We start from the raw sequence: 60,948 nt of genomic DNA, 5'->3' as shown, positions 1-60,948 counted from the left end.
CATTGTTTATTTAAAGTTATTCCTGCATTTGGATATTTTTCTAAATATAAAGACACAACTGAGTAACAAGATGAGCCACCGGATAAAAATCTTATGGAAAAGGGGCGGAAATATCGGGCAATGAGAATATCAATTTGTACTATGATTTTAAATGGTAAGTTTTTGTGTAGATTAAGAAGGGACAATGTTTTTTCGAAAAATATGAAGAATGTAGTCTAATATGACACTACAATTGTTTTTGGGTTTAATGAGAAGAAAATTGCAGGAGTGAACCGTCAGGTTTGAATATGGGCCGTTATGTTTTTACCCACAATACCCTACTGAGGATAGGCAAAGCTGTGAACAGCTGAAGATAATGTCCGAAATGACAGATTAAAATCATGCCAGGCATTAAAGAACAGGTTACTCTTAAATTGACGGGGATAGTACCTAAATATAAAGGTTGACATTGGAATAAGAATTACAAAATAAAACATTTGAAGGGAGCCGTGAGATGAAGGAAATCAACACACATCCAACTTGGGGATGTATAAGGAGGTCTTGTAGTTCCATAAATGTAAATTATCCATCAATAGAAGATGTTGCACTTTTTCTTCTTAAGTATGAATATGTGATTAATTAGCTAGCTTGTAAAGTAAGATGCTTTATCGACTTAATTCCTGAAAAATATGTTTTGTTCAGATGCCCTCATTGGACTACAATTGGTTGAGCCTTTTCTTTCTTTGACTAGATCAGCTGAAACAACATACAGCAAAAATATTTCAGTGTTCCAAAACTTAAACAAGTAATTATTAGATATAGATCCTTTACTTTTGCTGCAAGCAGAGGACCCAGCATTCAAGCTTGTTTACTAGTAGAAATTCCATATCTGAAAGTATTAAGAAGAATTTTATAATACTATACTTGATGTAGTAGGTAAATTCAAACCTGAACTACTTTACATGATACTTCCTGAATTGGCCAAAGGATATACAGTGCAGAAATGTAACATTTTTGACATTAAGATGGGAATTTTACATCCTGATTTCATTACAGTACGTCTCCAAAACCTCAATCCTCATTTCACATTTATCCTTCCTTCTAAAAGATACTTCACAGAGGAGGTACACCACATGGATGTTGTTATGGAAAAGTTTTTCAATGGCTTTATACTGAAAACTCCGCAAAGAAGCTCTTAGTTTGTTTCATTAGTCAACGATCGCTGCACATTGAAATTATGGAGTAAGAAATGGTAAAAAAAGAATGGCTTGTCACGGTGGACTTATTGGAAGTATTTTGTACGTGGAGGATGATTGTAAATAGACAATTTCCACGAATAGGAAGTTACCAAAGAAATGAATAGAAAAAAAGAATGAGTAATTCATGAATGTACTATATTCGTATTATCTTGAAAGATCCTATTCCAAAAGGATGATAGCTCTTTGTTATATTGGTAAATCAGTTCTTGCTCACTAAAGAAACAGATTTCACCGATTGAACTTATTTGATATTAGCATCAAAATGAGGAGAGACAGTCCATACTCATCTAGAAACTCTTTTCGAAGAAAAAAAAAAGGCTATTTCCTTGTTGCATAACCTTGTAAATAATAGTAACATTGACTAATAGATGAATTAGTTATAATGGATTTGAATCGAAATTGCAATTCAAGGACTACTAGCGAGAACTGAGAAGGACTTCATACGTTTCTTATTCTTTGAAAAGAGTAGATTCTTGAAATTAACTTCTTTGGTTGTCCAACTCATCTTTGGAAGAACCACTTTTAGTCAAGAATACTTTTTATTTAATTATAACTTAATAAAATCATTTTGATAAAGTCTCAAGTAATAATGAATAATAAAATTAGAGGTTTCAAATTCATCTGAAGTCTTTCTCTAGCTAGTAGCTACTATTCTTTGGCCGGGTCATCATAATTATTATACAAGGAGGTTTATTATTTATACGAAGTATGGCACTAATTACTGGAAATGTGTTTACAAACAAATATAACTTATTACTTATATTATATAAGTAAACAACGCACATGCCTTATTTGTTGCATTTGTTTATGACTTTTTTTATTATCAATTTTATTTATAGAACTTTGTGAGCATATTTTAATTTGTTTTTACAGTTATTATATAAATATTGTTATTATTTTTTAATAATAATTCATAGTAATTAATTAACTTCAATCACTCAACCTACATTAATTATTGAATTAAAAAGTGTTCAAATTTCAATTGACCACCCAGTATATTAGAACAGGGAGTACTATAGAGATGAAGACCATACTGTTTTTGTTTACTACCTTAGTAGATCCACCTAGTTTTTCCTTTTTATTTATTCATTAAAAGTATCCTGAGGTTTTAATAGGGATTATTCATTTATAATTTAAGAAGAGTGGTAAGATTTTAATTATTATGTCAAGTTCTTTTTGCATCCAACAATTGGTGAACTCCAAGCTCCAGGGCGGGATCAACAGAGTGCGGGGTCCCCCCAGTGTAGGGAGAGAAGGATGCTGGATGTTTTGAGCAATTTTTCTGTGGAGGTTTGCGAGACGCTGGACCTATTAAGCACTTTTTGTAGTAAGTGCAGGACAGGGTGCTAACGTTTCAGCCCTTCAGTCATTATGATAAATCCGGCCCTGTGTTCTTTTATTTACTACTAGAACTACACTTACGAAGTATCATCGAATGTTTGCAATTATAACTATTTTTGATGATTGAGTCACACTTTACAAGCTATTTATTATATGGTTGTGGAGTCTTATGATGTTTTTAACGTACTATTAAGAGATATATAATGAATACAATTATTGCAATTCAAGCACCAAAGTCAAGCGAGGATCTCTTGCTCATAAATTTGAACCTGAGGATCAAAATGTGAACAATAGTTTATCCTATTGAGTAGTTATAAAGAAGAAACGGAGTAATTCTTTATTTTAGAGGATATCATAAATATCCTCGATAACTTCAATACAAAAGTTTATCATCTTGAATTTATACAAGAGTAGCTATTCCTTCATTCAAGAACTCCATATGGTAGGATATATTCTCCTCTAATTCTAGGAATTTCCGTTCTATGGTAAACAACATGTCCGACTTGATGTCGATAAATAATTTCGTCTGGCTTAATTGTTTTACCAAAAACTCATCAAAAGGCTCTCCACCATTTTATCAATGGAACCAGGAATAGAAAAGTCAGCATCTGGTTATTTGAGATGAAAAACAGCTTCACTCGATGTTAAGGACAGAAATGTCTCTATATCCTCATAGACAATAACCTAATAAATAGGAAACTTTTAGATTTTCCATCTTTTGAAAACCATGATGAACACATGGAAGCTCATTCTCACCATGTTGTCGAAATTTATCAAAAATAAATTGCCATAGGAATCAAATATCAAATCAACTCTCTCATCAAGTCTTATTTCCTCAACCTATAGACCAAACTAAAGGCAGTATATCAATATATCATTGGAGTTCTCTTATGATGATACTATAGAAGCTTTGAAATATTATGGAAATGGCAAAGCCTCCAGCATAGCCTATTTTAGGAGTAAGTAAATGTTGTAAGGATATGCTTAGCTCATTTAATCATCTTAATAATTTTAATCGATGAAAATGATAGCCATCAAATTATTGATTCTTTTTTTTAATGAACCTAATAGGGGTGGACTTTGTGAGACGGAATGATTTTATGTTTCTGACTGTATTTCATATTTATAATTTACTGAAGTTTATATTTATAATTTACTGAAGTTTATATTTATAATTTACTGAAGTTTATATTTATAATTTACTGAAGTTTATATTTATAATTTACTGAAGTTTATATTTATAATTTACTGAAGTTTATATTTATAATTTACTGAAGTTTATATTTATAATTTACTGAAGTTTATATTTATTTGTGATGTTATAAAAAAATGTTTTTGGTTTAAAAAAAAAATAAAGATCATAGAAATGCATTTATATCTTTTCTAAAAGAAATGCTGATGTGTCAAGATCAGTTGACATGTATTGTCTACAGCAAGTTTGCCGTTGGCCATGAATTTTTAACTTCTTAATTGTTTGATTTATTTATTACAATCGCGCTCACTTTTTTTCTACCCGAGGAGGCTAACACATTCTTCCTTTGTTTTATAAATAAGGTTGATAATTTTGGTAAGAATACAAAAGCGTGCGAGAAGAAGGGAAGAAATACTTATGGCATCATTGATTAAATAATATACATCCTCTTCAATCAAGAACGTTATCATTCCCGCCTTTATTATTCAATATTAATATAATATTAGATGCTGATAGTCGATAGAGAACTGAATAAAATGCCTAAAATAACGTCGCCTTCTGTCTGGATTTCTGAAAATGGAGGCCCAGGAATTTGGAAAATACTTACCAGATGAGAAACAGATGGATTGTCTGATTTGTCGATATATATGTGCCTCTAGTCCCCTGTCTAGAATTACACGCCACTCATTCTCCTCATCTCTTCATCTATAAAATCAAGTTAACGATGAATACATGAAGTCAGACTTTAACTTTGATCTCACAAAGAACTTTATCTATTGCTAATCATCCTACGTTCAAAAAATTTATGGAGAAATACAGGGGTAAATTCTTCCCTTCCCGAGGAACCTTCATTAATTAATGTAGGATGTTGGTAATGATGTCATTTATAGAAATACTTCCATTGTAAATTGTGAAGTTAAGATCATTTTTAGCATGTTTACAGTCATTTACGCCAAATTACGAAATGAAACTCTGAATCTTGTAGCATCTAACAGTAATTTTTCATTTAAAAAAAAATCTAATCATAAAATATGATTCTATTTTACCTCAAATTATCAAGAATTATGATACACAACTCATTAAATGGCAAAAACAAGTGCTTAAATGGTCACAACAACGGGGGCAGTAGCATTGGATGGTTCGCAACTACTTTGTCTGCCATGAACCAAAGCTTGCTGGGGGTATTCCAACTTTTCTAGGTATATGAGGTTTTTAATGAAAAACTTCTTATTACTATTCTGACGCACAATGTCAATAGTAGAAGAGGATAAAAAGACTGGTCCCCCAAAAAAAGCCTGACAGGCCTGCCAGTGCGTGGCAGATCATTCAACTCATTCAAGAGAGAAATCGCTCGAACGAATTCTGTGGAACACGAACCAAACGAATATTTGCTCCGTATACATCACAAATTTTCTTCTTCGCGTTCGACTCTTTGTTACCTTTCAGGTAGTAAAAATGTAAAATATGGCGAATTTCTTCTTATGAGACTTCGAAGTAAGATAATTCACGACTGAACAGGCCAAAAAACGTCCAAAAACGCTTGTAGTATACCGGCACACCTTTACCAGACTTTATCGTATGATCCGATGTGACCAATAATGAACAATGTATACTTAGTTAAAAAAAGGGGAGAAATACGAAATTACTTCTTCCCCAGCCTACTATGTATATAGATGAGAAGAAAACGATTCTATTACATCATGAGCATAAAAATAAACACTGACTTTGTTTCTTTGATCCGTGACTCAGCACACACCCATGAACCAAGGGGTTTGAAGCATTTTGGGTATAAAAGATAACGTTGAATAACATTCAACCATCTCATGTCCCATTTATTTCCAGAATTGTGGCTGGATTGGATGATTTTTATCAAACTTGAATGTGGATTACATTTATATTCTTCTGCGAATAATTATTGTGTATGTCTAATAACAAACTATTCCTATTAACCCTTTGGGTGCATTGCAAATTGCACTCTTTAACTAGCTAAAATTGATCCTCACAATTAAAGGTATGATATTTTGATAGATTTTATGATTAAAAGTTTCCATATTGGGGTTAATATATGTCTTTTCCATCAAAAAAATATTCTAAAATATAGGTAGTTTATGTTTGGGTATCATAACATAGCCCAGAAGTTTGAATAATAAGCCAATAATTGAGTAAAATGTGCCCATGAATTATTTGGTTGTATGTATTTATGTACATAATTGTTTTAAAACCAATGTAGACTGTCGCCACTAAAGGAAACCGTAATGATTTAAAAAAAAAAAAAAAAAAAGGAGTGTGGATTAATTTTGTACTCATTGACGAATATTCGTTAATGAGTACAAAAAAAAGGTTCTGTCCCTATCAGGTAAAGCGGTTCTATCGGTCTCGATTCTTTCATTTAAACAGTTTTGTTCTGGGACTTGGCTCACCTTTATCGGTTCCGGTTCTGGTCTTCGGCCTCAGGTCTTTTTTAAACAGGCCCAATTCGGCAAGAGGCACTTAAAACTAGGAATGTCATAAAAAATTTGGACCCAGGAAATGATATTCGATACAGAACGGGCCGCAGATACCTTACACGCAGAGAAAACTAGGGTTTCATAAGACATTGGTTTTCAAAGTGTGGCCGTTAGGAGAGGCTAGGGGGGCAGGAAAACAGTCTATACATACATAGTACACATGTTTCGTATGAAGGGGGCCTCAGCTAAAAATGTATTAGTGTAGGGGGTCTTGGTATACTAAATTTTGGGAAAACTTGGCCTAATAAATAGTATAGGGCCCGACAAGCTCAGTAGTGGAACTGGATACATAACATACCCAAGCCCTTTCCTCTTTTATTTACACGGTCTGGTGCCTAAAATCACTTTTCAAGATCCATTAGAAGCCCTAAGCTATTTGGAACTCAGATACAACTATATCCCCCCTGGCGGCGTAAAAAATCATTGGAAAACGCTGCAATTGCACACACACACAAAAGAAAAAAACACCCTCAGAAAATTGATTTATTAAGTAACGGCTCACCTTTGTTAATTAATAAAATGTATTATTAATAAGATAATATTTGTAACTCATCATCTTGGGAAATGATCAGTTTCCTGATCCAGCATAAATAATTTTTTTGGAACCCCTAACAGGTGCTTATACCAATAACATTAAGTCTAACTGGATTAACGCTTCGATTCCAATTATGTGGAGAGTTAAACCTTGAAGTCATTTCCATTCAGGGAAAAATATGAGAAGATATCAAAAGGATCTTTAGCCAATACTATACTCCACCTCTCCCAATGAGTTATTACCCAATCAAGGTGATATTTTCAAAATATTAATAATTAATAAATTAAGAACTCAAATTTATTCATCTATTGAGTTATATTTTAATATTAAATTATCTGAGTATTCGAGGCAAGATTAAGCTTCAGCTCTGTTTTTGGAACTCTTAGCAGGTGCTCATACAAATATATACAGTCTTACTGGATGACCGCAACAATTCCACTTGAAACAATGTTGATTATCAATGTGTGGAGTTTAATCTTGAACTCTCAGTAACCATTTGGATGAACACCTTTTATTTACGGAAAAATATGAGAAAACAGCAGAAGATTCTTTATCCAATATTATGTTCCACCTCACCCAATGGTGTATTACACAATCAAAGAGATTGATCCCCAATTTTCTTGACCAAATGACTTCTGTCGGCTGCCCTTTGGCTAAGATTCCTCTGGCATACATTATTGCAATCAGTTGGAGTATTTCTCGTTTGCTGGTTGTCTAATCATCATTCTTAAGTTTTGAACGAGCATCAACTATTGTACATTTTACAATGTGATCAATAATTATCGATCAAGAGTTCAAAAGCTGAATGTTTTATCTGTAATGATGTTACGTTTTTCAAATGATGATGGACCTGAGACTTCCTTCAAAATGTTTTCTGGGCTAAAACGGGCTGAAATTTCTTCATTTCCTATTTGTTTGTGCAAGATTGCGTTATCCTTGCCAACATACATTGACTCTTCTAATAAGTCGGTTGATTTATGTTTCTTAGAAGACGGGAATTGAGTCACTTGATTGGATCCTGACATTTCTTGAAATGTTAAATATACCAATTAGTTGTTAATAAATACATCTAGTATATAGCAAAACTAATAATGGTATTCAAGAAAATTGCTTACCGACATACTTGTCAAAAACATCAGAATAGTCATCAGAATCAGAAGAACTTGATTGAGGTGGTTGGACATATTCTTCATCTTTTTCCAATTCTAAATCCTCACCTTCTCAATGGGAGTACGATGTGCACTCAAGATATTGTCTTATTTAAATGACTGCATTAAATTGGAGCTTCTGTGACCTTGGGGCGGCATTGTCATCGCCTATTATGAAAAAGTGGGATCAAAAAAGGGGTATATTATGAAAGTGTGAAGTATACCTAGAAGGGGCAAGAAGATTAATCCACCTTTCCATTGGAATGCTGAAGATTATGCATCGTTGAAGATAACTACTGCGAAAGAGTTCCCTCTTCATGAAGAAAATAAATCAGAAAAAGTATTAAACAAAATACAAAACTTAGGTATTATTGAGCCAGAACTAAGTGTCACGGAATGGTGTTCACCTTAAATGATGGTTCCAAAACCGAACAGTAGAGGAATGAGACTCATAACTGATTTTAGACGTTTAAACCGATATGTAGGGCGTCCAATTCACCTTTTTCCATCTGTTAGAAATATTGCTCAATCAGTTCCTAGGTTTTTTAAAGTTCTAACTAGGAATTTTGTGTAAGGCCACCACATGCATTTGTATGTAGAATCAAGAATGTGGATGACATTTCTTTTTGGTGAATATGAAGTTTTACGAAAGGTGATAAAAGTACTCGAACCTTGTGAGAAGAACAATATTACCTTATCAAAAAAAGATAAAATTCAATATAGAACAAAAGTTAAATTTCCAGGTGTGCTCAATTCTGGCGAAGGCATCGAGTCAGATACCGAAAATGATGGAATTGGACAGTTCCCAAAGCCAAAAAATCTTACTGAATTAAGATAATTTATCGAGAACTATTGAAGAAGAATGTTTAATATCAATAGCAAAAAGATGAACAAAAAGCTTTCGATGAATCAAAAAGAATTAGGAGCTCAACATCAGTTTTTTTTTATGTTGAAAAAATTATCTTATAAACAGATGCACTGCACACTTGTATGAAAAATATGTAAGAAGTAATGTAAGAAGAAAATGAAGAAGTTCGTATTCTAAAATTTATAAAATAGCCCAAAAAGAAGACAATTGTTGAAAACAATTTCAATGCATAATCAAGATATGCTGTAATAGCAATAATACCCCAATACACGTGTGGTCTTGCTCTTTAGCTGAGTATTTTTTAAATTTTGTTTTCACATGTATGTCTACGGTCAACAGCAATAAATTTTGAACACTCCTAAAAATACAGATAGTATTTTCAAACATCAATGAAATAAGTTCACAAAGCTGGCAAATATGTGCAAATTTCTTTATTTTAAGCCTTAAGATTCAGAAGTTCATCAAATGACTTATGTATGTACTTATATATTACAACTTATTTTTAACAATGCTTTAAGATATAGTTTGGGAACATTTATCATATAAATTACATATTCTAATAGCAACGAGTTAAATATATCCGTAGTGAGTTAACCTGAAAATATTAATTAAAGATTGTAATGTTATTATATAATTAATGATGATTTCTAATTACATAATCTACAAGTAAGTTTACAGCCTTCTGTAATTCCATCATTCTCACCACAAAGATGGCCCAAATCGGGACAATTTGTATAGTCGTCATAACATTCTAAAGACAAGAAACGGATTCAAAAATTATGAGAATAAGTTAATATTTTCAAATAATAAAACGTACCTGTGCATTCGCCACAAGAAACTTTACAACCGTCTTTGACTAATGGATTGCTTTGGCAATACCTTGTTAATGATGGACACTGTATATACTTATCCTTACATTCTGTTTGATATAATTAATTTAGTTTTTTGTTGAATGACTCCAGGATAACTACTTACCAACACTTGGCTTTCTCGTCGTTTTAGCTTCTGGTCCCTCGTTACAGTCATAACGTGCTTGTACTTTAAGTGCATCTAACTCTGTCATCCCGTTTTTCTCCCCAATAACAATACTAGTGGGTACAAATTTAAGGGGCCTCATTGTATCTTGGCCTGTGGTTGTAAAACTAAAAATTGACCAAATATATATTTACATATTTAAAAATCTGCTATAATTTAAATAATTACTCTTTTAATCCATAGTGCATGATGGATGCGTAGTCATATTCTAATCCAAATGTACGTGTTTTGAAACCCGAGTAGCAATTATCAAATGAAGTTTGTGTCGACCTAGGATCTCATACTGGAGGTCGTTCCCTTGCATTAATATCAATGGCTCTAAAATAATTAGATATAGAATCCCGTTGAATTCTTGACCAATAAATGTGAACAAATTGATCTCGATCGGGTCTTGTTTGTTCGTGAGCAAATCCTAAAATATGGAGCATTTCGTGGGCAGCAGTACCCATGATCTGAGCAGAAGGATTAGTATGTAAATCAAGAAAACTGCCTTTCTCATAAAAAGCTAACTCACCATGCATGTTCTACCTCCGCTAGTCCTTTGTAAATTCAAATTATGCACTCCACGATTACGGTTGTAGCCCAAGACTGCAAAGCATCCTTCTTCTCTGGGGTTGATAGTGACATAATTCTTTTGTCCCGAGCGTGGAACCCATTTCACACAAGTTTTACTCTCGATTTCTTTCATGGCAGATTTAATCACATCCACATCAGAACTGCTGTACTCGGAACTGATTTCGTAAGGAACTTCATTGTTGGGCCAATTTTCCCCTGCTATCAAATTCCTTGAAGCAATTTCCTGTCTATGGAATTTATCGTAAACGATGCGACATTCAGCATGCTTGACTGAATATGAATAGGTTGTAGTAGAATGAATTTATCCTTATTTCATTTACTTACCGCTTGAATAGACATTGTGGAAAGTCAGGAGTAGAGTACCAATGATTGTTAGTAGCATCATTTTGCAATGCTCAGCTGTGGAATGGGGCTGTAGAATATGATTTGAATACATTTATTTATATTCCTTTTTTTTTGTGTCACAAGTGATTTGTAAAAGATGAATTAATCTGTTTTTTTAGGTTTTGTTTGTTCTAGTATTATTCATTATATACATATATAGTTGTGTGTGTGTGTTTTTTTTTTTTTGGGGGAGCATGGTACTCTGTACCTTAATCATTTTTTTGTAACGGGTACATACTTATTTTTAATTGCTTTGATGCTTTGCTGTAAAAGTTCATGGGATTTTGCGGCGGCTTAGATAACCAATGAAAGGAGTAAGTGTAGGTTGGGTTAGACATCTTCTCAGGTACCAGGTGGAGAAAATACTGATCTGGATTTGAAAAGGAAGTATTAGTTGCTGTACTGATAAAAATGTCCTGACTAATCTATAGAAAGAAAAAACCATGTGATTTATAAAAGACTTTGACTCCTTTAAATTTTCGCCTACTTCCAATGTAAATTCTCCAGTAAAATAATTTTTTTTGAAAACTTTTTTTTATTAACTCATAGATATTTAGAGAAAATTAAATTTTTGGAAAAAAATTTTCAAGAGTTAAATTTTAAGAATTTTTTTTCAAAAGTTACATTTTAAGAAAACAATTTCATAAATATAACGTCAAATATTTCTTTGTAATATTCAGGGAAGATGCATTATATATATATATATATATATACATGTAATCTGTTATTGTTAATGTGAGATACTTCTTACCGAGTTTACAATATAAATAGATGAGTAATACGCACGTACCTTGGTAGAAGTCTCTTGTATTTATTCTGTGATTATGAAGAATATTTCCGAGATAGGATCGTATAACACATACATGGATTGCTATGTTAAGAACAAAAGGAGGATACACCCTTCTCATACAAGATTTACATAAAATATTCCACAAATTTGATGACCCTTAGAAAAAATTAATCATAACCCTTGTAACTAATAGATAATGTTGGGTATGGCTGGTGTATTTAGTGTGGAGACGAACCTAGTCTTGACGGCTATGGAAATTTAAGATAGCATAACACAGTGTTTCAGGTGGAGTTCGAAGGAATTTTTCAAGTATTGGGAGCTCTTGTTGTGATGGAAAAGCATTCAGGTTGTCCGGTGGTTTTTATACTGATAGTATGGATACCGTAGACTCTTTGTCAAAAAAAAAAGAGGAACCTCTACTAGACAGCAAGAAAGGATATTGGCTGAGATAGGCAGATTGAAAGGTTCTATAGACATGCCATAGGTAAAGGGCCATAACAATAATACAGCAATAAATATGTGGATGCACTAGTTAAAAATGGGATGTAAAATAACTGAAAAATATACATTGAAAGTCCCACTCGTTACATAAAATCTGTAATAAGAGAAAAAAAATAATTATGTATCGTTGAACGAGGGGCGTGGTGATCCAAGTTGTTACCAAACAAAGTACTTTTTTCATCGTCTTTGTGAGGGATGGGAAATATATAAAAAGAGAAGAACATCAAAAAGATAGGTTTGAAGTTTTTTGACTGGTCATAACCTTTGAAGAAATATCTAAAGAGGAAGAGCTTGGTAGAGGATGACTCATGCATATTGTGTGGAGATGAACCAGAATCTCCTTTACATCTTATAACGATGTGATGCCCAAGAAAGCGCGAGGAGAAATATATGGGGTTTAAGTCAAGATCTGCAATGGAACAAGAACTAGATTTTATTTTTATATTGATAGAATTATTGCCACTGGTCGTTTTGGAGATGTTTTTATAGAAGTTTGTGATTTTGACAGTAACCCTGAACTGTCGTGAAATGACATCATGTATGATGATTTTTACTTTAATACTAGAACGACAGATAGTAACGACCCCCCTTAAACGATGGTGGATATCAAAAATGATACCCATTTATTTTTTAATATTTGCAACTGTTAGTGGTTAATAAAATTAAAAGTAATGTGCTAATTTTTATTTTCTCCAAAGATTTATTATTTATTTAAAAAAAATAAACATAACTTTTATAATAACACATATAAAGAAATTAGCATTTTTTACAAGTTACAATTGTTTTTTCAGGACCAATACAAGGCTTGCATACGAATCTCTTACATTTACTACAGGTTTTGCTTGCTACAATTGACTGTACGCCAGCTTCTATTTTTAGTTGAACAGTTTGATTGTGATCGAAATAATTGATTATTTTCTTCTATATCGTCCTTTGATTCATCATCTCCATCATCAATAAGTTCGGTAATCAAATTATTCAAAAACTGGCAAAGAGTTATTTTCTTACCAGTCACTTCTCTATACAAGATAACAGCATTTATGCCAGCAAAATCCAAAATATTATAAAAAAATTGAAAAAGCCATCGGCGAAAGGACATTTTGGTGGAATAAAGTCTTGCCATTTGATCTAGAATATCAACTCCATACTTAGTTTCATTATAATACTGGATTGATTCTGGTAACCTTTTTCGTACATCTAAAACTTTAACACTTTTGTGAACAGAGCTCAAAATTAAAACATTTTTGTTTTTTTTCCCTTGATAAAAAGTCAATGTTTTGCCACTGTTTACAAAGATTAAGCTTGAAAATAGTGCTTGTTTGGTAGCTTTTAGTTCAGAAGGTATTTCCTTGCGAGCACGATTCATAGTTCCTAAAATAGTCGTCCTATTTTTCTGAAGTTCATTTGCAAGAGACAATGACGTAAAGAAATTATTTGTTTTAACATTCCTCCCTTTATCCAAATATGGTTCCATTAGCTTCATTACGATATATTCTGATATAAATTTATTTGCTGGTCTTTGAGAATCTTTTCCCAAGTAAGGAAATCCATTTACCAAGTATTTGGACGTTGCATCAACTGCTAACCAAAATTTTATATCAAATTTATCAGGCTTTTTAGCCATATATTGGGTAAATGGATATCTAGCTTTTGTTAGGAATAGTTGCTCATCAATGGTAATATTTTCACCTGGCCTGTTTGATAACTTACAATTTTCGACAAATCGATCCCATACCATTGAAATCAAGGCGAACTTGTCATTTTGAAGTCTTTGTGATCTTGTGGAACGAATATCAAAGCGGATATATCTCAATAATTCCTTATATTTGTCGCAAGGGATAGTATTCCTAAAGAGATTGATCCCCAATTTTCTTGACCAAATGACTTCTGTCGGCTGCCCTTTGGCTAAGATTCCTCTGGCATACATTATTGCAATCAGTTGGAGTATTTTTCGTTCTATAGTGTCTATAGTGAAGTCATTCACTTAAACCAATCGGTTGAAGCTTCAACCAAAGCCTACAAATAGCCCTTAAACTGACACTGGCCTGGATGAATAACTCCTTCACATGTTGGGCACTACCTAGAGGATGGCAGACTACAAGGAGTCAGCAGTTTACTCTTTTATTGGACTCCAATGTTGTGGAATCTGAATCCAATCGATTTTTTGTGTGGGGCGTGATCAAACGACAAACAACCCGAACCTCCTGCAACAAAAACGACAAATTTATCATGTGGATCAAGAAGGAATTCTCATGAGGAATATTATTATTATTTTTATCTTGCTGTAATGGACTGGGATTGTCTCCACCTCAAAATTGATCAAATTCCTTTAAATCGGTTTAGAATAATATATTTTAGGACAGGAAAATTTTAATATGCTCTGTAAATATCCTTCAGAATAAATGCAATTTTGTTCTTCCAAAAATATATTTTCTTGGAATAATTCACAAATTTTGCTATTCTTAATAAATGTCTAGTTAATTTAATTAATTTAGTCACTTTAGTTGTTCTTGATATTCTATATATCACATTCAATCGCATTAAATTTCATAGAAGTTTTTATTCGAAATGCAATTATAATATTTCAACTATAATAAATACAAATTATTATTTTTTTTTTTTAATTATCTCTTTATTAATCATAAAATATAATGCTGTTAAAAAATTCATGTAATTTTGAGTCTATATCAACCATAAATCACGCAATAAAATTTGCATAATATTGTGGTTAACGTTTTATGCAGGATATTCAATATGCAAAACTACTTGTAGCAAAATTACTCATTATTGGCTCAGACAAGTTTATGACTATTCCATCAAACAAAATATATTGTATAAGTATTTTGAATGATTCATAAAAAGACGAGTGCTCCTCGCAACTTTCTAAACTTGAGATTCTCTGTTTTTCTTTTTTTATCCTATTATAAAATGTAAATATTCCTAGACTGACTTCATTTTTTTGTTAAATTTCAAATTTAGGTTTCCCCATAGACCTATACAGTTTTCTGGTGTTGACTTTTGTGAAATAATTATTCTTAATCCCAGTCCAAATCAATAGTAATTTTTGTTTGAATTTTTAAAGTCTAGCGAGAGTAGTTGATATTGCTTGGAATTACCCAGTTTAGTATGTACAGACTCAAAGGTCCTTCTCAGACCAATATCGTAGACATACGATCCACATTCCTCTTTAAGCATTGCAGGACTATGGTATTAACTTTGAGAGATTCATTATCTTTTTTTTTAAGATCTAAGAAGGATATAAATATTGGGATTTACAGTCCTTGCAGCAGAAATATTTTAGTTTCTGTTGTAAACAACACCACCTAAATCATTTGTGGAGACCATTCATGAAGTCACTTTTAATTTAAATACTTGATGGGTAGGCAATTATGATTCTGATAAAGGATCTGACAAATGATCCATTGTTCAATAATTATTTTACAAAAAAAGGGTTTTTTTAGGTAACAAGTTTTTTTTAGCAAGCAAAATGTGCTAGAGGGAGTAGCGAATAACAAGTATTCAATGTGGATATGTTTAGTTAGTAGCATCTATTGGAAAAACACACAACAACTTTTAATTAGTCGATTTTTTCTTTTTGGCATTCGTGTGAATCCAGGAATTGGTCGGAAATATTATGGGAAATGTCTTTTGGATTTGCAAGGAATATTCCTCCTCAACTTTCTGGAAATGTGTAAAACTATTACAAGTGTATATTATTTAATTTATATTTGACCGCTTGAAAACCTAGCTGATAGAAAAACACTCACGATTGAGCCAAAAAAAGTACTTTCCCATCACTAATTATCACTATTTATATTGATAAAATGGATTTAAAAAAATCCAAATAGCTTTGGTGGCAAGATGGAAATAATATACTAGTATTTTTGAATATCCGAGTACTTTTCCTTATATAATTCATGGTGCCAATGGATTAATCCATTCTTCTTCATCTCTTTCTCCTCCAATATTCACTCTCTATCCTGTCTTTACTCTTATATTTGAATATTTTTTACCTAAAAATGGCGGGAAAAATGCAGATAATAGTAGAAAATGCAAATAAGAACCCAAAATGCAATTAAATCTGATTTCCATAATTAAGGACTTCAATTTAAAGTACATTATAATTTCTTTATAATATTTAAAAATATATAAATATTTATTTGATAATAATATAATAATATCTAAATAACAAAACCGCCGATAATAATAGATAGTGGCAACAATAAAATAAAAAAGGCTGGCTACCATATGTTTTTTTTTCAAATTTTTCCTTTACATTTGTCATATGAAGTTGTTACTGGATGAATATGTTCGACATGCTGAGTAGTGTTTTTTTTCACACATGATGGCTACTATTTACCTTGTAACTTTGAGAAACTCCGTGTATTAATTAATGTTAATTATTTTTCCATTTTCTTTAAATAGGGATGTACGCCATTGTTTTAATATTAGGTATATTTTTACCATAAAATATCATCAGTATAGCAAAGAAATTACTAATTAATTAAGAATAAGTATATATCATATACTGAACATGAAATGCTCATGTGAAGAAAAAAACAAAAAAAAACTTACAATAAGATCTGAATTTGTCGTTTATGTGGAGAAAAGAAAATAATAATATAATCCTGTGTACTTCTCGGATAGTACACCAGATTTTTAGTTTTTTAAAACAGATCCAAAACAATCCAGCTGATGAGGCTGCATTGTAGATTTGGTACCACTCCTGATATTTATAGAACTAATTGACAACTTAATTGTGGAACTTAAGGTATGAAATAGTACATTTTATATAGGTGTTTTATAGAGCCATTCAGTCATTTGCAATAGGTTTGTTTCAACTGCAAATAACAAGGGCAACCAATGTACTGTACAAAATCATTTAAATGATGCATTTATAAATACAAATTATAACTTATTTATTTCATTTGGTATCCATGACTACATTCAGGACGTCAACAGTTTAATATTATATGTATGTGTTTTTAAGGGGGGGGGGAGATGGTTTTTGGATTTTGTTTTTTTGAAAAAAATTTCAAAATTAAATTTCATATATATTTTAATTTTTGTTGCCCACGAAGACATTCAGTTTTATTCAACAATTTTACTGTACAGATTTCTTCAATATAATGATATAGCCAGTAAAATATACAATAAAAACTAACCAACTCACTCTAATCAACCTTGGTAATAATGTATTACTACGCAATCACCATATTACCATCGATAGCTTCATGACAATAAATCCAAATTGTCGGCAAACAAAGTACTTTTTTCCTTCTCTTTGTGAGAGATGGGAAATATATAAAAAGAGAAGAACATCAAAAAGATAGGTTTGAAGTTTTTTGACTGGTCATATTCCCTTGAAGAAATATCTAAAGAGGAAGAGCTTGGTAGAGGATGACTCATGCATATTGTGTGGAGATGAACCAGAATCTCCTTTACATCTTATAACGATGTGATGCCCAAGAAAGCGCGAGGACAAATATATGGGGTTTAAGTCGAGATCTGCAATGGAACAAGAACTAGATTTTATTTTTATATTGATAGAATTATTGCCACTGGTCGTTTTGGAGATGTTTTTATAGAAGTTTGTGATTTTGACAGTAAACCTGAACTGTCGTGACATGACATCATGTATGTTGATTTTTACTTTAATAGAGGTTCTTATTTTCATTATGGTGTATTTATGTTTAATTTATTTTTATTTTATGTTTTGGTTGGGAAGTGGTGTTTGTTTTAAGTCTTTTATACAAGTTTTACCTTTGGGATTTGATTTGATTTCTAAAAAAGGGATGATTGCATTTTGATATGAAATATACCTCTGGGCAATATGCTATACGTACGATTTGCTTCATTAAAGGGGATTTTCCTTGACCTTGGGGCAGCTTTGTCGTCGCAGCATATGCTCCAAGGGTAATAATAAAAAAAACATAAGCCTTTACATTAATGTAATTTGTTCAAATTGCAACAAAAAGGGGGATATTATGAAAGTGTGTCGTATACTTATAAGGGACAAGAAGATTAGTCAACCTTTTATTCAGAATGTGTTGAATGCATACGACGAAAATACCCCAAAAGCCAATGTAATTGTGAATCTTAGTCACAACAAACAAGTCCACTTCAAAGCTTTCCCTGATACTGGATCATCAATCAACATTATTTCTAAGAATATTGTGGATAAATATAGTATTCCATAGGATGAATCTTATCATCCCAAATTCCGCAATGCAAGTCAAAATTTAATGCAATTTCTCGGATATTGTGAAGTAACTAATAAATTTAAATGCATGATCAGTAAAGTTACAACCTTAATAAGTCCAGTGAGAACAGATGAATTCCTCCTCAGTTGGAAAACTTGTCGCAGACTTGGAATAATTTCGAAAGATTTCCCAATGTTATCTTGTAACTCCATAGAAACTAAATAAAAATCTAAGCTCAACAATTTAGTCATAAAATATTGTTTTTAATTGTGATAAATTTTAGCCTATGACGTGTCCTCCAATGAAAATTGTGCTCAGTTAAAATGCTCAAGATTATACATCGTCGAATATAACAACTGCGAAAGAGTTCCCTCTTCATGAAGAAAATAAATCAGATAAAGTATTAAACAAAATATAAAACTTGGGTATTATTGAGCCAGAACCAGCTGTCACGGAATGGTGTTAATGGCTAAGGAATGAAACTCGTACCTGGTTTTAGACGTTATATACTATGCGTGGTTGCGCGTTTTGTCGAAATCAGTTTGTCTTGCCCAGCAGTAAGTACAATACATCATTGAAAATTCTATCATGCCCAATTACATTATGGTATTTCAATCAACCTTAGTTTATGTGAAAATTTGAATAAAATATAAACGCTGGAATGAAAAAATGCCTTATACATTAGACAAGTGTTTTGAATAAACTAAACTTGTTTTTGTTTGTTATGGGGCAATCTATGTACTAAAGTATCGTATTAAATCACGTCATATGAACTTAAGCTTTTATTAATTATTATTATTTAATATTTAAAGAGAGAGTACATGTAAATTGAGTAGTTAGTGTGGAATAGATGACGGAGTTACCTCTCTAAAACTTAAATATACACTATTGATGTTGTCACCTGTTGATGTTTCTACTTCTTTCCTTCTAATCAGTGTTCTGAATGGTGATTGATTGAATTATAATTAACTCTTGTTAATAGTAATAAAGCAAAGTCGTGTCCACTCAATTCGGTGCATTTTTCTTTTTTTTTGGCGTACATATTTTGAGCAAACCACTTTTAAGCGCTGATCATTTCAGCTTGCTCTATTTTGGTAAGGTATCATTTTGGTGTATCATACATATTATAATAGTCTTACCTTTAATCAAAAGGAAAGGATCGTATCATCACTAAATAGTCGAACTACAGCAATACATATCAACATGCATTGTCAATATCAAAACACAATACAGTAAAAATTCCTTCCCCCGGAACAATTCTATAAATGTAGCTCACGCAACATTGTATGACTATATAAACATATAAAATTAATCTTCTACATCCCTTGAAGAAGTTGATGATCTGGTCAGAGTCGCTGAAGTAGTTTTTCAAAAACTTAAACTATACATAATGCTTGCTCAAAAATAAATAAATAAATCATGAGAAATTAGAAGGTAGTTTCAGTCCATGACAGTGGAGTTGATGTAGCTGAGGAAAAATGATTTAAGAGGATCTCTTGGAGTTTGTTAGGGTACTGTTATATGTAATATGAAGTGATTGGACAAGTAAAAACAATCCAAAAAAAAACCATATATACATAAAAATGAGCCTCATGGACTAGCTTATTAAAAGCAAAACAGGCAATCCCAGGGATCCTAAAATGATACCCTCCATTTTTATAAAATAGTATCCAATTTCTTCAAAATAAAAAAAAATAAAAATGAATAGCCTCAAAATAGAGGCAGTACTTTTATTTAAGGCAGCCTCCAATTTATTTTCAACAGCGTTATTCCTTTAAAGAATATCTGACTCGATAGCTGTCTTATGTTATTTACTGGAAAGGTTGACCCGTTGCATAGACAATATAGGTAATGTGCCGTTCATTCAGAGGTTCTATAATGGGTGCAAAGTAAAAAAAAAGGTGAACCCGAACCTAACACTACTTTCAGGGCGGGCTCAATTTTTACAGCATTATTATAAGGTTGCTCCCATACAACTAAAATCCGGTCGGTCTTTAATTGTCGGGCCAAGTCGGGTTTCATTTTTTTTATTTTCGGGCTGAATTTTTTGGAGAGGCCTCTGATTAGTATTAAATTACTTTGCTTTGTCTTAGTTTGTCTATAATGTTAACCTCTCCAGACATGTGGGTTCTGTATTTATTGTTAGAGACATTAATGGAAGACTTTGGGGCGGAGGGGGGTTGCGTACCGTGTGAGAGGATAAAATTAGTCCCAAATCACTTGTCTATATTTTCGAATACAACCCGACCTGAATGTACTGCTCCGATCAATTACAACCAGTTAATAACAGCACTTCTTTCTATAAAAATAATAAGTGCATATCAACGGTATAAACTATCCATATATATTCGTGCAGTTGTAATATTTTATTTTGTAACATTTGTCTAGAGTTTTCTTTTAGTACATATTTCAATTTTATATTCTCCATTGGCTATGGATGGGAAGTTATTCACATAATCATATTTCCTACTCCAAAATCTGTGACCTAATTACATATGATATTAAAATAAAACAACACAACTTTCTTAAACGTCCAGAATTTGTGCATAAATTTGATAAATTATAAATAACGTTGATCAGTTTCACCTTCCAATATAATTTATTTACATTGTGTTTTCTCTGTAAAACTTTGTATGGAAATTATGAACTATGATGAAACAAGAGTCTTTTTTTTTTCAGTCAGTCAAATGACTTATCTTCAAACATATATAAGTCGAATTCGAGAGCAAACAGAGTTCACTTCCATATTAACAATTGTATGTAATGATGAGCATTCTTTTGTAGAATTCTTTCGGCATAATATATCAAATATAAATTCAATGTTACAAGTAAATCGTAAATGGAGCTGTTCACAAGTAATTTTTACGACCACTAGTAGAAACTCAATTATTGAGAGATAAGCTCAAGTGAATATTCAAAAGTAAAGCCTAATTTAATACGACTCCAAGTCATGTGGGAAGTTTTTGGGTACGTGAGTTTCAAGCCTGGAGTCTTTTGAAAATCTAAATTTTATCAATTTGACGACGAATTCTAGGCGAGTTATGAGTCTTTCATATTAAGTCCTAGTCAAAACTAAAATTTCTATTTTCTAGTCCAAATTGAGTCATCCTGGAGTTTGAAGTTTTCAATTTAATAAGAGTTAACTACAACTTATGTTCGAGTCTCCAATTCTGATAAGTGAGTTATAAATATTATTAATTGATGACTAAATAAACTGATTAATATTTTCTTCACTTCAATGTATTGAATGTAACTAAAGAAAACAGCACGACCATTCAATAGGTTACGTGAGCCATTCAAGTCCTGAAGAAAAAGAAGTCTTTGGATCTAAAGAACTGATAAAGACAAGTCCAAATACTTTCAAATTTTATGAGGACCTTCCTGATTCCTTGGACTGCAGTCTCTTTTTAATTTTTTTTAAGACCAATCCAACACGACTTATAATATATGAGATACGAGGGTCGTTTGAAAAGTCCGTACAAAGTCTGAGACTTGGCACCACTACTGCCATGGTTATTTTTAGTTAGTTAGCATCTGTCGTAAGAATACACACCAACTTTCAGCAAGATCCGTCTTTGAATTTCTGTTTGGCATTCGTTTGCATCAAGAAATTGGGTGTAAAGATTATAGGGACTGCCTTTTGGATTGCAAAGAATAATCCTCATCCACTATCTGGAAAAGGGTAAAACTATTATAACTGGATATTATTTATCGTTATTGGATAGTTTGAAAACTTAGCTGCAACAAAAACGCCCACTATTGGCCAACAAAAAGTCCTTTCCCATCACGACAATGTTCCGGATCAACCCTCAGCTGTTTTTGTTACAAAATTAATAGAAATGTGGTTACAACTCGAGATGCCCATAGTATTAGAAATCCCCGCACCTTCAACCTTCTGTTATTTATCACTACATATATCATGAATTTTATCAATTATTTCGTGAATAATAAACTCAACAGGTCGTCCAGAAGGTTCAGCGTCACTTGTGCCCATATGGCCACTCCAAATTTTTTGAAACCTCTGATAAACTTTTCTAATCGAAGGTGCAGTGTCCCCATAATGTTTATCAAACTTTTTTTAGTCTCTTGAGGGGGTTTGACATTAATAAAGTAATGTTTATTTAACACACAAAAAAATTATTTTTCGTCAATTTTTTGAAAATCACTCCACTTCCTGGATTCAAACGAATCCCAAAACAGAAAGACATAGACTGATTAGGGTGAAAGTTGATGTTTGTTTATCCAAGAGATACTACTAACGAAACAGAATCTCGATACCCACTAGTAGTCCTATTTCTCGGACAAACGACCCTCGTAAATATGTTGTAATAATATCATTTGGTAAATATTAAAATAGGAAAATAGTTATGATATAAGCACACTTCAAAAAAGCATGACCTCAGAGGAGCTCAACCCACTCAACCTTTTGAAAAGCATACCTACATAACAATATGTTAATTTGTCAAAAGGTATGAGTAATAATATAAAAACATATATGTTGTGTAAATGTTGTAGTCTTAAAATAGGATGAATAATTATTTCAAAGGAGGAATATACTGTACTGGGACATTCACTCTAACAGAGAAAACAAAGTATCGTATCATAAAGGTTGTAAGTACTAAGTATTTAATAGGGCCGTTCCCAAGGGTGAGCTGGAGAGGCTATTTTTTTTTTGTTTTATATAAATTTTTTCCCTTCAAAAGTTTTATATTTGGAATTTTTTTCCAAAAATTTAATTTTGTGTAAATAGCTGCGATTATTTGTTGTTGTTTTTTTTGCAGAAATTTAATATTTGACGTTATATTTATCAAATTATTTTCTTAAAATTTAACTTTTGATAATGTTTTTCTTAAAACTTAACTCTTGAAAATGTTTTTCCAAAAAATTTAATTTTCTCTGAATATGTATGAGTTAATAAAAACAGTTTCCAAATAATTTAATATTTGAAATTATTTTCCCAAATAAAATAATTTTTCAAATTGTTTTCAAAAAAATTAAAAACACATGAATAGTTATGAGTTGTTGGATTTTTTTCCAAAAAAATTAAAATTTTGTGAATAGCTATGGATATTTGAACTTTTTTCAAAAAATTTAATTTCTCGATTTTTTTTTAAAGATTACAAAAACCAAGCCTGCCACAAAATATAATCCTGCCAACGACTGTGTTTCAGTATATATAAGAAAAAAAAACCAAAAATGAACATGTCAGCCCTGAAATTTAGAAGAATATTTGAAGGAAAGTAGCTTAGCTGTCATGATTTTTAATTAAATAAGCTTTGTGTAGCTATATAAACAAGAAATAAACACCAACCTCACTCCATAATTAGGACGATATAGGTAGTAATTACTATTATATCAGCCCTCAATTCTACTCCAAGTCTATCAAGGACTTGCACTTTTAACCCTTCAACAAATCCACAATATTACTCTCTGTCCTTCATGGACACACACACTCGTATTTACACTTTAATGTTCGACGTCCTTACCTTTATTGTATCTCGCAACCTGTCATCCCACCCAGTAAAAAAGGCTCAAAATCAAAGTTGAAAATCCGGTGTGGAATGTGGATATTAAAAAAATGAAAATCAAAAATCAGCATCGTCAATCTAACATTTGGAAGAATATTTTGGAGGAGAGAAAGAATAATTCTTATGACATTTTATTCGATCCGTTATAATCTGCTGTGACAAGAGATGAAGGAAAAAAGGATATAAACAAGGATATTTGCTAGTATTACTCTGATGTCGATCCCCAACAAATCCTCGAGGTTACTCTTTGTCTTTAATGAGCAAACACGAACGTTCAAACAGGTTTTGAATATAATTGAATCTATGGAAGAAAGAAAGTTCACTACTCCGGAATTAAATAATAATGACAGGCCTGCGAAGGAAAAGAAAATTCCTTCTTTATACTACCAATTACAAATAATGGGTCAACTAAAAAACACACCGAATTTACATGCATGCTACAAATCATCTGGTATTTGCAACAATTCTTATTTATTTCCTGAGTACTCCAAGACTATAATTGTCTTATTATTTCTCTACAACTTTTAAATTGAATTACATATTTATATATATGTTCATAATATCAAAATCCTACATATATTCGATACTGTATTATCATTTTGTGATTTAATAATTAATTAAAAGCAGAGGCATTAATTTGTATCTCTATATGTTAGCCAAATTTATTCATAGAAATAATAAAATGGCTATAATATATATACTTAAATACGACGAGGGATCAACAGTAAATTGTATTCCTGAACTTTTGAAAACGTAGCATAGGTATAAAAGCACTGATTACTTTGCTTAATTACCAAAAATAATATATCATGTAACTCCATGACGTCACAAGTTAGGAGAGGGAATCGATAACTCACAACATAATATATTGGGTTCACCCACAACAAAGAAAGAATAGACTATTGACCACATGGTCTTATAGCCTTGGTACGTCATTTTTTCTAATTCAAGTGCATTTTGCGACGAGTCCAAAGAGTTATTAAGACTAATTTGTGGATAAAAATGACAATAATTTGTTATCACATTAGTTCACCATCAATTTTTTGTGTTTAATGTCCACATATGAAACAATTTTATACCTGACTTATTTCGACTATTTTAGGATTGAATGACGTTAAACAATTTTTTTTGATGTTCTACCATTTTACATTATTTGATGTCATTTATTAATTAATAAACACTTTCTCCTCTAGACATCTTTCCATTACTGTACTACAAAATCCAATTATCCTTTTTGTTGAGAAAGGCTTCATTCACTAACTAGGAAGATTCATGTTCGATTTGGTTCCATTTATTAATAAGCAAGTATGTATATAGCTTAGATTTCTTTGGAATAAGTAACTCACGCCTCGATAACTCATTATTTTGTATGAATTTTACTCCGTTATTCCTAAATCCAATTTCTCGCTGACTAAAGATTTCATTTATATTGTCAAATTTATGGTTTTATTAATTTAATATTAGAATATACAATTGTTATTTTTGAAACAATTTGAGTTCTTAATTCATTAATTATCCCTGATATATCTCCTTGATTGTGTAATACACCATTGGGTGAGGTGGAACATAATATTGGATAAAGAATCTTCTGCTGTTTTCTCATATTTTTCCGTAAATAAAAGGTGTTCATCCAAATGGTTACTGAGAGTTCAAGATTAAACTCCACACATTGATAATCAACATTGCTTCAAGTGGAATTGTTGCGGTCATCCAGTAAGACTGTATATATTTGTATGAGCACCTGCTAAGAGTTCCAAAAACAGAGCTGAAGCTTAATCTTGCCTCGAATACTCACATAATTTTATATTAAAATATAACTCAATAGATGAATAAATTTGAGTTCTTAATTTATTAATTATTAATATTTTGAAAATATCACCTTGATTGGGTAATAACTCATTGGGAGAGGTGGAGTATAGTATTGGCTAAAGATCCTTTTGATATCTTCTCATATTTTTCCCTGAATGGAAATGACTTCAAGGTTTAACTCTCCACATAATTGGAATCGAAGCGTTAATCCAGTTAGACTTAATGTTATTGGTATAAGCACCTGTTAGGGGTTCCAAAAATTCTGATCATTTCCCAAGATGATGAGTTACAAATATTATCTTATTAATAATACATTTTATTAATTAACAAAGGTGAGCCGTTACTTAATAAATCAATTTTCTGAGGGTGTTTTTTTCTTTTGTGTGTGTGTGCAATTGCAGCGTTTTCCAATGATTTTTTACGCCGCCAGGGGGATATAGTTGTATCTGAGTTCCAAATAGCTTAGGGCTTCTTATGGATCTTGAAAAGTGATTTTAGGCACCAGACCGTGTAAATAAAAGAGGAAAGGGCTTGGGTATGCTATGTATCCAGTTCCACTACTGAGCTTGTCGGGCCCTATACTATTTATTAGGCCAAGTTTTCCCAAAATTTAGTATACCAAGACCCCCTACACTAATACATTTTTAGCTGAGGCCCCCTTCATACGAAACATGTGTACTATGTATGTATAGACTGTTTTCCTGCCCCCCCCCTAGCCTCTCCTAACGGCCACACTTTGAAAACCAATGTCTTATGAAACCCTAGTTTTCTCTGCGTGTAAGGTATCTGCGGCCCGTTCCGTATCGAATATCATTTCCTGGGTCCAAATTTTTTATGACATTCCTAGTTTTAAGTGCCTCTTGCCGAATTGGGCCTGTTTAAAAGACCTGAGGCCGAAGACCAGAACCGGAACCGATAAAGGTGAGCCAAGGCCCAAAACAAAACTGTTTAAATGAAAGAATCGAGACCGATAGAACCGCTTTACCTGATAGGGACAGAACCTTTGTTTTGTACTCATTAACGAATATTCGTCAATGAGTACAAAAGTAATCCACACTCCTTTTTTTTTTTTTAAATCATTACAGTTTCCTTTAGTGGCGACAGTCTACATTGGTTTTAAAACAATTATGTACATAAATACATACAACCAAATAATTCATGGGCACATTTTACTCAATTATAGGCTTATTATTCAAACTTCTGGGCTATGTTATGATACCCAAACATAAACTACCTATATTTTAGAATATTTTTTTGATGGAAAAGACATATATTAACCCCAATATGGAAACTATTAATCATAAAATCTATCAAAATATCATACCTTTAATTGTGAGGATCAATTTTAGCTAGTTTAAGAGTGCAATTTGCAATGCACCCAAAGGGTTAATAGGAATAGTTTGTTATTAGACATACACAATAATTATTCGCAGCAGAATATAAATGTAATCCACATTCAAGTTTGATAAAAATCATCCAATCCAGCCACAATTCTGGAAATAAATGGGACATGAGATGGTTGAATGTTATTCAACTTTATCTTTTATATCCAAAATGCTTTAAAAACCTCGGTTCATGGGTGTGTGCTGAGTCACGGATCAAAGAAACAAAGTCAGTGTTTATTTTTATGCTCATGATGTAATAGAATCGTTTTCTTCTCATCTATATACATAGTAGGCTGGGGAAGAAGTAATTTCGTATTTCTCCACTTTTTTTAACTAAGTATACATTGTTCATTATTGGTCACATCGGATCATACGATAAAGTCTGGTAAAGGTGTGACGGTATACTACAAGCGTTTTTGGACGTTTTTTGGCCTGTTCAGTCGTGAATTATCTTACTTCGAAGTCTCATAAGAAGAAATTCGCCATATTTAACATTTTTACTACCTGAAAGGTAACAAAGCGTCGAACGCAAATAAGAAAATTTGTGATGTATACGGAGCAAATACTCGTTTGGTTCGTGTTCCACAGAAGTCGTTCGAGCGATTTCTCTCTTGAATGAGTTGAATGATCCGCCACGCACTGGCAGGCCTGTCGTCGACAATTTCCAATACAATTATGGAAAATATCGATACAAGCCGTCATATTAGCTATCGTAGCATCCCCCCACGAGCTAATCATCGACAGTAAAACTGTTATGACCCATTTGCAGAGGATGTGATAAAAAACATGAATAGGAGATAAATTGCGTTCAATCAAGACAATACCAGCCCGCACACATATTTGATTACGCCCCAGAAGCTCTGGGAGCTGGAATGGGAAGTTCTTATGCATCCAACCTATAGTCCGGACTTGGCACCAACTGACTACCACCTATTCCTGTTTATGACCAACGCACTTGGGGATACAAATTGGACCATAAAGGAGGCTTGCTAAATTTTTTTGTCCGAGTTTTTACCAATAAGGAGAAAGACAAAAACGGAAAGGATATTATGAAGTTGTTTTCTCATTGGGAACACGTTATCAGAACAGAACGAGGCAAAATTGGCTTAAAACGGATTATTGTAACACTTTTGATATAGCATTGGAATAAAGGGAAAAATACGAAATTACTTTTTCCCCAACCGAATATAATAAAATGTACTCGTGTGTTGACAATGAACTACGTTCCTGGAGCCTGCATAGGTACTTTGACCTTACATTTGTAGATACGTTAAGTAAATGAGGGAACCAGTTACTACTACTACTAATAATAATAGTATAAGAATTGAACAATGAATGTGACAAATGTTGTAATTCCTTGAAAAACCAAAAGTAATAATAATCTCTTTTTCCTATTAAATTCATGAATTTTTTTTAAAGTTATGTTATGGATTATGTCTTAACTGGCGCCATTTTCTTTGTTACTATATATATGTTATACAAGTAAAGGATTTTTAGATGAAATAATTTTGATCAAAATATGTTAAAGGGCATGAAGATTCACGGCGCCTTATGGGTTTTTTTTTTGCCTATTTTTCTGTGGAATGAACTCCACACTCCCATATCTATATATAATATATTTTTAAAAAATTACGCGTCGGTTGCAAAAACAATAAAATATCAATAAAGCTAAGTAGGTCATGTGATAAGAAGAGAAGGGAAATATATGTACAAAAAAACATAAGAAACGAAATGAAATCATGTTCTTTTGTCTTTCAACAAAGTCCATTAAATATAGTGATGAGAATATAAATGGTAAATCTGTCAATCGATATAACCAGTAGGAACAATGAAAAAATTACATCCTAGGATCAAGGCAAAGTCGTTTTGGATTTTTAATCTTTGTTTTTCGTTTAATAAATCTAGATTTGAAATTATTTTTTAATTAAATATTTTACAATTATAAATATAGTTTGTGTGCGTTTGGTGTCTTTTATGTGCCCCTTACACCGTTGAACATGGAAACCTGAAATTTTGTCTGGGTGCCTCTTAAGAACCTGGTCAGGCTAAAAAGGCGGTGCTAAATTTTGAAGAGGTCATATACACTACCCAAACACAAAAACCTTTTTTTAGTTCAAGAAGACTTGATAAAGGAATGAGCTATAAGTTATGGCCTCTCAAAAAAGAACCATACAAATAACTATTTGTTCTAAATTTATTTAAACTGAAAAAAGTTATGGGCAAAAAAAGAAATTGGAAATTTTTTTTTTTTTTTTTTTTTTTTTCAGGTGCAAAAAAATGAATTTCCAATTAAATATTGGCTTCGTAAATAAAATAAAGTATGCAGAAATTTGTCTGGATAATCGTTTTCATAAAAACATAAAAAATTTAATTTTGAACAATTCTATAAAGTATTTGCAATTTCTGAAACATTTCCTTGCATAATTTTTGGAATATTTGCGAAAATAAACCAATTATTGAGAGTTATTTTTTCCATTACATAATTCTCCAAAAAAAAAAAAAAATCCAAGGTCGATTTAAAAAAAAAAAAAATAGGTATTGCACAAAAATTGCTTTGGAATCTGTTTCTTTAACTTTACTTTTATACGGTAGTCCATTTTTGTTTACTTTGACCATGTCAATATTTATTTCCTCTTGATTTTCTCGATGTTCCCAAAATATTTTTTCTTTTTTCTAAATGCTTCAGTGCTAAAGTTAGGCTTTTAAAGAAATTTTCCAAACTAATGTAACCCCTGGAAAGTGCTCAGGCACCATAACTTTAATTTCAGAATTCGAACTTACATAAACTATTCAGTATCCATGAATAGCAGCAAACGTCTTTATTTCACAGTAAATAAATATGAATTCTTCAAAACGTCAGTATATATTTTACTATTTTACAAAATGAACCATGCAGCAGTTACAAACAAAAACTACCGTGTTCAAAGAATAAAACCAATGAAACTTGAATCTTACACAAAAACATAGTTCAAATATTGCTGAAATCAATGTGTCTTTTACTGTTGCCTTTCAGATACAAGTTCAAAAAGGTATGTCTTCTCATTGTCAAGTACCACTCTCATATCTTTTTCGTAACAGAAGCCAGATTCCATTAAAGATGATTGTCTCTGAAGAAGTCTTTCTTCAAATTGACTGCCTTGGTTGTTGTTGTGAGAGGCTTACAAAATAAAAATCTTTATTTATCACGTCTTCTTTCAGAAATGATCCTTCAGTTTTTCCGGTACTAGACTAGAATTGCTCAACTTGACAGTGTAGTTCTTGCATAGAGGATCATGATTCCCATCACGTTCCTTTATGCATTGAAAGCAGGTCGCCCTAATGAATGCATGGGTTTGCCGAACCCCTGAAAATATCTGCAGCAAGATCAATGTTAAAGTCGATAGAGGCTACTTTGAAAATTAAAAATAGCAACACACAAACAACGTGTTTAACGAAATTCCCCTACTTTCAAAAAAATTAAACTTGTTAAATTCCAGATTCTAAATGTTTAGTTTCTATTGACCTACCCGGTAGGTAAGAATTACTCCGATGGAGATCATGAATTCCATTCTAAGTCCACCAAGGACTTAGAATGGGGACTCAGATTGATATATTTATATTAGTTTTTAAACAAACCGACAGAGAGATTTTCTTACGGTAGAATAAAACAACTGTCTGAATTATAATGTTAATTAATATAAATTAGAGGTTTACTCAAGGTGACTAGTTACAAAGGTGAGGCAGCAAGGAAATTATACGCTTCTGTTTTTTTTCATTATCAAGAGAAGAAGGAAAAATTAATGACGTCACTGTTGAGGCACATATCCCTCTGTCCTATATAATTGTAAAGTTATAGTTTTAAAATCCATACTTAATTCATGGTAAGGCCACAAATTAAGTAAATGAATATCATTAAAATTTATTTTTTGTACAAAATGGTAAACTTAGAACCATTCCAAAATGTTTAAAAAATAAAAATATTTAACTTATATTGATATTAACATCTATCAAAGTATCTATAAAATTTCAGAACTTATTATTTAAAAAGACTAATTTGCATATTAATAATAATGATATATCTGCATGTACGCTTATATTAATATGCTTTCTGTATATGAACTAATTTGCCATTTTATTACATAGTATAAGTTAGGTGAATCAAAGAATATCAATACGTAGAAATTATAGCATACATAAATGAATAATAAATATTAATTTGTAAATTGATCAATCCGTCTAAGTTTTCTCAGATTAGCACTTGCACTCTTCAATTTAAGCTTTTTGTTAAGGTTATTTAATTTAATTCTTGTTCTTGTTTTCACAAAGGGTATGATGACTTCTGTAGGCCAGTTAGGATATAATTCAATTAGATGATTATGCAGCCATTCAAGTACGTTTGGGATTTTGCCAATTTCAATGAAAAACATTGAAATGTTTTTCCAAACAATGACAAAATTTTAAAAACTCACACGAGGAAATCGTTTAGGCGCTCCTTAGAGACCCATTCAATCCAAGGGTTGGACGTTTCTTCATAAAATACGAAGTCTTTTTCCCTAGACTTAGATAACAGTCTTTAAATTTTTTTAATAAAATAATATTTCTTCAACAAAAAGGAAAAACATGAAATATTTATCACAATAGATACTTGACCCCTTAATTTTAAACGGTAAATCAATTTTATTGACCCTTTTAGGTATATTGCATATTCATTGTGCATTAATTCAAATTTTAATATGGTCCAAATATGTATTTTTAGTATATTAAACTGAATTTGACTATATTTCATATGATATATGAATAAAGTATCTATTTTGAGGAATATTTCATATTTTTGCATTAAAATATAATTGAATACAAACTGAGTCAATTAAAGGAGAAATACTTTCATATTAATTGTATTTCTTATGCCGAGTATTCCAATGAAATCTGAATACTTATTAATTCAATAATTAATTTAGGTTGAGGAATTGAAATTAATCCATGTTTCGATAAATTAAAGAATGAAGAATTAATTACGATTTAAAACAAATACGACCTCTCTAGTTTACGTACAAGGGAAGAACGGGATCAACGAATTCCCATATGCATACCCATAGCAGTTGGCCGTCTCCAGGACAAAACGTCTACGCTCTCAGTAAATACAAAACGTTGGAAAGGACGAAATACACTGCCAATAAGGGGCTAAACTGGACACAAATGTGTTAAAGAAAACAGCCCATTTGGGGTCATGTAACAGATCTTGGAGTTTCATACCAGTCTGTTCAGAAAGCTATTAAAAAATTAGATGTAAAGAGCCTTGGACACTATTAATGAAAGAAACACATATTTCCGTTGCAAGACTAATTTAAATGAGTTTGTTGAGTTTTTTTGAACTCTTTTTTGACAATTTTGGTCTCCCTAGATCTCTTATGCCAATCCCCTTGACATGTACCTTTTACGTGCATGTTGAAGGGAAGGCCTGTAGTGATATAAATATCGAGGTCTTTAAAGCCATTGTTAGCCAGCACTGCGATATTATGAGTAAGGACTACATCTGTAGAAGATGCCAGGCCTTCCATCAACACTTGGTAGGCATTATTGCCGCTAAGGACGGTTACAATAATGATTAAGAGAGTGGAGACAAAAATTTCTTATAGTTTTAATTTTGTTGAAATTCTATTATTAAGTAATAAATTATATCTTGTGGAAGTTTAAAATTTTAAGTGATCAGATATTAATGAACCTCTCGGTTCACACAAAGTGGTTCTCAAACTTTAAATGGAGAAAATATCCCAATCTCCAAATATCTACTACAAAAAATACTCTAAGGCAGTGGTTACGAACCTGACAATTTGTATAGGGTTGCCTAAGAATTTCTATAAGTTTTTACATGATACCAAATTAACTTGTTGTTTTTTCTCTTGTTAATATCAATATTATCTAATTATAATAGTAAACTAACATATAATTTATTCTGTGAAATTTCAGATTGGCCATGATTAATTGAGGGACAAGCATTAGAAAATGAAAATATATTGAATAATTTTTAAAGTATGGATTTACTTTTACTGTTAAAGCAGGAATTAAAAGTCAAAATGTGTCATTTGCAAATAAATTATGTCAGCCGAATTGATTAACAGGCATGGATATCTAAAAATATAACAAAAAACGAGGAACATTTTTGATTTTAGCTGCAAATACCAACATTTAAATATGGTAGACATTGAAACTTTGGTGGCTCTCAGAATCGTCAAAGCAAAGAAACCTCACACCCATGCCAAAGAGCTGCTGCAGTCAGCCAAAAAATAAATTGTTGGTGTTATACTTGGAGTTGAATATGCTAACAAATTGTAATAATACCCTTGTCTAATAACACCATCACTATTTTGCTCCAAAACTGCAGTGAAGGAGGATCAACTCAACTAATTTAGTTTCCTTGCAGTCACCACAAGATGGTAAATATTATCAATGGGTACCGGCACAAGAAAGTGTGGGGACTGCTGCTCTAAGGAAAGAGGTAACAAAATTATAAATGGCTGAAAAAATTATTACCTTCAATTCTGATAGTTTTTTTATCCTAATTCATATCCTACATGTAGATTATGGTATAAGGGTAGTTAGAAAAGGCAGTGAAAAGTCTGAGAGGGGGCATTACGGACGCGTATCGAGGTTATGTATAGTTAGCAACATTTTGTTTACCATGCTTCTTTTTAGTCTCCTGAGGCGTTATGCCTTTCATAAAGTAATGTTTAATCAACACACGAAATTCTTTTTTCCTGTTTTTTTGAAAATCACTCCACTTCCTCGATTCAAATGAATGCCAAAATAGAAAAGAATTATACTGACATAGCTAAAAATTGGTGCGTGTGCTTCCAAAACATGCCACTGACTAAACATAACCTCAATATGCGCGCCATTTTTTCAACCAAAATTTTCTAATTTACTCTTATTCCCCCAAAAACTACTTTAAGGAATCCCAGTAAACAATACACTCTTACGAGACCTGGAATTGATAAATAATTGTTATTGCTTCGACAACTAAGCATAAATAGTTTCCTATCGTGTTATCCCAATCAACTCCGGCAGTTTCAATTTTGATTGCTTTAAAATGGTCCAAGTGCGCTTTTTGTTTAACTTGCATTATTGTTTGGGATGAACGTTTTTAAAGAGAAAGTAAAGCCCCATCCCTAGTTATCTTATGGTCGAGGATGCGTGAATGAATTAACAGTTAAGTTTTTTTTGTATCATTAATATTTCAGGCACGCCAAGTCTCCTCTTTCCACAGAGAACCTTAGCGTACCCCCATTATTGTAGAGTTGACATTCCTTACAAAGAAAAAAAAAACAACCTTTAAAAATTAGAAAAGGAAAAACGGTTGTGTTGTGTGCTTCTTTTTTTTAATTACTATTTAGCCTGTCGTCGTGGTGTTATGAATTTATCCATCTGAAGAGAGCATTCCACTCTATTTTTTTTTCGTGCCAATTGTTTTAAACATGCAAAATTAATTAAATATATATGAGTTTAAACATAAGTAGCTTTGACAATACAATAAGAAACTAATATTAATTATTAACTCTTTTACTTTATCTTAAACAAAAAATAAAAATCGTAAAATTCATAGAATCATTATCCCTGCATGTTAGAAATGTATCTTGGCATACTTTTTTTAAAAGGGGGATTATAAAGTTAAGAGAAGACAGAATATTCAAGTTGAGCTCCCATTCCCTCAGTTTAATATTATCGTTAAAAATAAATTATCTTATTCTTTGCTCTTTTTTATTTCTTCTATATATCTTATTATCTCCTTTTTAAAAAAAAATGTGTAAAGATACATTAACAACATGCAGTAATTCTTAGAATATTACGATCTTTATTTTCTGTTCCGTATGAAGTAGTCGTTTGTTACTGAAAAGTTCGTCTTTAGAAAAAAGCAATTTTAAAGGCAACAACTTCATTCGCTTTAAATATATATACTTTCTACAAAAAATAATACTATTTTAATGTACAAGGTGTTTCTCTTTATGGCAGTGATTCATTTTCTCCCCCAAAATCATATTAACAAGGGTATCAATTCAGTTCCACTATGTCTTACTCCAACCTTTTAGTTATTTGCTTACAAAAATCTCCTCTCTGTTCGTAACATTCTTTCACGTTCCCCTAGAGAGAGTTGTATACATAACACAGTTTGGGCACTCCTGGTGTAATGATAGTTTGTATTCAGATTTATTATGAAACCAAAATGTGTTATTCCAGGGCTAGGGTAACTTCTTTTAGCTTTAGCCCAAAAATACTTGTAGTGACATTTATTTCCCCCAAACTAGTGGCAGGATGTTATTTTATTATACGCTAGGAAGTACTTCTCCCGTTGCCCCCAAAAGAGTGCTTGTGAGGTAGCACCATGATTTATCTCACACGTAACTACTCAATACTTCCATCAATTCATTTGTGTTCTGTCCTCAAGAGTGAAAGAATTTGAAAAGGAGTTTGAAAAAAATATATGACATGATGAGCCAAGGAGTATTTTACTCTCTAAAGCGATCAAAAATAAACAAGTTTCCTTCATACAAAGCACTTACAAGAGTTTATTTATTTTGACATGCCAGCCAGTGTTTATATTTCTTTCAAATCTTAACTTTTATTGTAAATGCAAATAAATTATTTTTTAAAGTTTCTGAATACCTCTAAATTTGGATTATTTCTTATATATATCTATAAGTCTGTTTTTGGAATTATCACATATGGGATCCAAAACAGTCGAACGGATCAGTCTTAAATTTAGCAAGTAAAAGTATAAAATAACCCAGAATAAACTTATGACTTTACCCTCTGTGGTCATTATGAGGCTGTTTTGACCGAAATAAAACCTTATTTACCTTCTTTCTTTCTATATATATATATTCTTGTCCCTATCTCTCACCTCCTTTGTTCTCCCTCTGTCTCTTTCTAAATCCTTCTCTATGTCTCTTTTATTCTGCATTCATTTTTTTAAACTTATAATCAGCTCCTTTTCTAGTATATAAATAAAATCAATCAACTTATATCACGGCGCTAATAATTTTTGGGGATAAGAAAAATGATGAAAGCTAGCAAGACCCCTGGGAGCACCATGTATACACATACGTTCGATACTATATGCAAACGTGGGGAATAGTTTAAATATAAAGTCGAACAGGCATACAAATTCGATGCTACATATTGTGATTTCTTCGATCAAAATATGTTTATGATATGCTCGTACATCAGGGAGCACTAAATACAGTGCACCCTGTGACTATTTTATAAACATGAAAAAGTAACGTTAGAAAATCATTGAATTTGTTTATATTATTTTGTAAAGAGTGTTCTTATAAATAAAGAACGAATCTCGTTTTTTAAAAGGTTCTTTATTATTCGAAATGAGATGTATGTATCTCAATTGAGAGCAACGACTAGGGGGGTGTTAATGCATTGAAATTGGCTAGAAACGGCTTTCTTTAAGTATCGGAATAGGATCAATAATGCCGTTTCCACCGATACCTTTGCTAGTTTAATTATATACAATATTATTCAAAAAATTTATTTTAATTTTATTATTTAAATTGGTCAACCAATAAAAAGAAATGAGAATCACAATATAGACTATCGTAGGTTAAAGGTATAATAAAGTCAATAATTATATGACGTGCATAAAAAAATTCAAATCCATCCATTGAAAATAAAAGACTATTCAGTTTTGCGGCAATAGAGAGTGGTCCATTAAAATCAGAACACTATAATCTATTAATTAACAATAGAGTTTCAACAAAAAAGTCAAATTTCAAAAATCTATAGCTATTGATGAAAAATTAAATTTTTGGGAAAAAAATTTGAAAAATTAAATTTTCATTCAAATATTACATTTTTTAAAAAAAGCAAAAATTATTTAATTCGGGGGGTATGGAACCCCTGTTGTTTCACCTCTGCTCAAGATAGAGTATTCGAAGAAAATAGCTTTTATAGTGAAGGTGTTGTTTTAATTGCACCACCAATTATATATGTTTTTTTTTTTTTTTTTTGTTAAAGTCTTTCTTGAAAAGATATCTTTAGTAAACATTGGATATTGAGCCATAAAAATGCTTAATCATCTTTATTGGCTATAATTTATTTACAATTAAGTTAAATTAATTTAAGTAATTAAACAAAGTTTAATTTTAACTTTACTTACTAAATAGGAAATCAATTATCATTTAACCGTGTTGTTTTGATCGATGAATTACTAATAAATATGTATAATGGGTACTCTCAAGGGCTTGGATACGGACTTGAGTAAGGAAGAAAATAAAAATAATACTTTTATTTTTAATTTGAAAATAATATTATATTAATAACGATGGTAAGTATTTTACAATGACTTCACGATGAAAAAATGTATTTTGGTATTTCTAAGGAATTCACTAGATTCCATTCGGGCCGCCGCCACTCAAACTATCATAATATTAAGTAGAATAATTCCCCAGAAAAAGTGTGACGCACACGCCTTCCATCGTGCATTACTGGGGCCCATCATTAGTGTGTTCCTTCAACGCCGTCTTTATTTTTTATTATTTTTGTTTCGTACACACTACTACATAGAAACACGGCTACATGATGTTTTTTTTCCTTCTATGTGTGTAAGAAGAAGACAACTTCCTGAAAGGAGTACTTAAAGGTATGCCAAATCTTTTGAACGTAATCAGTAACTCATCATCATACGTGAACAAACAAACCATGAATAAATATCCATCCTCCCTCTCCTTGAGACTCCTAGTTCCATTGTCTTTCCTCCTAGTCTCCCTCTTCCCATGGATGACATCCTCTTCCGTTGCTACATTCAAATGCTTCAATCTCGGATTTCGAAATGAAACCTGCTATCAAGTACAGAGATATGACGGCAGTTGTATAACTCTTCACCGCCTCGAAGAGTGTGATTGCCTCGGCTTTGGAAGCCTCTCAGAAATGCAAGTTGAAAAAATGGAGTCTACAGGGGTTGAGTCTGGGATCATAATTGGAAAGAGACGCCGGAGGAAAAGAAGTCTTGTTTGCATGGAGCTTGACTCTTGCTATGGGAAAAACCCTCGCTCTATGACACGATCCACAAGGCTTCAAAACTGTCCATGAACAATCAGAGAATCCATCAGATTCTGTCAACATTTCTTCCTCAATTTTTTAACTTGTCATAATCATTCCCTCAGTTACTCCTATATTATATTTATCAATTTTAATATTTATATAAATGAATCATTTAATTATAAACTCCATTCCGTGATTAATCATAGTAATAATAATATTTAATTATTATAATTATAAGCGTGAATAAACAAAAATATTTATATCAATATCTTTTTGTTGAATATTCCCAGCAATTAAATGCCTTAATTGTCCATCTCATAAATAGAAATGGTTGGTTAATTACTTATTTATGACCCTGTGGAATCAACCCTCAATCTCAAACGTCATTGAATGGTCATCCTAATGAATCTATGCATGTAAAGGATTTAACGAGTGGTCCATTTAAATCTGAACACTTTAAATTTTAAACTTCAACAATATATAATTTAATATTTAACAATATAATTAATACTGTAAATAAAAGTGTACTGAGCTCTTGACGCCCTTAGCAGGCAATCATAGCCTCCAGGTGGCGGTGGACGGTTTGGCACCCACTGCAAATGTAGTCATGCGTTATGGCGTCACAATGTTGGCTGACAGTGGCTTTGAGGACCTCAGTATTTGGATGACAGAGACTCCAGTTCTTCCCTTCAACACTCACCCAAAAGGTGTTGTCAAGGGGGCTAGACACAGAGCTGTAGGGGGCCTAAATTGTCAAAAAGAGTTGAAAAGTACAGAAAAGACTCATTCAAATGAGTATTGTAACGGATGACATCTGTTACTTTCATTACTGGTGTCAAAGTTGTATCTCCACCCTTACGTCTTATCACCCATTTTTTGATAGCTCTCTGGATAGTCTGAGGTGAAACTCAAAGATTTCTTGCATGGACCCTCGTGGACTTGAGAGGATTAGCCTGGGCTGTTTTCTTTAACTAATCCGGGCCCAGTTTGGCCTCATCAACAGTCTCCTTCGTCTTTTCTAACGTTTCAGACTTGAAGATGGCGTAACCCCAAAATCTTGTAATGCAGGGATTTAAATTTGACGATCACGTTCAAATGTCATTTTTGGAATTGAACCTAAGTTAGAGAGCTCAGATTTTTTTTTTCGTAACTAATTAATTGTTTATGCTTTAATATGTCGAAATATGAATTGATTTCAATAACTGCAAATTCCTTCATTATGGAATAAATAAATATTCAGATTTGAATGGTTTAGTTTCTATAAGCATAATGTACTTCTATCATATCAATTAGGGACTTGTATCCTTGCTCATTTTCTCAAAAATGAAGTAACAAATATTGCAGTTTCCTTTTTATTTTCTGCATATTATTTGCAGCGTCATGGTGGACATGTTTTTTTTTCTTTTCAGACATAGCTCTTCCAATGCAAACATAAGAGACATACTTAATATATGAATAACGGCCATTCAAAAAGTAAAATGAAAATGTGTATAAGAAATAAATGGCTTTTGATTACAAAACCCCTCCTCTTCTTCGACAAATGACCACGATTTAAGATCATTCATTCATCCCTTCTGTTACTGTATTAAATACACTTTTTTCATTACGGCATCATCTGTTTAAATATGTCTTTAAGTTGATTTATTTGTTCACATATCTATTGTTAAATTATTTGCGTCGTGTTCCTAAGTGATATGAATAAGGAGGTACTGGTCGTGGGGACTTAATGTCACTCATCACACTTGATAATCAAAATGCGTAAATAACAATTTAATAATGATAATATTAGTAGTAGCAGTATAAAACCGGTATATTTAGTGTCAATTTAAAATACATTTTTCGCTGCTAAATACATACACAGTACGCAGGTTTTTACGGTTATTTCTCAAGAAACATCAACAGGGCAACAATAAAATAATTTAACATGTATAAACTCTTATATTAGGAATATTCATATATTCAATATTTATTCTTACGCTAGACAAGGTATGATACCAAAATATTTTACTAATCTTATACGATATCCCCCCGTATCCCTGAAAGCATTTGTTTTGATTCTTCAAAATAGGAATTGAGCAACACTAAAAAATACATACTATCCACCAGGTGACGCAACAGTCTATTGTTAATTGTTTACTTGATTGAAAAGACTGAATTGTTAGAGACAAATTTATTTGAACAATATATTTTGAGCTATAAAGTACAGATTTATCCATTTGATCCATTTGATTAAGTAATGTTGGCATGATGACCGTTTAAAAAAAGGAGACCGTTTAATTTGACTGTTTCGTTTGTATCCTTTTTTTAGCCCTGGTTGGTTAATGTTTTACTTGAATAAAAAGCCTAACTTGTGAGAGACAAAATTATTTGAAAAACAAATATTTGTGTTAAAAAGTACGCATTCCTATTTAGCAATGGTGGCAAGATTGCCTTAAAAAAAATAAAGAGAGTTATCTTGATTTTTCAACTTAATGTAAAATTGAAGTTCCCATTTATGTTGCAATACTTTTAAGAAGGACATAACAAGTCTTCATGGTTACAATGGAAAGCATTGAAATGTTTTTCCGGACAATGACAAAATCTTAAAAAATCACGTGAGGGGATCGTAACGCCTCCCTTAGAGACGTTTCTTTATAAAATCCGAAGTCATGTCTTGTTCCCTAGATTTAGATATCCGTCTTTAATTTTTTATTTTTTTCCCCCAAAATCCTGCAATATAAGGTAGACCCTGACATTAACAATCATATGAAACTTGAGATGATTCTTCTGTATCTACTTTTAATTACTTTTTAGGTTTTGAAGAGCTTCAAGAAATCTAGAATCTAGAACAAGGGAATTTTGTAAAAAGGAAATGAAGACAATAAAAGAACTTATCTATGAGCGCCGAATCAAAAACAACTAATCTCATTCATCTGAGTTCTGAAATACCTGGGATTATAGAAATTGGGGACTATTATCGTTCGGAGTCATTTTTACCCTTAAAGCAATCGCCTAATTAAAAGTAGGATTACTCAAACTTAACTAAGTTTTGTGTATGATTATATAGTGTTTTTATTGATTCTGTATCTTGTATAAAAATGATAAAATGTGACAATATTCTTTAGACTTAATACAACACTTTATCGGACGCCGTGGGGACTTGACCAATTTTAATTTCCATATTAAGAGCTAATATAACCCTAATAAATATCATAATTTGAGTTATAACCTAAGTAATGGACCAAATTCAGTCATTTTTGGGGAAAGTTAAATTTATTCACATTGAACATCGATTTCTTTTTTGCATCTTGAGAAGAGGAGATTTTGGCACTCTATGTGAATACGTATAACTATAAATTACAAAAAAGGTTAAAAATGCAATCTTACTATTTATAAATTATTATGGTTTGATTCGATGTTTCGTGAGGCTACATTAGATCAGATACAAAAAACTGTGACAAGAGAGAAGGATAGAAAGAAATACACATTTGTCCGTGTGGGCCATTGCACTGTCTTATTAGAATGTTTAATGTATTCTACACGAATAATTTACACGAACTGTTGTTCGTGTGGTTTCATGAGTGCTCAACTGAGAAAATTTTATCGTATGAATAAAATCTCTAGAATCCTCAAGTTAACTTCATCAAATTGATGATTTTGTTCTCTGTGAGAAGATATTTGATTTGGTGGTTCGATTGGCATCGATGGACATTTTGAGACCCGACACGAGCATCCGCTTCTGGTGTTTCCTTTAGTCTACCCTTGGCTTCAAATTCATCAAAAGTACGGTAAACTGTACTTTTGAGTACTTTACACGCTTGATAATCTCATGCGTAGTGGATCCCGCGCTACACAATTCGCATATAACGGGTTTTCTAGTCTCCTGCATCTCTAACTGTCGACTGTTTTCTTTTAAAAAAATTGTTTACTAACAAGGCATTATGATATAATCATAACTAAATACATTTTTATTACACAACGTATCATTGTGAGAAAAAACACTATTAAATACAGTCTTTCAGGGGTGTCTGCAGGAGGTGGGCTCCAGAGGCTTTAGTCTCCCCCTCCTAAACGAATAATTTTTTTTCTTTTTTATAAGATTTTTTTTTTTTTTTCAAAAATAAGTGTAATATTTTTTTTTTGAAAGATTAATTGTCGTACCAAAAAAGGTGATTCAGACAAATTATGTAATAAAGCAAAAAAGTTAATATTTGAATTTCTTCTCCAAAAAGTTAATTTTGATTGCTTTCAAGAAAAAAATTAGTACGTTTTTTCTTCAAAATTTTAAAATACTGCTGTAGATTTTTGAATTTTTTTAATAAAATAACATCTTTGGAATTTTAATTTTTTTTTTTTGTGAATAGTTATAGGCATTTCAAATTTTAAAAAAAGTTAATTTTTCTAATTTTTTCCGAAAAAATTAATTTATTGAGAATAAGTTTTTGGAATTTTTTTCAAACATTATTCTTTTTTGATATAAAAAAAAATCCTAACCCCAAGTCCCCTCTGCAGAATATATATATATAGATAGATTTATATAGGGGAGGACCAGGTGGGTTCGAACAATTGAGAATTCTTTGTATCATAAAACGTTTATTTCTCAACCAGATTTCAAAAAATAAAATTGTAATTCTGTAACAACTATTTTGTTACATTTAGTTATGAAAAATGTTTTTTTGTGCAATCCTTTGTTCTCTTTCTACAAAATTTCAACTATACTATTTTTAAGAACACTAATTTTGGATCAACAATTTGATTTTTACTTGCATATTCATAAGCCAGCGTATGGGTTTGAATTGGAGTCAATCCATAAAACACTAAAGATGTAGTATTTAATTATTGACTTAATTGACTTTCCATTTTATCGTTAAAGACGGTTTGTTGAGTTCTAGAAGGAACAAATTTATTTTGGCGTATATAATTTGGGATTGTTTAATTGTTCCCAACAAAGTTGTTGGGAACAACATTATGCAATTTTGAAGCTTTACGAATACTCATTCTCCGGCATGATCCTCAAATCCTTTTGAAGCTCCTCTAAGGAATAATTTGTGTAGCATTTTCATATATAAACCCTTTGCTTTTTAATACACTTGCAGCCAAATTTCCAATGAAAAAACTTATTGGTACCTTGATGTTATCATTTTCATTTGAAGAGGTTGAAACCGAACAGGTGAGTTTCAACCCGAACACACCACATAACACTAATTTTTAAATTATAAATTAAAGCACAAAATATGTTAAAAATACTTACAACTTTTTTTCGCCATTAATAATTGTTATTAGAATAGAAATAATTTGATAACCAATATTGCAGGAATAAAACTAGATTAGTATATCTATTAACATTTGACTAATAATTATAACAAAAGTACCGTGTAACTTTCATGTCCTCTAAATATTGTGCGCATATCCCTCTTCAAATCCATTGCATTTTGAACCTGAAATTGAGCCTGATCAAACCAATTTAAAGAAGATAGTTTCGGAAAAAATTGAGTAAACATTTTCAACCGTATTTCTCCCTTATATAGTCTAGGATCCTGCGGACGCCCTTGTCTTTAATAGTTGTTTATATTATTTTATTTTATAATAATGAACAAGAGAATGGGGCTCAATGTTTAAAAAAAGAGTTATTAGACTGTTGTTAAAGGTGATTGGATATGTAAAAAAAAACCAGAGTTATAATATTTGTATTCTTTAAAACTTCTTGTAAAACGCCGGGTGTTATTTCTAATTTCATTGTACTATACACATAAATTAAACTATTATTAACTTATTTACTATCATTGAAGAAATTAAAGTATTACTTTTTAACAAACTATTGCTATATTTAGTCTTGTTAACAGTCCTTCAAAACAAATGTCATTTCCAATTATATTATTATGTCATCATGATCATTCTCATTAAATTATCATATATGTATAAGAAAAAGCTGAAAAAATACAATTTCATCGTCATAGATTATGACATAATGTGTGTATTATACATCTTTCTCAATTAAATGAACACTAAATTCATCAAAATACATTAATATAAGTGAATAATTAAATAAATTTTGGAACCTTGGAACATTCTATTCCTTCCTGGGAAGTGTAAAAATAGTATAACTTATTAGTAAATTATGACCTTTTTTATAATGTTGAATAGATTGTAGAGTTAGAGTTAACCTTTTACTAAGTTTATCAACTCATTTTATTCTACGGATATTAAATTGGAGGGATAAGGAGTTGCGTGATATTTCATATTTGTTCCGTGAATCAAAATTTAAATTAGTAACAAAAATATCTAAATGAGCTGAATGATTTATAATATTGGCTCCGAGTATTAAAATTTAAATAACCATTAGACGGTTTTGGAACCGTTTTTTGGTATTAGCCAGAACGAAATGGTGAGACAATCCTCCTGCCCAAACTAATTAAACATTGGTTTTAATTTTAAGATACTTTTTTACATATAGGTAATATAACTCTTATGACTATAATTTGTGCGTGAATTGAGAGCTATTTAAAAAAAAATCACTTCCCGGCTGGTTGTAGCAATCCTACGTATCTGATTGAAGTGATCTTGTGGGAGTTTGAAATTATATGTATTTTCTCCCACATTCATCTCTAAAGCCACACCCATAGAGATATAGACAATGATGAATATTCTATTTCCCGCCGGTAAGTTAAAAATAAGAAACCAAAAATTAACGTGGTAACCCTCACAATTTGAAGAATGTTTGAGAGTAGAGCAACTTAACTGCCATGAAGTTTTATTAGATTAACTTTGAGCAGCCCTGAGAGAAAATGAAAGAAAGAGAGAAAACACAAATCATACTCCGTATGACGCAACCTCTGAAGCTCACATTTTCAGTTAGTTATTCCAAGAATATTGTTTATTACTGTAGTGATACTTAGGACTTTTATCAATGCCGTTAATTACATATGTGTGACTCGTAAAAAGTAAAAGAGACCGTTCCTGAACAGCAGCAAGACTTCGTGAGTCCTTATTTCTTCTTCAAATCCATAACAATCCAGAAAGTTGTCTCTCAGGAAGACCCCCAGAAGTTCGATGTAAGCATCTGCATTGATCAACTCCTTCCTCTCCTCAAAAATTATTACAGATATTTATAAAAATTATAGATACTTTTCTATCTAGGAATGTTTAATACTCAGGAATAAAATAATAATGCCAACTACTAAGGAAAAGAAAATTCATTCCTTGTACTACCAATTCCGAAAAAATGGACCGGCTACAAAATATACAAGTCCTATATTCCTTGCTCATTATCATAACCTTTTGGGCCTATATTTACAATATATTCGATTATTTCTTTGTTGTATATCTTATTTTTTCCTTTTATTTATCATTATATGCAGAATTAAAATCTTTAATTTTGAGCAATATAGTCAAATAACTTAAATCATTTGCCTGTTGGTTGAACTTTATAGGATTAGGTTATCTATTTGAATTCAATACACTCAAAATTATATATTCATCTCTCAATGAGAGATGTAAGGTTTGAAAATTGTCAAGGCACATATTTTAAGAGTAGAACTTAAAAAAATATGGGAACCATTGTAATATGGATATATTTTTTTCCTTTTAGAGGAAAAATCACATCGTAAATATTGAATTCACTTTTAAATTCTTGAATTGACCAATGGGCAATAACTATGACTATTAATTTGAGAACTTGTAATAAATATATGTATAATTTAACGAATTAATCTATTAATTATTACAAATATTGAGGATATATGGAGTAATATTCAAATATCGAGATGTAAAATTATTTTATTTGAATAGAATAGCACGAAATTAACTAAAAAACAAAATATAATTATAATAATATAAGTAATTAATGGTTTTATCAATATTAATAGGCCTATACTATTGTGAAAATCCTTGTAGAATGTAATTACAACCCAGGATATTTTATTCTTTTTGCAATTTCAAGGGCACTTCCCTAAAATATTATCGAAATACTTAATTTGTAGCTTTATTAAAAAGAATGTATTTAAAGCCTTCATAATTAAATGTACTTACAAACAATGTTAGAAGACATAATAAGAGGGAGTTTTTTTTAGTGAAATATATGTATAACTTATGTTTCTAAAAACCCTCATGATATAAACTTTGAAATGGGATAACAAAAAGATGAAATAACAAAATATATAATTAAATAAATAGCTTATTCCTCAGATTCTGAGGGAGCTTTTGACTCTTCTTCAGACACTTCATGAGATGGGGTATTAGACTCAGTCACAGGTTTATATCCATAGGTTTTCTTAGAGGGTGAATATGAAGCTGGACGATATGGTCCTGCTGGGTTATAGGAAGGTCTATAAACTTGAGTATATGATGTTGTTTGAGAAGAGGAAGCATTTGTTGTAGTGGAAGGAGAGGGTGTTGATGGAGTTTTGGGAGAATGCTCAGGGGCTGGATTAGGCTGATAAGGAGCTATACCATCTCTATAAGAAGGAGGGCTGAATGGTGTAGGGGTTTGCTTGTAAGGTGCAGGCTTATAGGGGACTATTTCTGGATTATAAGGTGAAGGAGCTGGTTTATATACTGCTGGAGCAAGTTTATATAATTCAGTACTTGACTTATATGGAGCTGGTTCTGGTTTATATGGTTCTGGAGCAAGTTTGTACGATTGAGGAGCTGGCTTATGTGAAGCTAGGGCTGACTTATATTGAGATGGAACATGTTTGTATAAGTTGGGAGATGGCTGAGGACCGTATGCAGCTTGTATTGCTTGATAAGGTGCTGGCAAAGGCTTGTATGGAGCAGGTTTTTCTAGTGATGGGGATGATGTGGGCTTGTTGGAAGATGGTTTATATGGGGAAGTTTTATAAAGTCCAGAGGCTGGTTTATAAGGGACAGTCTTGTATGGTGCTGGCTTATAAGGGGTAGGTTTGTAAGGTGCTTGAGCTTGCTTATAAGGTGTAGGATTGTATGGTGATGGAGTTGCCTTATAAGAGGCAGGTTTTTTTGGTGCTGTCTTATTAGGGGTATGAGTGGGAGGGGGCTCATAAGGTGCTGGAGTTGGTGGAGGTTCATAAGGAGCTAGAGTTAGTGGAGGCTTGTAAGGAGCTGGAGTTGGTGATGGTTTATAAACAGCTGCAGTTGGTGGGGATTTGTAGGGAGCAGAAGCTGGCTTATAATTGGGTGCTTCAGGATATACCGCTTTACCTTCATACCTGACATCTGCTAAATATCCATTACCATCAACAGTATAAGAAACAATTTGTACACGACCATCCGGGAGATTAACACGATATTCTCCAGCTGTGTTGAGGTTATCTCTGTTCTCATTGTGACTAAAGATGGATCCATATGAGGGATCATTGACGCCATAATTATAGTTATAGACTGGAGCCTTTACTACATACGAAGGGGTTTCATAGGATGGCACGTTATCTCCAAGGATTGAGCTTAAAGTCAATATAGTCAATATAATTGAAGCCTGAAATAAATAATATGCAGTTCAATGAAAAGTTAATATTTGGCATAACATTTCACAAGTACCTTGAAACAAATCATGTTGATCCTTTAACCTGTTCCTTTGGGAGCAGAGTATAAATAACTAATGAAAAATGACGACAAGTAATGAGTATTTATAGGGGGAAATACGCAATTCGAGTGTGTGGGAATATAACCTTTGTTTTTCCTTCGTCTTCTCCATTTTCTTCATTAATAAGATCCCCGCCCAAAAAAATAAATAAATAGAAGGAACGACACATCTCTTTACACGTGCTCATATATTTGATAGAGTAAACACTGACGACAATGCTTAAAGCTATGAAGTCAAATTTGAAATACTTGGACATCATATATATCAATCAAATAATGATGATATCTTCAAATCTGATGTAATTTCATATGGACTTCCTATTTATAAATTATCCAAACTGACTCCAATTTAAATGGCCTCCCTAGGCTTTTTCATATATCACTTTTCATTGACAGTGAAGTGAGTGAAGCTTCTGTAAAAAAAAACCAACTTTTTTATAACGCAGTTAGGGAACTGGATATAAAAAAACCCTGGAATAAAACGTATCTAATAACAATGATATATAGCTCAAAGGTTATACCAACTACGTTATTTAAATTGTTCATCATTTTCTTAACTATTCCACACATTTGCAGTTGAATCGAATAAAATGCTAAAGAATACTTCAGTTTATTGAATATGATTCCCGTTAGATGTCACAACAGCCTCCAAAAGGGTCCTAAAGATAGAGCAAGTCTTTCTGATAGGGGCCTCGTCCATTTTGTCCGAGGCTGTAATGATGTAAGCTTTCAGGTCATCCACATTGCTGTGGGAGGTAACACAAGCTTCCCTTTCCAAACGGTTCTTATGCTGTAATCAAGTGGATTCAGATCTGGTGATGATGAGAGCAGCCACAGGCAAAAATGAAAAAAATTGGAATCAAGCCATTTTTTGTAGTCTTTGCCTTCTGCCTAGGAGTAGAGTCTTGCTCGAATAAACAATTGATTTCCCTGAATTCCATATGCAACCAAGGCAAACTAAAACCCCTACAACCTTCATATACTCATTGGCACCAATCTTCAAGATTTTTGGGGAAAATAAATTGACATTTTCTTTCCATTGGAGGACACAACTCAAAGTATCATGACTAAAGCTGAAATTTGGCCCTGTGTATTGTTTTAACTTTTTTATAGAGAGAGCCAGGTACCTGTTTTTTGTCCTATTTGTTTCTCGATCCACTGTCCACATCTTCTTATCAGAGACAATACGAACAATCGACCTGTTCTTACTATCCTTCAGCCAAATAAGAAGTTTCTTTCCTCTCTCCACTTGGCTTACTTAACTGCTTGTATCACAAGGTCCTATCATCCCACTTTTTTATAGCACTCTAGATATTCTGGTGTGAAACCTTAATATCTCATGCATGAACCCTCATGGACTTGAGGGGACAGGCCTTGGCTGTTTTCTTTAACTCCTACGTATCCAATTTGGCCTTTTTGATAGAATCCTTCTTAATTTCCAACATTTCAGACTGGCTGACAGCTTAAACGGAGGTCCTGGAGATGCAAATGGCATTTCGCTTATCACGTTCTAGGATCTTTTTCTCGACTTTTATGTAAGTAAACACATTAAGAAATCAGTCATAAGACCAATCGAAGATTAGACTGCATGTAGTCTTCCTTTCTAAATAAGGATCTACAGAACGCTAGTACTCTAAATTGACACTATAAAAAATCACATTCCAATACATTCCATTTGCTACATTATTTAACAATATTTTTTTTTTTTTTTTCATATTCTAAGATGAATAGTAGATGATTTACCATACCTCAGCAGTACCATTAAGAAACTTTTTTTCACTTAAACCTCAATAAGAGACACAGAATAAACAAGTCGAGGCAGGAAGTACCCTAGTTCTGGACTACTATCAAAATACAGAGCTTAAGTTTGTTTTGTTTTCTAACTAATTATTTACGCTATAATATTTACAGATTTTTAAATTTTTCCAATCGAAAAATGAAATAATTTCAAGCACTCGACCTTAATCTATTATTACTCCCATGCCCATGAGGGGTCATACAAGGGATTTCTCGGCTTCGCACACGAATGTCCCGAAAGGCTGCCAAAATGTGCGTGGAAATAGCCTTGTGAGGATGGAGAGGCCACTTATGGTAACTCATCTTCTCCGTTGCAGGAATATTTAGATGTGTCTTTTGAATTCTTTTTTTTGACGCTTTTGCCCCCTCCTACAGCCTTGTTGCCAATTCCCTTGACTATACCTTTTGGGTGCATCTAGAGGGATAGGATTTCATTCTCTGCGATCCAAACACCGAGGCCACAGTCGCCAGCACTAGAAGCCATGACAGAGAACTACATATGTAGCGGGTGCCATGACTTCTCTCACCATCTGGAAGTCATCATTATCGCCAAGGGCGGCTACATTTATGGTGAAGTGTGCTCAGACCCGACACACCTATTTTTAGTATAAATTTTGTTGAAATGATATTGTTAATTATTGAATTATATCTGTTTGAAGTTAAAAATTAAAAGTGTTCACATTTTAATGGAGGTCTCGGTATCACTGCAGAGGGTTGTATTTTTGATAGAGTAATATTTTTATGTATGAGACTTAGCTAAAAAAAAGTATGTAAAATTAAATGCTATCATAAAAGTTACATTATGTACATCCCTATAAACAACAGCAAGGGTCAAGGGTATTACTCCATGATCCTCTAGGATAGAGAAAAATGAGATCGTGCAGAAATAATGCAATATTTTTCTACTAATGTCATGGTTACGTTTCAAATTTCTATTTTATCAAACAAAGTGCTCTAACACTATGATGGTGCTTGAATTGAATTGTGTTTATGTCTGTTGTACCAAGTAATGCCAAATGGAGATTATAAATATATGTCGTGATGTTGTTTTACGCAGCTGATGAGATATTGTACATAGATTATTTTATCACGCGTCACAAAAAAGGAGATATTACGCTATATTAATTGATGATGAAGATCTTTTAGATAAGGTTAAAGTTAATGAACTTGAACCTTAAAATTATTTATTCATTGTAAATGGGTTTTTATAGATACAAGGGAGTTGTAATTATATACATTTAAAATGCACGAAACGAATGTTGTCCTTAAATTATTTTTTATTCCAAGGATAATCTCATGTTTGCGTAGGGCACTTGATTGTTTTATAAGGATTTTATACTTTTCAATCCTCAATAACACAAAAAAATTAATGATTCCTTGCTAAAAATGTACAAAAAAGATGTGCTCTATACGCACATATATTTATAGATATATTTAGTTATTTATATAACTGTTTTCCTCTTCTTTTTTTTTCTCTATAGGAATTTTAGGAATAAAAAACTTCAAGACTTCTTTAAAAAAATGGATTTTTAAAATAAATAACATATTATTATGATCTACATAGTATTCAATAGGTACTTGATTATAATATTTCTTTGTAATGTTTCATTAAATGAGTAGTTATTTATTTGAATTTCTAAATGATAGCCTAAATTTCTTTGTATAAATAATAAAATGGCCAATAAATATATCATATAAACGACAAGAGATCAACAATAAATTGTATTTCTATCCTTAGAGGATTTTTTTTTTTCAAATAATAAATCAGGGTTCTTTTAAGACAATTAAGTAAATGTTATTCAGTGAAAAATTAAGGAAATTACAATTTAAAGGAAACTTAATTCAGACAAGGACATTTGTTAAGGTTAATTAATATCTTAATTAGAATATTTCCCGTGTAAAAACATGCCATAATATACTTATACATTATTTTTATTGAAAAAAAGAAAGGTCACAAGTAAACAAAACATTTATAGACGCAAGATGGCGTGGAGATTAAACAAACAACCAAGTAAACAACAGAGTTGGTATTCGGTATGAAAATCCAAGACCTGTCAGAGACAGTTATGATTTTTAGTGTACGGAACTAACTCGCTCATTAAAGAAGTTATGTGTAGAATGTCTAGACCTGAGGTCAGCATCCCTGTGCCCACGGTCCATATAGGCCCGCCATCTTATCATAGACAATCATCTAAATTTAGGTATATTTATCTAAAATAACAGTTGAGAGCCTTCAGAATAATTCCTGTTCTACAAAATAAGATTATTGTTTAAATGAAATTATATTGAATCCTCGTTTTCTTTATGCTGACCAGAAATTCAATGATATATTCAATAATATGGTTTTACACCATGACTCTACTGCAATAGTTGTTTGGCTGTCTGCCATGACACTATATAGCTGTTTGTCCCATACTTTCTGAAATGTTGCCAACCCTTGGTCTATACTATTTAACCATTCAAACGATTATTATTTGGAACAAAAAAAAAATCAAAAATAGTTCAATAATACACAGCTATTAAAAGAAAAAAAAATAGGAACGAAATCTGAAAATTTTAATTTTTTGTATAACAATTGAAAAACTTAAATTTCAAATATTATAAGAAATTTTTTTAAGTTTAAATATTAAACGTTTTCTTTACAAAAATTCAAAATCCACATCTATTCATAAAAAAATTAATTCAGCCCACCCCCTGCAGACGCCCGCCCCTGTCTATACTCGAACGTAAAAAAATTAAAGTTTATTCTACATTTAATTTCCGTTTGAAAATAAATAAATCATAGAATGTTGAGAAATTTAACATATTAGTAAAAGATTTAAGACCCTTTTATAATTTTTACAAAATAAGTGCCACCCTAACGAATACGTAGACAAAGAAGAAGAGGAAGAAGTCAAGGTGAAGCCCCTTTTGGTTATCTTTCTCAGTTCATGTAATCTCCATCATCCTCAATTAAACATTTCAATGATTGAATATGCAAATGAGCCCTGTGGAGACGCAGTTATTTAGATATGAAAGTAAGTGGCATGATCCTTTCGCTACCTATTTATAGAAGGTCCTGTATACGCGACTTTAAACTACGTAGATTTTGCATAGCATGGTGTTTGCAATTATTCTCAAACCTGATAAATTACGGATTGAGATTAGAAAAGGAAGAACATTTGAGGAGTTTTATCTTATTCTTTGATATGATGTCATAGAATATAAAGGCAGTACTTTAACAATGATAGTCAAGGAATGATATATTTAGCTACTCTTGGTAACAGTTATACTCTTTGATGTCAATACTAAAAAGCGGGGTGGAAGTCAAACATTTGTCGGAAAAGTGTTATGGCATATCCTTGCATTTCTAGTAACTTGGCTGTGGACACATCCCCTCTAATAAATAATATATAGTTTGCCATGCACCTTTGTACAATATAATTAATATTATTAGTGAAATGCCTTAAAAATGTTTCCCCTCCGCCTGAATTGGAATTAATGGAGTCTCCTTTTATCCATTTTGTTCTAGAAGTTTGAATATCCTAGCCACATGCCATTTGATAATCTATTCATGTTTTGTTCAAGGGATGTATGCCTCACTCTGTGGATCTAATTCTCTTTAACGGAAGATTTTTGGTGGGCGTACAAGAAGTCTTAGCAGGGGCAATTGCAGCTCACTGGCTCAGACACTGTCTTAAAATATATTCGAGTATAAGGCAACAACACTTTGATTTCTAAAAAAGTGGATGTGTTTCCCGTCTCAGGCCAGTCTATGATTTTGAGATCAAAACTCAATACAAGTATATCTATAAGAAAATTAAATCTTTTACTCTGACATGCTTGGATCAAAATCCATAACTAATGTAAAAAACGATGAAACACATTTTGAAATGTTTAATAAATTGCTTTAGTTTAAAAAAAAAAAAAATACATCTACAGATATAGAATTCTTGGTCCAAGGTTTTATATTATGAATATATAATGATGCAATTGTTCTTTTAAATACATACATTTGTTGCAAATATATACCAGTCTCTGCAGAAAAATGTTGACTAAAGAGATTGATTTAGAAATACCTCAATAATTTTGTACTTTCAATAATTATCAAAAACATAACGATAACAATCCACGTAGACAAGGTTTTTGTAGAACTTATTTTTAGTCAATGTGGCCACCTTCATTATCAATCACAGCCTTTACATGCCCTCTGTCAGAAAGTGGCGTAGGGTTCTTTGGAAAGAAACTAATCCTAAGATGTGCTTTATAGGCCACCTGATGACCCTAGGAGCCACAAAGAAGTCGTCGGCGAGGTGATTCACCAACTTAGTGGGATCTTCCTTTATACTCTTCGCCAAACTTTACAAGAACTTCGTATCCCTTTTTAAATAATGTCATCTACTTCTTGACATCCTGGAAATACCTTCTTCTTTTTTTCCCTCTTGGTTTACTTAAAAACAAGGCTCCTAGAACACTTATCAATATCTGTAATCATCATCACATCAACTCCAGCATCTAAGAGATCTGAGATGTGCTCCCTTTGTACTTGTTGCTCGCTCATGATGATGAAATGCCAAATTGATTCGTACAGTTTGCTTATGCAAAAGTACAACGGAAAAATAATAGTAAAAAATAATACTATAAACCTTTTCATAGTAATGAGAAAAATAAGTATTTATTAACAGTCCACTTTTTGGTGCCCTTCCATGTATTCCTGAAACTAGGTCCTGAACGATTTTTTTTTTTTCAGTTCGGTCTTATGTGATTTTTTAGACGGATTTGGACCCATGTTGTTTCCCTCCAGCCCGTGATCTTACACCAACGACCTTAATTTAAATAAACTTTAAACGTGAACTGATTGGTCCTTCTTTCCTTTAGCTTTTCGCATGAAAGATTGCGTGATATACACCCAATATTTTTGTCTTAATCTATGGGCAGATTTTTCTCCATCCCAGATTTATGCGTTGTTCAAATTATATTTATGCAACTCATTAAAATTCTTCATAAGGTGTTATTCTGGGGATTTTCAGAATTTGAAATACAATTCATCTATGGAGTTGGTCTAGACCAATGGTCAGAAAAATTTGTAAATTAGCCTAAATGGGGTAATATAGACAACTTTAAGGTAATTGGGGTAGATGTTATTTCCATGACGTAAAGAAGTACTTTTACTACCTAGTGTTAAATGAAATAAACCCTAAAGGGGTATCCGGAGGGTTGGTGGATGGAAGGGCTTTGAAAAATTACAGATGTGAAGAAAAACAAATTATGGAATAATTTTTTTTTAAAGAATTGTTCTTCTTTCCCCGTATTGAAGCAATCATTTAGAATAGAGGGAAACATATAAAATAAAAAGTGTAAAAATGGTTAAATTAACAACCTTTTCTTCAAAATTTTGCATAAAAATGACTTAAATAAAGATATGTATAAGCGAAAACAGGCTTTAAAATGTTCTAATTTTTGAGTTCTCACTTTGTGATCCGCTAAGTGGTTGGTTCGAGTGATTGACTTCATTATGAACCTCCTCATGTAAGAGCAAATTATTTTGGGAATTCCTGATTTAATTTTGGGAAAATAATTTTAATAGATGTTATGTTTAAGCTTTCCGAACTTAAAATACAGTTCCATTAGGTATACAAATAGAAAGTAGTTAGTCGATAGGTATGAATACATCCTCAAGGACTCAACGGTTATTGATTTCAAATTACATTGATTTTATGTATGTATATATGTTAAAGTGTGTAGGCACAGAGGAAGCCAAACCCCTCCACGTCTACCCCCTAAGCATATTATAATCATTTTTCATTCATATTAATTATAAAGGTAATGAAATACATGGTTATATAAAGATTTGTAAATATTTAATCAAACTATTTCCCTATAGAGAGATTATCCTGATTTTTTAATCGAAAGTATAATACCGAGTATTAATTAAGTATTATCTATACTACAGTATATAAAGCAATACATACATGCATAGACAAGGGCGTTGATTTTTTTTTGAAATCCATATTTTACAAAAAATTTCAAAAATTATATTTCAAATTTAAAAAATCCATAGTTATGCAAAACAAATTTCAGAAATTAATTTTTTTAAAGAAGAAATTCAAAAATCTACAGTTTTGTAGAAAAAAACAATTTTTTGGTAAAATAATTCAAAAATCCTTAGCTATTCAAAAAATTAAATTTTTTTGGTAAAAATTTCAAAAATCAAAAGCTGTGTAGAAGAAATTTAATTTTTTGATAAAAAAATTCAAAAGTTAAATCTCAAATTTTTTAATGTTTAATTTTTTAATATATTAATTCAAATATAAATTTGTTTGAAAACAAATTAAAATATTAAATTTAATATAAAACATTTGATAAATCCACAGTTGTCCTAAAAAATTAAATTATTTTCCAAAAAGTCAGATGTTGATGTTTCTATTCACCACCACACACCCCTGTGTTTAGTGTTCTTAATTATTTGTCCTAAGGGTGTTTTAATCTTTGATTGATAAAATTGGAATAAGCTAAATTTGTAAACCTTGAACCATTCCCAACAATTATTGAATAGTTGGAAGGACTTTGCAAACTACCTACTGATTTTATGGGGTATTCGTTTTTGAAAAAGAGGTTGATCTATACAAACAAAGTAAAACTGTGCTCCAAGACACTGTTTGAATTGTCAAGTTGACTAAGTTAATATTCGCTTTCTTCATTTGGCATACCAACATAATTTCAAATATTAAATTTTTTACTCTATTATATAATTTGCCCGAATTACCTTCTTCTCTTTTTTTTAAGCCATGAGACAAAAAAAATATAGTAAAAAAGTATAAAATTCCTTAATTTGGGGAAAAGGGTAGAGGCCCTCTAGCCCACCATCAGGGGACGCCCATGTCTATTTTCCTACGTGGGTAAATTTAAATTTATTCTACGTTTCATTTGTGTTTACAAATACAAATGTGAGCAAATGTTGAGATACCGGGCCGTGCAAAATTATTTACCGATGATGTAAATATACTTTTTGAGAGGTTTTGTGGCAACCAATCTGATTGTTTCGTATTTTTACTGTTAAAATAAACAAAAATCATTCCTGTGAGAGCGTAACAACTTCCACACGTGAGACCATGTCCAATCAGGAAACAAAGAGGAACAAAATTGCAGCCCTCCTCCGAGTGGTAGTGCCACATAACATTAAAGAACAGGTCGAGGCCTCGTTGAAGACAATTTACAACGTTTCCAAGCCCTTGGAGACTGGGGGTGATCTCAAGCATTTCCCTGGGGCTGACAGGAAGCCCACTGTCTCAACAAGGCAAGTACAGGCAGTGTTCAAGAGGACTCCCAACAGGTCCATTGCCAACATGGCTAGATAGATGGGAACGTCGAGATCAACTGTTTCAAGGCATTGAAAAGGGCTGTAGGAAAGTCCCTGAGGCGTACTGAACGCCCTCTGCTAACTGAACGTCAGCGAGAAGTCAGACTTGAGCGTGCCAAGAAAATCTTGAATGATATCAAGAGCTCATCTGGACGCATCATCATTTTTTCAGATGAGAAAACTTTTACGGTCGATCCTGTTTTCAACAGCAAAATGACCGTGTTGTGAGCTTTGGAGATGTGCAACATAAGCACCGCTATGTGGCAACAACAAAGCACTCTGCTTCGGTGATGATGTTGTGTCTCGTGGCCTCCAATGGGAAGGCCATGAAGCCGGTATGGTTCCCCACTGGCTACAAATTAACAGCGTAGGATTATGTTAAGATTCTGGCGTCAAAGGTCCTTCCGTGGATCTAATCCATAGTCGGCAACTCTCCTTGGATTTTTCAACAAGATGGAGCACCCCCCCATTCTTCCAACAAAGCTCAGGAGTGGCTCAAGGACAACATGAACTTTTTGCCCAAGGACTACTGGTCCCTCAGAGCCCAGACCTGAACCCACTAGACTTCTCTATCTAGGCGCACGTGGAGACCAAGGCCTGCAAAAAACGACACAAGAACATAAATGCCTTAAAGGCTGCTGTCAACAAGGCCTGGGCCTCCATGGACGCCAATTGTATCCAGCAAGTCTGTGGCAGCTTCAGACGTCGCCTGACCAGTGTCATTGAGTCAAATGGTGGCTACATTGTTTAATTTTGATCACAAAATATTTTATTATTCTAAAAATGTATGAATAAATTGTTTCTCAAGTCATTCGAAATGTCATTATTGTCCGCGATAGGTTCTCAACAAAAATTGGTTAATATTTCTGCACGCCCCGGTATATACCATTTCAGTAAAAGGTTTAAGAGCCTTTTTGGGTGACATGATCCTTTAGGCACATATTTACAGAAGGTTCCTGCTCAACATGATTTCAAACAACGTAGATTTTGCATAACGTGGTGTTTAGAATTATTCTGAATACTCACAAAGGGTAGTACATAACGTTTTTTTATAATAAGATAATAAATTATAAAAAATAAATACTAAGGTACACAAGAATTTTTGTAGTTGTTGAAATGTTTGTTCATATTCTACCTAAATATTAGTATAATGGAAGTTTATAATTTTTAAGTGTATAATTTTGCATAGCGAGTAGATATAGATATATGTTTTTTTTCTTGGGGGGCTTAGTTTTTGAATTTTTTGGGGAAAAAAATACTATCGTATATCAAATTTAATTTCATATATTACACTTTTTGAAAATTAATTTCTATAAATATTAATAAAATATTTGGGATTATTTAAATTTAAGAGTATTAATAGACTGGATTAAAAATCAAGTAATTAAGACACCCAATTAAGTTTAAATTTACCAAGTATCTTAAAATGTTTTTATTCTCCTAACCATACTTTAAAAATATAAGGAAATGAGTAAATAGTAGACTTTTTAAAATAAATAAAAAATAACCACATTTTACGGGGTTTAGTCCTGGTACAACACAGATTTCAAAAGGTGGACTTTTCTACTTCCTATGAAACGCTAAAACCGAGGAGACCCTGTACGTCATATAATGTAATGAACATGGATTGAGAGAAAGGAGGTGAGAGATTCAAAAGAGATTCAAGGTCTCAGTCAGCTTGCATAATATATTTATTAAGCAATACACCTCGTCGCAGGACAACAGAGAGCGTTGACATTGGATATTTTTTGTTATGATCATCCTTCCACTTCTTCCTAGATACTAATGATATTCTTGGGTATATTATGTATTCCTAATTTATATGCCTACAATTAACCGACTCCTATTTTATGTGTGTGTGTACAATAGATGAACGGAGTTGAGTTGAATTTAAATGTGAGGGAATAACTGAAGAAAGGCCGGAATCAGCTGGTAGTTAACCAAATATGTAAGTCAATCATACCCATTTCTATTGATCTCTTAAGTACTCTTAGACGTTTCACTATGAAATGATGATGGTAAAAACGTTCCTTACAAAATATTTCTGATAATATAGCTGCCTGTTAAAATTGTGGGGTTAATTATCATTGTGAGACAGTATTGTTATTTGTACTATCATCATACAGTAAAATCATAGTAAGCAATAAGATTGTGAGTATTTCATTCCAAGACAATATCATCGCACACAATTTTATTGCAGTTATATTATATTCGGTAGACAAAAAAATTGAACTATGAAGAAATATGCCATAAAAGACCCGATTTAATATTGCATAGTACTACACTCCAGCGTACATGTTGTGCTGGTTAAAACAATGAAATTGATCTTTTTTTAAGGCTCTTTGTAGTTGATATCTGATTACATGTTTTGGTTTCTCTGCAGATGTTCTCATTATTCTTTCGTTCTTGAGGAGATACAATATTACAGGTATAAACTTTAATTTTAAGCAGAAAATTGGAGATTGGATAATTATAAATTATCCAATCTATACGAACTTATAGAGTTGGTATAATTTTATGACTCAACCAAACTTCTTTTTATAAATATATATATATATATATATAAGACATAACATCAAACATTAGAAAGTTAATCAATATGTAGATGACAATTCATTAAAAATAGGAGTCAAAGTAGATGAGTTAGAATAGATGGACGAGTACCTATAGAAATAATAAATAAATCATATTTTCTAATTTATTAATTTACAATTCTAAGTGAAAAGTTTGATTTAAAACCATTTAAATTTCTTCCTCTGTTATTAGATTAAATATCAAAAATAAATAAGAGTTGATATTGAAACCAAATCATTTTATGAGAATTATAGTCTTCCAATGAGTATTTTCAAATTAATGGATTGTTTCGTACAGCAGGCGGACGTATTGAGTGGTGTACCCCAAACAAAACGGCGTACCTTTTATAACTTTGTTATGGAATTGCCATTTTAAATGGGTCTCACTCTCTAGATAAAACTTCCCAAACGAAAGGGCCAAGGAAAAAAAACTCAATTCTTTCACTCGCAAATTGAAGATGGGGAAGGCCCTATAAAAAATATTTGAATTAAATTTGAGTCTACTAAGAGACCTCTCTAAAGCGAGCAGATTGAAGAAAAAGTCTTCAGATGCACACCCTCCATTCAGAGGAAAATGATCCAAAGAGCTTGACTACCTCTAAACAACTATCGATATTTAAAAATTGAATATTTATTTATTTTTTTCATTTAATTTTCAACAAATTATTACTTTTAATTTTTTTACTAATTATTTTAAAGATAATATATACCTATATGATTTAGTTTGTACATATGGGCATGGTATATTAAGGTAAGTATAATATACTAAAATATATATATACTACTACTAATCCAAACACATACTCTTATCGTTGATTTTTGAGTAAAATTTGTACTCGATTCTCGAGTGCAAGTCTGCATAGTATTAATCGTTTATTTAACAATATCACTCTATCCCATGCTAATTCATCAGCACCCGAGAATCAAGGTAAAGTCACATGCTTTAGTAAATACCCCTGCTAAAGAAAAAAAAAAAAAAAAAAAATACTATGAGAAACAAATGTTTTTGAATATATAAAACCTGTAGCATTTTTTTCCAGAACATCTAAAAATATGAGCTAAATTTACACTTGTATAGAAAATTGTATACCCTGATATCCTTAGTGATAATTTTTGATTAATTTATAACATATGTGGGGATATAATTTTGTAAACAAGTCTAAATCAGGTTAAAGATAATTATGTATTTCCTATTTTAGAGAAGTTATGAATATGCATCCGAAAGCAACAGTTTTTTTGCTCTGTTAGTTTGAATCAATGAATCATATGAAGATTAAAGTATAATAGATATATTAAAAGTAATACTAAAGTGTTATTTTGACAACGGTATGTAATTATATTTTTTTATTCATAGTTTTTTCTTTTCACAGGAAGATATACAGGGTGCTTCAGCTAAATCCAAATTACCTTTTTCTGCCTCTTCATTAATCAGGGAAGCAATTAGAGGTTTTAAATTTGATTTACAAGTTCAAATAATAAAAACAAATCATTAAATGTTTTTGCCATTCTCGCCAATCATTAGCTCGATACGAGGCCTTATCCACGTCCGCCGGGAAGACTTTGTTAATGTACTTGATAATTGAGGCCCTCCAGGAGTTGATGCTATTGTGTAAATTCGCAGGAATCTTCCTCTCTTA

At 31.9% G+C, this 60,948-nt stretch overlaps 3 protein-coding genes across 3 annotated transcripts; all 3 read right to left on the bottom strand.

Annotated features, from left to right (window-relative positions):
* Positions 1–9,245: 9,245 nt before the first annotated feature.
* On the bottom strand, positions 9,246–10,916 carry LOC139904744 (zinc metalloproteinase nas-4-like). The gene is made up of 7 exons (XM_071891135.1): positions 10,765–10,916; positions 10,379–10,710; positions 10,033–10,316; positions 9,805–9,971; positions 9,647–9,748; positions 9,485–9,580; positions 9,246–9,424 (listed from the first exon to the last, which is right to left on the bottom strand). The coding sequence occupies exons 1-3, from the start codon at positions 10,874–10,876 to the stop codon at positions 10,143–10,145; spliced, it is 618 nt and encodes a 205-aa protein (XP_071747236.1). The 5' UTR covers positions 10,877–10,916; the 3' UTR covers positions 9,246–9,424; positions 9,485–9,580; positions 9,647–9,748; positions 9,805–9,971; positions 10,033–10,142.
* Positions 10,917–12,944: 2,028 nt separating this feature from the next.
* On the bottom strand, positions 12,945–14,042 carry LOC139906275 (piggyBac transposable element-derived protein 4-like). The gene has a single exon (XM_071890850.1). It carries the CDS (start codon positions 14,040–14,042, stop codon positions 12,945–12,947), a length of 1,098 nt encoding a protein of 365 aa, XP_071746951.1.
* Positions 14,043–45,804: 31,762 nt separating this feature from the next.
* Positions 45,805–47,617, bottom strand: LOC121124478 (uncharacterized). Its single transcript, XM_040719632.2, has 2 exons — positions 47,558–47,617; positions 45,805–47,495 (listed from the first exon to the last, which is right to left on the bottom strand). The coding sequence occupies exons 1-2, from the start codon at positions 47,570–47,572 to the stop codon at positions 46,218–46,220; spliced, it is 1,293 nt and encodes a 430-aa protein (XP_040575566.1). The 5' UTR covers positions 47,573–47,617; the 3' UTR covers positions 45,805–46,217.
* Between the last annotated feature and the right edge of the window lie 13,331 nt (positions 47,618–60,948).

Source organism: Lepeophtheirus salmonis, chromosome 9, assembly GCF_016086655.4.
Source record: "Lepeophtheirus salmonis chromosome 9, UVic_Lsal_1.4, whole genome shotgun sequence".
Classification (NCBI taxonomy): Eukaryota; Metazoa; Arthropoda; class Copepoda; order Siphonostomatoida; family Caligidae; genus Lepeophtheirus; species Lepeophtheirus salmonis.
Note: the sequence above shows the minus strand (reverse complement) of the source record. Positions and strands in the feature narration are given on the sequence as shown.

What these genes read in the sequence shown, in the direction of transcription:
- LOC139904744 (XM_071891135.1), bottom strand. Translation starts at nt 10,876, where the DNA reads ATGTATTCAAATCATATTCTACAGCCCCATTCCACAGCTGAGCATTGC. An exon ending in CCACAATGTCTATTCAAGCG is followed by an intron (nt 10,711 to 10,764) that starts GTAAGTAAATGA and finishes ATTCATATTCAG; the next exon opens with TCAAGCATGCTGAATGTCGC. An exon ending in GCGGAGGTAGAACATGCATG is followed by an intron (nt 10,317 to 10,378) that starts GTGAGTTAGCTT and finishes CCTTCTGCTCAG; the next exon opens with ATCATGGGTACTGCTGCCCA.
- LOC139906275 (XM_071890850.1), bottom strand. Translation starts at nt 14,042, where the DNA reads ATGTATGCCAGAGGAATCTTAGCCAAAGGGCAGCCGACAGAAGTCATT.